Raw genomic sequence first — 60263 nt, 5'->3', positions numbered from 1 at the left:
TTGAGACTTGCCTACTCTGTGGTTTAGAATGACTGTATGTGTTGGTAGATATGTCTCACAAGACAGTAAATACCGTGCTGGAGTCCCTGTTGCTGTATCAGAAGTAGCAGATCTCAGTGATGCAAAGCACTAGACCTGTACAAACTGATCCTGGTGGTTCAGAAAATGAAATATGAGGAGAAAACTTAAATCCCAATGAATTTTTTTGCAGGTTTTGATACTTTAAACTTAGATTGCATTCTGAATAGACTCTCAACTGCTCACTCACAGCCGTTTTATATTTCCTCTTTTCTTTCTTTGTTCTGCCCATAGCAAAAAAATATGTTCCTACATGTCACCACCCTTCTTAAATGTACTTTCACTTGGTAGCTCTGGATTTGAATTTTTTTTCTGCCTCAGCTGTCGGTATGAGAACTTTGTGTTAGATCTGCTCTTGCACTGGACCTTTACTTACTCAGTATTCACTTTGGGAACTCACATCTTACCTACTCTGAGTGATAGTGATTGAATTCAGATCTCCGTCCTGATATTAAAATTCTGAGGAAGCGAGTCAGACATTTTGGGGATTTAAAAACCTGAACGGTATCAGGTACCAATTTTATACAGCAAGTTGCAGCATTTGTACAGCCTCAGATTTAGCTGCTCTCTGTATGACTCAGACTAAGCCTTTTTCCTCCAGGACTGGAAACAAGGAGAATTCAAACTGTTTCCTCAGCTGTGGTAGGTTTATGAAGAGGGACTGTATTTAGTTCCCTAAACACCGGCCTGCTTTTGGGATCACGAAATGGGGGGGATCCAGGCTGGTCCTTCCTACAGAGTAGGAACAAGGCAAGTTCCGGAAGGACCCAGTGTTCCTACAACTGATTTGGCAATTGATTTGTTTGATCCCTAGAGCAGCATCTCTTTCATGGATTTCAGTCTCCAGAGCCTTGCTTATCCCTGCTGTAACTACTGGCTTCACAGGAGTGATGTTGGGGTGGACTGATCACATATCATACTTTTTGTTTTGGTTTTAGTAGATACTTCAGTCAGTGACCCTGTTTCTTTCTTCCAGTCTCACTGCCAAGAAAGAAAGCGTTCATTGTGGTCTCCAGCATTTGCTGTTCCTCTGGTTTTGACTGACTGTGGTCAGAAGGAAAATATGGCGCTTGGCAACGATACTGTTGGTACTTACGGGCAACCAGCAGCTTACAGGGTCCAAAGAGAAATGCAGACTGAGGAGCACTTCCAGGCGTACTTTGAAAGAAAACTGTCCTCCACCTTGGGTGGAGCACTACAAATCCATCGAGAGAACAGACGGCTACAGTGCAGGTGAGTTCTAAGCCAGGAATTGATCAGGTGTAAAGAAACTAAGGAGACCTTTCAAGCCCAAGTGTAAAAAAGGTGCTAACTTTTCCACAGCTGGTAATTAAAGTGCTGAACTGCACTGATTGATAACCAAAGCAGAACACCCAGTTACAGCAACTCGCACCTGAAGCATGCAAGATCAATTTAGCACTGCACTACCAAAGTTGCTATTTGCAATCTACGGAAGTGTCTGTTCGCTTCAGGACTATGATAGTGTGAGGGATATACGCACTGTAAAGAGAAACTGCCAACAGCTGTAGTTCCCTCCAGTGCTTCCCTCAGCCCAGCTGTCAGACACAGACTTTCATTTGCTCTTTTCTGATTTGTGCCTTTTGATACTTCTATTTCTTAAATTTCAGGAGCCTTTTTCTGTTCCCTCTTAGCTGAGGACATGGAAAGTTGCATAACGGTATGACTGAGATTGACTGAACTGCTTTGGCATTATTTTGGAGCTATGCTCCTGTGTTCTTTGAGGAGAACGGGTGAGGCTAGGGGACTGATAAAGCATTAATGCTTCCACAGCCTCATTTTCCCATCTGCCAAAATTCTCTTTTGGGCATTATACTGGGAGTAGAAGCATCTCTTCTGCCAGAGGAGCCCTGCAGGCTCACCAGAAGGCAGCCTTTGTTGGCAGCACAGGAGAATTCCTGATGTTCTTCCAGCAAGACAAATATAATGAAAAATAGGAAGCCCGTTCATCAGCTTCCCTTTTAGTTTTGTTTGACTATGAATATCTCAGTTTTCTTTCTGAATCTCTTTTTGGGTCCAGAGTGGACTGTCAATGGTTAGGGCTGTGTCTACTCTACAAAGTCCTCCTAAGAAAGTAAATACAAAATCTCTGATTCATCGTTTATCTGGGCTTTGTTTCAGCATGTATACTGAACGTATACTGAAACTTAAACTGTTGTTTTGAGACCATGGCAGGACTTGAGACTCAAGTCTAGCTATGGGTGAGGTTCCACAAGGTGTGGTGAGCTAATCTAAGAGCTTGCTGCTGCCAGAAGGGACAGAAGCACACAGAGAAAGGAAAGCAGGGGAGCCAGACCTCTCTCTCTCTGTATAACTAGCTCTTACATCAGCTTAGCTATGTGTGGGACTGCAGCCTAAAGCTATGGGTCATGTCTAACTTACGCTGCTGTAAAGTAATTTCCTGGTGATAAGTGAAGGCAAATGGAGCCATAGTTCGAGTTGCTATTGTATTTTCTAGTTTTCATTCACCATGAAGACTTGTCATCAAGATTAATTTCTGTAATAGTGAGATTCTTTAGATTGTGCAATAGCCTTCTGTTCCAGTGCTGTCTTTTTATATATTTAAAAAAAAAAAAAAAGTAAGAAGGCGATTGGATGAAGTTCTGGAGTCAGAGAAACAAAATTACATGATGGAAAGGGTTGAATTGTGTATAATTATGACATGTGATCTAGAGTTAACAGTCTGTCTACCCAAAACACCTGGTGCAATAAAATAAGTCTTGCCCAGAGATCAAAGGGAAAATTTTGCTCTAAAGTCATAGCTAATATTATTGGAAACTTTATCATTGCACTTGATGCTTAATAAGAAAATCTCTTTATTCCCTCCCCCAACTTGTCGTTTAAGAACTGTGTCTGCCTTGCTTCCTCATACTCTTTTCCCTGTTGCTTTTCCACTTCTCTATCTCATGTGTTTTCTGTGTTCTCCATTTTATATCCACTTGTCAGCCCAGTGTGTAGTCACCTTGGACAATAAAATGATGGAAAGGGACTCAGCTCTATAATGTTAACTGGGGTCAGTCCCCACAGCCACTGCCCAAGGCTGCCAGAAGCCTTGGGCAGACACTACATCACTTGTATTTGGTTTGCAAGTAGAAAATCACCAACATTGCCAGGAGATTAAAAAGGGGAAGAAGGAGCACAGGGCCGTGGGGTTAGTCAGAGTTTACCTACTGCAAATTCTGATTCAAAAACATATACACAAAATAAATCACGTAGGTCAAGTCCTGCTTACATCCCCTTGTTAAATAATGTAATACAGGAAACATTTGACTGTTTTCTGGGAGGTGGGATAGGCTTGTATATTTTTGCCCCCCAGATGTAGTGTTTGTATGTTTTTCTTCTAGATCAGAATAGGAGGAATCAAAATACCATCTCCTATTTTTCTGTTAATGAGGTCAAGTAATTGACGCATTCAGCGCTCTGGGCTCCGGCGCCGACAGGCTCTCATATGAATGGCACACAGAGTATTTGCGATCCATCTGAATGGAATGCAAAGGCATGGGGGTGCCTATGTAGGATTCATGTTATGTGCCAGCTGGATCTGCAGAAGGCTAACGCCTGTGCGGGTTCACAGTACATGGTGCCTGCAGAGAGCTAACCGTAGCAGTGTGGCTTCTGCGCCTGCAGAGCATGAGGCCATGCAAAAGCGTTGCAGAGATGGAGACTGTAAAAGCCATCGCGTATAGCTTAGCTTATCTGATTCTTTTCAGCTTCTCCTGGGGAAGGTTCAGAAAGATCATACTCAAGATGTTCCCTGTCCTGAACTGGCTGTTTTCATACCGGTTCGGAGAATGGATCTTGAGGGATCTACATGCAGGCCTAAGTGTTGGGATGTTTCAGATTCCTCAAGGTAGGCAGAGAGAAAAAACCACTCTAGCTTCCTTTTGTATATGATGCTTTTCATAAGCTATCTCCTGTGTGTGTTTCTGTTCTTTCTAATGTCATCAGGTTATGTGGGAACTTTAACCTTGGAAGTTCCTTAAATCATTAACCTATTTATTTGCATATTTGTAGGAGAACTTCTTTTCTATAATCAGATGTTACATGGTGTAATTTCAAGGACTTTTTTCACACTACTTTTTTCATAAAGTTTCCCTCAAACTAACTCACAATATAGACTAATAGCAGCATTTTCCTTTATTGCAAAGAAAATAACATAGTCTTTAAAATCCACCTTGCAAAATCAGGTCTGTTAGATACCCACATGCATAGCCACCCCATTAGTAGGTGGCCTAAACGAAGCGTTGTTCTGGTTCTTTGTCTAATTTCTAGTTAGCAAGGGCCCATGTTGTAAAACAACATTGGCTTCTGTCACTAACTGGCCTGGCTTTATCAGATCCTGAATTCCCTAAAAAACAGACTGTGGGAGTTGAATGGCTGTCTTGCTCGCTGATTTGGCATGTTTAGACCCAAACTGGAAAGTGGCAGGTAGCGTAAGCAAGATCAGCGCTTGTGCTACCTATGTGTGGTGATTCTGTGAATATACATAATGGGATTTTCATAAGGGTTGGCAGGTTTTTATCAGCAAAATTTTACTTAAAAGTAGTAACCAAAGATAGAGAGCCTTCCCAATTTGCTTAACTTCAGAAACACATTTTTGCTTTCCAGGACTTTTAGGAGTTTGGCTGACCAGGTTACCTCTGCCAAATATCAATGGCTTCCTTTCTGCGTTCTGCTGCTCGCTGACATATGTTATATTTGGGACTTCGCATCATATCTCAATTGGTGAGGTTTATTTTGTACTGTGAAATGTTTCTACAGGACTTAGAGATTATGTTCAATGCTGCTTCAAAAAACTGGCGAGATGTCCTAATCTATTTCATCTAATATGCAGATGTTATTTAGGTGAGAATCCAGACCTGCTGATTCTCAGTTCATTGTTGTTCCACTTCTGCAGCTGATCTGTGGTGAGAATTTCACCAAGTCAGTCAAGTTTCAGCTGCGGGGTCCTTTCTACCCCCGAGGACGTGAGCTATCACAGACACCAGTGCAAAGGAGACGGCTGGAGTGTCATGGAGGCGTCTCCTACATAAAGTAAAGGACCGGTGCAAGCTGCTTCACATTTACCCCCAGGATGTTACTGTGAATCATGGTTTGGCTCCTGGTCTTCTCCATGGTCTTCTACATGCAGTTTCTTGCCATGACTGAACTGTTGATGGGTTTAGATTCTTAATTTGTTTAGAAGCTAGATTATTAAAATGCTGTTCACATGTGAGAAGGCCCTTCGCATTATCATAATGAGTGGGTATGTGGAGCTCTGGCCTCTTAGGTAAATCGGCAGTTCTTTCCCTGACTGACTATTTTTTTCAGCCTTTCTGGCAGCTCATTGTAATGTATCCATTTTTTGTGCTTTACATTAAAATCTTTTTGTTGTGCATCTGACCAGCTGAAGACTTCACTCGTAAAACGGTAGGAATCTGAAATTTTCAGACAGGACTTTGGAAACTTTAGGTACTTACTCAGAAACAGTAAAAATGTATTATATATGTGGATTATATATATGAATGAAAATAGACTGTCTCATACTGCACAGACTGATGGTGGAGGGAAGAGATGGATGTGTGGTTTTAAGATAAGTCTTTGTTGCAACATCTCATGCAGTTCCATTTTCTGTTCTCTGTTCTGTTGGTTGCAGGCTCATTCAGCATCCTAAATGTGGTGGTGACAGACGTTCTGAAGACTCTTAATTTCAACCAAACATTGTCCTCTAATGGTTCACTGGACAACTTCTCAGACCCTACATTTATGAAAGATTACATGGAGGCCTTGACACTTACCGCATCAATAACATTTTTGACTGGCATCATTCAGGTAGAAGATGAATCTATTTTATATCCTTAATGATGTATCCTTACGTGCATTCTTCATACAAATGTAAGAATTGGTACTGCTTGCATATTCTTACCACAAATACTAAGCTCAGCACATTTGAATACATATGTTGTGCAAAGTGGGACATGAAGGTCTGTCTCTTCCTCTCAGGCTGTCTGAAAAAGATATGATAGGTTAAGATTCATTTGTCCATGATTAATATGTGTGAAGTAAATTATTATCTTTTTTGTTGACCAGTTCTGCAGTATGTTGACCCTTAGGTAGTCCTGCACAACTGCATACACTTGATGTACAGTGCTCCTGTTTTGGTTTGGCAGTGTCTTACTTAATTGTGCATAATGAAAATAGCGTGTTCAAATAACTATCCATCATGTATGGCAGTGAAGAGTCATGCTCTTAAAATATGGAAACCAGAAGGGTGGGGTTAGACATTGATAATTATATCACGTCTCACTTCTCGTTTGTTCCATACAGTTGCTGCTAGGTTGCTTTTGCCTGGGGTTTGTAACAACATACGTGCCGAAGACGCTCATTGATGCTTACCTCACTGCAGCAGCCTTGCATGTCATTGTATCACAGTTTACCTTTATCTTTGACGTCATGCTTGACTTCCATAAGGGCCCCCTGGGCATTTTCTATGTGAGTAAATTCATTATTAGTCAAAGAAATCCATGCTTCTTGGAGGGGAAAGAAAAGAACAGGTTCAGAAATTGAAGGCAATTTCAGCCTAAGCCAGTTGCTAGGGGATATTTGTGCAAGTCTCAGCTGTGGTTTACTTTGCCTTCCTGTTGTCTTGAACAGTGTATGGCGCTTATTGTGTGACATGCAAGAAGAAAAGTCTGTGTGCATATTTTTAATTACTTCTGTAGCGCTATAAATAGACATTTTCAGCATGTCTGTAATTGTAGTAGAGCAAAGATTAGAGGAAAAGGTACTTTTTTCCTCAGTAGATCATCATGGGCAAGCTAGTGGGCACACAGTATCTTTATCATATCTGACAAAGAAGCAGCAGACTCCAAGCTACAGACAAGTTAAAGCTAATTCATCCTAATTTACTTTAGTAATGTCAATCAGACAACTTGAGAAAAAGGTAGTGTAGAAGAGAGAAGAATGACGGTACTAGATCTGAGCTATTTGTGGCAGTGTATCTGCAGTATTGGTATCTGCAGATACCAATAGACAAGATAGATTGCTAAATACTGCTTTTCTCTTAGCATCTCTCTTCTTCTAACTGAAGATACCACCGTAGCAGAAAGGATGAGTTCAAGCGTCAGGGCAACCTATGTCAATCTCCTGGAATACCGAAACAGTTGTGGTATCTGCCTCTGATCCTCTTTATGATGATTCTTTTTCAGAATCTATTTCATTTCTTCCTGGCTCTCCCAAAGGCTAATGCCACCAGCATATTGCTATTTTTGCTTAGCATGGCCACACTACGAGTCAATACATCTATCATGATAACTTATAAACATAGTCCTGTTGCATTTCCTATGGAGCTTCTCTTGGTAAGTGATCTCCAAAATGCCATTGTGATAACTGAACTAACACAGAGTATAATATACTTTATTTCAAAAAACATTTCAAGTATTACTTCAGGATGCTGTTATATTTACACACTGAATCTGTCCTTAAGTCCTTTAAATACTCCTACAAGATTACCTGTCTTTAGATGTATTGTGTACAGTTTCAGGAGCAAATGCTGTATAATTTCTGGTATTGCTTCTTGTTTTCTTTCCCAGATTATCACAGTCACCATTATTTCTAATCGCATTCATCTTCACGCTGAATCTAGTAGTGCCGTGGTCAGTATGATTCCTCAGAGGTTAGTAATCTGTGCTGTTTATGAGGTTGTACTTTTGAGATACGAAAGAGATGTTTCAGTCTGTTCTTGAAATCTGACATGGGCTGACTTTTACTGGGAAGTACAGCTAGAGGAATAACTCTTCAAGAATTTTAATTGCATCATCATTTCTGAGCATATGCAGAATTCAAACTACAGTTTTCTGTATTAGATTCAGGTTTTATTAGCACACAGAGGAAGGAATTTGCATTTTTTGTGAGGTGGAAGTCTTACAGATTGAGAGCATCACCTGTGGGGTGCTGGATGCTTCTGATGATGATCCTGGGTTTTGAGTTACTGTGGACATAGCTCAGAACAGGTCTAAACTTATCTGTTCTCTGATCCTGTAGGTTTCTGCCTCCTACACCGCCAGATCTATCAAACCTGAGCAAGATCATACTGCATGCCTTCTCCCCTGCTATTGTAAGCTATTTCCTTCTTGTTTTTGTTGGCGAGAGGTATGCTTCACTTCACAACTACAATATTGCCAGCAATCAGGTGAGAACAAAACTACACATACTTCCTAGGCCAAGAAGCAAGCTGAACTTGACTTGCAAAGCCACTAACTACCTGACAGGGGTAGAAATGCAAAGACAGAGTGAATATGCCAGATGATGGTTTTGTAGCAACTTGTTACGCTTCCCCGTGGAAAGTGGATGTTATACGCCAATAATGTGAAGGCCAAAACATGGCCTTCTTTGATCAAGAGGCCTTTGTGTATTCCCAGTGATTGGGATGAACCTCACACACACACAGTGCTGCAACTGATTGCTGAGGACCATTGCTGTCATGAATCCAGACTATAAAAGCATGATAAATTAATAGCTGAAATTGTAAATGGCCAGAGCAGCTGTGGCTCTTCTCTATATGTGGCTACTATCCCAGTGTATGGATTCTCTGCCCAGAGTGATTGCTCTGAGAGGCTTTTAAGCTAAAACTGTGTTAGTTTCCAGCGTGCTAGAGTTAGTAAGCATTAGGTGTTTTGCGCTACTCCATGTTTAGCTGCTTGTGATGGCTTTGGATCTTTACTAGAATGGAACTAAGCCAGTAAGGAAGCTGCCCTGACTTCTCGAAGCCTCTGGGGATAAATATAAAGGGAATGTCTTTTCCACGCAGCTTTTGTCCAGGTGTACTATGCTGCGTACTGAGATTTGCCACATGTTAGCTTGAAAGTCAGTGCTTCATAGCTTTGGGGTTCTAAGTGGATTTCTTTGAAAGAAGGAACTGAATTTTTGGGTCCATGAGATCCTCAGCCGTGAAAACGGTATGCCTTTTAAGAGAGCTCATTTATCCACAGGAGACCTTGCTTTCCAGAAGGTTTCCTGAGCTTAGCGACACAGAGGAGCAACCAGCAAGTGTGAGCAAAAGGAAAGGAATTCCTGATAAGCTACTTCTGCGAAGGTAAGTCATTCATTTGGGGTTTTCTCTGCTTCCTTCTGTTTCTGTTTTACAGGAGCTAATAGCTGTGGGGCTATGCAATATTTGCAGCTCACTTTTCAAAAGCTTTGTTGTCAGCTGTGCTATTTCTGGAACTGTCGTTCAAGAGAAGACAGGTGGAAGAACACAGGTGAGCTGGGCTGGATTTTTAAGCTTCCAGACTCTTATCTAAAATCACTGTATATTGAGTATAGGCTGACATTTAATCTAAACAATTTGTGAGATAGTGTTACACACCCATGCAACATGAATTCAGATACCCTCTCTGTGTATGTTATATTATGTAGTATACTTACATGATATTTACAGCACATGATGTGCCATGAAGGAAGCCAGGATCCTGTGGGGAGAATAGGATATGTTCATACAGTTTAAAACTATATTTTAGTGAATATACCCAAAAAGCCAAATGGAAAATTGTTCATGCACCCTTAATTCTGCCACTTCTTCCTAACTCTTGAGTACTTGACTTCGTGATCTTTTTTTTTCAGGGGGGAAAGAGGGTGTAATATGTAATAATAATATGTAATAATGTTTTTATCATACCTCTTAACTGAATGTCTGTACACGCTTCACTGCAGCATAGAAATAATTTTGTTTAATAAAGAGCTTATTCCAAAGTCTGACTTGCAAAAGAAGTATATTATTACTCAGGTGAAATTATCAAACCAAAAATCCTTTGTTGCATTGTTCTGTTCTGTTGTGCCTAAGAATAGTCCATTTAGGCCAAATTTATATCTACAGAAAACTCTTTCAGCTTGAGTAGTCTAGAATTTGTGCCATGCATTGCAGCATACCTGTGGCCTTTGTTAATTGTCCCCTGGTTATTCTTCCCAGTCGGTGGTGTTACATGGGCCATGCCTACTTGTTTAGAGAGGACAAGTAAGTAAATTGTTCTGTCAGGCCTCTCTAATAAAGTATTTCTGTTCAGTTAGCAGCAGCGATTGGAGCATCTATGATGCTGGTGATTGCGCTGAAACTAGGAGACTTTTTCCAGATGATGCCTAATGTAAGTGAACCTGAAATAGTTATGGCAGCAGCCTACTTACTTCCTAAGCATAATACGAAGATTTTTCTGAGCATAATATGAAGATTTTTCTGGGACAGTTAGGGATTATATCGTGCTGTAGAGTTAATTGTTTTCAGGGATGGACCAAACCAAAACAATGACTTTAAACTCTCCTAAATTTCAGCAGGCTAACGTATTAGGTAATAAATATTGCATCTCTCTCCCATCTCTCACTGTACATCAGTAGAAGCTAAAATTCATTGGCTAAAACTGGATTGAAATTTCACTGCCAGCCTCTATAACTTAAACATTGTATTTCACTTTTGGTTTCACATCTTCCAGGCTTTTGCACACCTGTATAACAAATTCATGAGTTTCTCTCTTGCATCAGTATAAGTAGTTCCAAGATGGGTGCTTCAAAATCTTTAGTGTAAAGAGGTAAATAAAATCTTCCAAATGGGAATTTGGGTTTAGTGTCTCTGATTCTAGCTTGGTCTTTGAGGTATATTGTAAAACCATATGGACTCCTAAACTGCCTTCTGTGGATTTTGCATTGCCAGTGCAATAAATATAAACATTTTGTTATTGTAGTTATTCAGAGTACTCAGTTTTCCACTTTTCCCTTAAATTTTTATCTAGACTTCTTTTTTTTTTTTTCTGTAAGCTTTCTTAGGGAACCACTGACAGAGCATTACTTCCTGATTTTTTTCCTGGCCTCTTTGTAAGATGGGAGAATTAATCCCTTTCCCAAAACGAGCTGACAAAACAGAATTTAACCACCTACTTCCCTTCAGTCTCCTTTTCTTTGCTAGGACGCTGTTTCAACAAATGGTGTCAAACAACTTCCTAAATCTGGCAATGAACTACCCATGCTAATTGAAACCATTCTTTGAAACAGCAACTCTTAATTCTGTAGATAGTGTTGGCCTTTCTCCTAGTGCTGCAGGAGACGTAGGGATTCACTGAAGAACACTGTAATGGAAACTCCACATAGCATTTCAAGAGGAAGTCCAGTTGTATTGGCAGAAGTGACGGTGAAATCAAACAAGAAGTTAGATGCTAGTTTCATGTTGGTTGGCAGATCAGAGGAGAACTGTTATATGTATCTATAAAAATTATGGAAATAAAGCTATTATAAGATTTTAATTTCAAGCAGTTCGTCTGTCATGGATATCTGTTCCTTAGCATGTTTGTGGTTGCAAACAAAAAATAACAAAATAATAGATGCTATTTTTCTGATTTGCACAGGGTATACTGGCTGCTATTGTGGTATTTAACATGCTCCCTTTTCTTGAAAAATTTCTGGACGTCCCCATCCTGTGGAGACGGGATAAGTATCATTTCGTAAGTGACAAAAAAAGCCACTTAGGATTTGGAATGTGTCTTAAAGGGAGAAACGGATATTTTGGGAGGGCAAGGCAAAGCAGCAGCCATTCCCTTAGAAAAGGGATCCTTTGAAATATGCGCTGAAACAAGTGTATTGAAATCTCTTCAAATCAATTTGCAATTAATCCTATACAGGGAAAACTGATTATTGTTGTTGCTTCCCAGATCCCCTAAGAAGGAAATTGTCTAGCTGCCAGCTGGGACCACATTCTCATGTCAACTCTTGTGCAGGGTTTCTCATAAAGAGAAAGACGCCCAATACAATGTGGTTTTTCCTAATAATTGAAGCCCTGTTAAAAAGTCTGGAGATTTGAACTGTGATTTGTGATCCTTGTTTGCGACTGCTTCCAGGACCGGGTTGGTCCAGACGTGCCAACAAAGCTTTTCACGTATTATTGTTTCTAGCCTTTTATATTGTCTGCAATTTGCAAATGATGGAGCTGAGTTGGAGGTCATTTTGCATCTTTTTACTGCTCATGTTCTCTCTGTCTCTTGTTCAAAGGTTATTTGGCTTGTAACTTTTGCTGCAGTGCTTTGTTTTGGTCTTGATGTTGGTTTAGCGATCGCCATGGGATTTACGTTCCTCATAATCACCATTAGGTCACACAGGTACTTGTAACTTTTAAAACAAAATACTATTTTTTCTTGAAGTTGATGTTTTAGAGATAGTTATACATGTGACAACGAAAAAGCTGTTCCATGTTTGTAAACACTTCAGTCAGGTCATTCTGGAGTCTCTCTAAGGCTATCCCAAACCAGTAATCTCTTTAAGTTTATGGGCTCTGGATTGGTCCCTTCTGCAGGTGTACCATGCTATTGAAGACTGTGTATTGTGGTGTAGGCATCAGCCAGGAGAGGTGATCTGTATACACACTTCTATAGGGATAAAATGAGATGTTGTGCCTTTATTTCAAATACATTCCTCAGTCTTCACTGCCATTTACCAAGTTGCTTTATCTTCTCCGTAAACTCAGTTCATGATAGCGGAGGGAGGTTATGTCACACATACATTACTCATTTTATTAGCTGCTAATCCAAACAGGAAAATCATTCATAAATCCAAGCCACACCTCATGAGATTTACCACGATAGGGAGGTGCTTGTCTGAGTAGACTGAAGCCTCTAGAATAACATGGAAAGAGGTAGGAAATAATTCAGTTGGTGCAAATATCGAACTGCTTGTGATCTGATCCAGAGTGGCTCTGAAAGAAACCTCATGAATGGAGTGTCTTGACAACAATTTTCCATACATCAGGGCCCACTGCCTTCCAGTTCTCCAGCAACCAGCCAGCCACGTTTATTCCACCCATGCCCTGAACTGACCAGAACCTGCCCCAAAAGCATGCAGCACCATTAGCAAAGCACAGTACCCAAACCAGGGTATTCTCCTTCAAGGCAAAACCCGGCATTAATGCTGCTACACAACCTCTGGATCAGACCTAGCCTATGCGCAGCCAGCTCTAAGCACAAGTTATAGCTGCCTCCACCTCTCTGTGTAGATGTATCTTGGAGGAGGGCTGTGGGGAGACAGAGAGGGAACATGCTTTCTAGCGTAGTAACGATAGTCCAAGTGTTCCAGAGCTAGAAATGGGACATTATACATTCTTGAGGACACCAGTGTAGCTGCAGACTGTTCTTGTGTACTGCTCCCCTACTCAAAGAACCCTAATTATGAGTGAATAACTTTTTGTACTCACACCCTAGAAGTTACAGTTGGTGTCTCCAGTGAAGAGGAGAGAAATGGAGATCAAGCTTTTGGGAACAGATGGTTTTTCTCTGCTCTCTGTGAAAACCTAATAAACATCTTGTTTCAGAATGAAGATGGTGGTGCTGGGACAGATTCCAAACATGAATATTTATAGAAGTTTATCCGTCTACAGAGCCGTAAGAGGAAACAAAAACCAAATGTTCCATCTCTCTCTGTAATCCAGCTTCTTCCCTTAAATGCCTGGGGGTGACCATTCAGACTCAGATCATTTGATTCAAAACTTTGAAAACTGAAGAATGCTTAAGTATCTGTGGTGTGAAGTGATTCAGGTACCTGGCTCAGGCTGCTTGGGCCTGTGGAGCTCCTGGTGTCCATCTGTGCCGTCTCCATGGTGGAAGCTGCACTGCTGTCATTTCCAGAGCTGTTTCGCATGTTTTGCTGACCTGCTTTTATCAGTCTGGTTTTGTCCGCTCTACATATGTTTTCACAATAACAACTGTGCATGTGCTAGACTGACTCACAGGTTCTCCCGGTGATGGGAAAATAGGTAGGGCGCAGGCCTTTTTAACACGTTATTTTCAAGCCCTGCACCATACAGAGTTAGGCAATAGAGTAGTAGAGAGCTTTGCCTTTGCCGCACAGGTACATTCCCAATGCTATGCTGATGGATTTGCAAAAAAATGGAATAATATAAGGACACGGTTAGTAAGACAAGGGTATAGTGTATGTTTTCTGTAATGAGCATTAAAAATAATTTGGCTTATTTTATATTAGAGCAGCCAGCTGTCATCTGTGATGGATGTGTTGGAGGTATGTTTTTAATTGCAAGAGGAGCAGATTAGTTTATGGTAATTAGGTCCATGCTGCCAGTGCCACTACCAGTATGCAGTGTAGTCAACAATGTGACCAGACAAACTCTGTCCTTGGGGTAGGACCTTGCAGACTACAACACAGACAGTCAAGAGGGGAAAAATAGCTCCTGCTAGGTACAGCCCTCACAGGTACAACTTTTGTTTTACAGGCAAGGGAGATTGAAGGTATCAAAATCTTCCAGTGCTGTTCTTCCATCTCTTTCGCAAACATGAATCACTTCAAAACCTATTTGTTACGCAAGGTAAATGCCACTTTTTCAGTCAGCGGAAGTTTCTAAGAGCCTGCATTAGGGAGATAAAAACCGTAATAAAACTGCCTTTCTTTTTCAGATGGACATGAAAGCAGTGCCTCTAGATGAAAGTGAAATGAGGGCTTTAATTTCACTTAGTCTGTCTGACACTGCAGTGGAAAGGAAAGACCTTAAATGCTCTTGTGTCTGTGATCCGCCTCTACCACCACCTAGGGTCAGCTTTAAAAGTATATTTATCTAGTCTGTTTGTTTGAGGTGCCTGGTTTTATGTTACTGAGGACAATGTTCTTAACTTGCCAGAACTGAAAAGGCTGTAAATGTTTATATAAAGCATATATATATTTGCTGTTTGAAAATAAGCAAGCATTACCACTGTATTTCTTTACACATACTTCACATGACAGAGCAATAGCAGCTCAGCTTACTGGGTGAATTAACTAGCAATTGAAGTATTCAACATATCTTCTCCTCAGCTGAAAGAATTAATTTTGTCAGGTGCTTCAGTAGGGATTTTCTTCTTTTTACCCCTAGAAATGAGAGAATTCCCTTGCTTAGGAGGAATTTGTTCCACTGCCAATACTGCCAAGTGCAAGTAGCAAATACCTCAAAGGCAGCTACGATTATGATTAGAGCTTTTCTCATCTTTACTATAATTGGCTGCTGTGCATCTTCTAGAGTCACTCATATCCCTCTTTATCTGAATTTTCTGAATTGTCTTAGACAATGAAAGGAACTTCAGGGGATGGACTGTCTTCAGAAGATATTTTTCAAGCAGTTATATGTGATTTGTAAAAGTGATTGTACGAGAAATGGGTTGAAAGACAGTGTTTTGAAAACATCTGTGGTACCAAGGTGCTTAGGAAGTGGAAGTGATAGATAATTTAACATCATCTTCTGAAGTACAAAAATGCAGAGAGTGACTTTTCCTTTCTTGCGTTATAAAAATTAAAAAACACATTTGGAACTATTAAGAAAGAAAAAATTATTAAATCAGTCCATTCTGTGACCAGCTGCCATACAAGAAAGTAGATGAATCAAAGGTCTGCGGAACTCAGCCAGTAAGGGTCAGCTTACTGTTGCTCAGGAAGGCAATGGCCATGGGCAATCTCTTTTTTTCTTCTTTTCTCTTCTGAAAGGTAGAAGTAACAAGTCAGATTCCACTATCACAGGCCATTTCAAGGTGTGGAAGAGTGAGCTACCACCGTACTACTTGGTGGCTGAAGGCGCTCTGCTAACCACATCTGAGGCTTGCCCAAGTCACCTGCTACTTTGCATACTCTTGTGGCTTTGTCCTATATTTAGTGTTATTTCAGATGTGTTTTTTACCACGAGAGAAGAAATAATCATATGATTTACAGTGCTGTCTTGCAGCAAAAAATTTTCCACCTCCTGGGCCCCATTCTTCCAACCACTGGTGTACTCTCCGTTTTCCGTCTTAGATACCATATACAGAGAAACTGGTGAAGCGACGTCACGCAGACAGCGATTCCTCATCATCTTCAGTTAATTTGGTACATTGGTCAAAGTACGGAGACCAACTCAGCTCCAGGACGCTCTTGGTGGGAGCAGCTGATGCGCAGTGTGCATCCCCAGGCTTTAGCACAGGACTTACGACTGAAAAGAACGAGGATGAAGGGAGAAGAGCTTGCCTTTCACCAGGCTCTGCAATAGATAATTCCTCAGTACGGTTAGATCAGGACGAACAGCCAATGCACGTGCCATGTCCAGTTCACACCATTATTTTAGACTTCAGCATGGTGCAATTTGTGGATTTGATAGGTTCAGAGTTACTGCGACAGGTAAGTAACCTAACTGCACATAAATGTGAAATCTGAAGTTTACCCAATGGCTTATGTTTCTTGTTAGCCTAAAGTGCCCTGCTACATAACAATCCGCACATCTTCCAGTTGACCTTTAAGGGTGCAAGATTTAGCTATCGAGTTTCAGAAACTAATAAATTCCCGTAAAAAACACTTTTTTTTAAAAAACAAAAGCCCCACTATCCACACAAAAGACATGCAAAAACCTGTCATCCATTGTCACCAGTTCTAGAATCATGTAAACTAAAACCACATTTATAAAAATGTCTTGATTTGTTTTTTCCATTTTGGCTGTTTATTTTTTCTTCTAGCTGGACACTTTAGAAAAATGCTCTTCTTTAGAAGTGTCAGATATAAAACTATCAGCTGTCTTCTCCTAGAGTGATTTTGTTGTTATTGCTGACTGCCTAATTAGCCTTTTCTTTGAACTTTTAAACCTTCCAGTGGGGATCGTAGCCAATGGAGATATATATTTAGCAAAAATAAATTTCACGTAGCTGTGCTTCTCAGAAAGATACAGTTCCAGATGGATTCTCAGTCAGCTTCCTCAAACTCTGTAGCTCAACTTCAAAAGATTTTGTTTCATAACAGGTTAGACTAACACCTATTGGGAATAATTGTGGACTGAGCTGTTGTCCTTAAAATCCTTGAAGATTTATTTGCCACCCATTGAATGACCCCCCCCCATTGGGAAAGGGGGATAAAGTCAAAGTTTTTCCAGATTCCTTACAGCTCCATATTCTGAAATTCTGTGATTCTCTGAAATAAGGAGTCTCACTGCCTTTTTTTAAAAAGAATTAACTACTTCGAGATCTTTTAATTACAGAGGGTCAGGCACTGAGAAAATGGTGAGAATCTATCCCCTCTAAAATCCGATTCCTTTAACACTAAGTTGATATATCTAAAAATGTTGGACATGAAAATTGAGACAACCAGAATTACAGGTCACACTTGAAAATATGGGTTCCTGTTCTTGTTTACATGTGGGCATGGCATCTGCGTATGGAGAGATGTTTCAAGTTAGTCTGTTCCTGTGAGAACTTTTTGTTTAAGTGAAGAGATAACACTCTGTGCTGCGTAGTGAACTGTAGGAGGGCCAGCACGGGGTCTGGCTGTGACCTGCCCTGGTTCTGGAGTCAGCATTCATTAAGATCTTGGACAGCTTGGCTGTTTAGTGCTGAACTCAAAAACGGGATCCGAGATACTGGAATAAGCGTTTTCTTTAGAGACAAAACACTACAAGGGAGGTTTTATTTCCCTGTTTATGTTTTACCTTCTAGTGCACTTGTATAACGCAGACTTGCTCTAATGCCTGTATGGAATTCTTTCCACAGATCATCCGTATGTTTCACAATATTGGCATTACAGTCCTCATAGCTGGCTGTCACGGTGAGTATAGTATTTGTTTACTAATATTGACTTATCTCCAAGGATAAGTTTTAAACTTAAGTGAAATGTTTTAGCCGTGCTGCTTGGTGTGATTTTGATGCTTTATTTATTTTCCCCCATTTTTTATAGCCTCTGTGATAGCAGACTTTGAGAAGAATGATTTCTTTGACAGCTGTGTCACCAAAGAAAGGTTCTTTCTAACTCTTCATGATGCTGTGCTGGCTGCTTTGGACAAGCATCAAAAGCCAGATGAGCTAGAACCTACTGCGAAAGAGTTTACTGAAGAACCACTAGCTGAACAGCAGAAGGTAGAATTTTTAGCTTAACATTTAAGCCTTCATGTTGTTAAATTATCCTGTCAGTAACTTAAACCTTGTCATGTGTCTGAGGAAATAGGGCAGAGCAGATGATCTTTTGAATTCTCCAGTTTTTCACAGGTACTCGCCTTTTTGCAATGGATTGATAATCCAGTTTGTTTCCTTGAGTCCTGTGTCCCTGTCTGGGGAAAGGCATCTTTGTGTGGAGGCTGGAAAGGCATCCAGCTGAGTTTTGCGGCAGGGAATGACTTTGTTGCATTTTAAATTGTTTCCGTTTCTCCGACAGAGCAAGGACCCTGCCAGGGCAGAGCAAAAGCTCCAAGTTTTTTATTTCCAGAGGTTACTGCACCAGCTCCCTTGGGGCTGATGGGGGAAGTGAAGGACAGTGCTAGCTTGATTTCCTGAAGAACTGAAGTTTATGCACATGCTCTTTCTGTCAGTACTCTGCAATAATTTTTAAGCTCACTGGCTGTCTCAGCCAAGTTTGAATAGGGCAGACGGTTGCAAGTTCCAGGAAAAGCCCTTGTTCTGAGTAGCAGATTCCAGTAATTGCCCCACCTAGGGAAAGAACCCAGCCTTGGCTAATCATCCTACGCATACTGCCAGGCTGGGGTCCTATAGCTGAAGGAGGCGAGAAGGAAGGCAAAAACCTATTCAAATCTGCAGGAAGACAGGGTTCTTGAGTCCTGCTGCTCATGGAACAACTTTTTTAACTCTCTTATCTTGGCATTGTACAGAATAGTCTAATGCAAGGATATTGACCTTCCGGACTCTTTCCCCACAGAAAAAACTTCCGAGAATGAAGGTGACGGTATACATTCACCGATCTCCCTTTAACGGACGTGGCGGGGAGGGTTGGGAGCAGCTACCAGGCAGGAGGTGACAATGGTTCCCCAGGAGCCTGCTTTGAGATGAGGCTGGGCTGGGTGTGCAGATGGGACCCACGGCAGCTCGGTGATGTCAGCTTCGGCAGTCCCTGCTAGCTCATTTCCGCGGCAGCTGGGGATTTGGACTCCCCTGTGCTCCCACGCCAGCATGGCCCTCTCGCTGCTCACATGATGTTGCCTTGGCATGGGAACTGCGCTTGACCGGCTCGACAGATTGGCCACTCTTGGCTTACAGTAATGTTTGTGTACGTTTCAGGAAAGAAGTTTGCTCTTGAAGAACAACAAAGATTTTTTCCCTGCAAAGAACTCTGACAACAAACTTCTGCATGAAGAGCCAATATCAGATATCTCATGCTCAGCCCAGAATAAAGCAGAGCCAAGCTCGCTCCGGCAGTATGATACTCCACCCCTTCAATCGGATTTCCAGGACCCAGGCTGGGGGAAGAGATGGAAGTATACCAGCAGTCCCTGAATTACAAGTGTTGGGGAATTGGGATTTCAGGAGAGAGGAGAAAGGTACAGTTAAGCAACAGCCTTCGATCTTCTTTTTATTTTTTCTGTTCCAGAGTTCTTAAAATAGACAGCCTGCCTAGTGCCTCCAGTAATTCTGCTGTTCTAAACAAAAAGCAACATTTATGTTATTGCTTTCAAGCATTTTCAAATAGATACGCTACCCAGCAATGCCGAAAGCAGAGAAATTTCAATGTATAAGATAATTCCTAGTTTTGTCGCTAATTCTAGCAAATTATTTGCGGTTGTCTTCTGAAATTCTGTAGAGGTTTAAATGTCCTAACTTAGCACTTCTTATATATTTATTGCATGCTAGTAAGTAAAATTAATCTGCCATATTTCAACAGATTACATGCAGGCAGTTTCGTTATTTTCAGATGTGTTTAGAATGATGTGAAGCTTCAAAGAAAACATTTTGTTATTACTCTTCAACACTATGCTGAAGTTGATATCGTCTGCACTAACAACATGGTGTCCGTCCATTATTTCTTCCTCAGTCCCTTTCTAATCCACCAGAACTAAATCCCAGTAAACAATATAATATTTTTTTCATGGTTTTGTAGTCCTTTACTGAAATAGTGAAGAATGGAGAATGTATTCACTTTGTTCTGAAGAGCCAGGAAAATTGTAGACTTACAGTTAGCACTTGAGAAAAAAATGAACTTAGTTATATTTTCTGTAGATCAGCCGTAGAGTTTGATGCAGTAATATCAGTACATAGGTGTGAGCTGGGATTCCACTGAAAGCTTTTAACTGTACCAGCAACACACAACACAAGGCTTCACCGTGCCTGCGTCTGGAGGATTATCCCATGGCACAAATTGCCTAGTGTGAAGAGCTGCAGGTGAATTAATTTTAGATGGGTGGCCAGCACTGTGTATATACACCATTCCGACCCCATTTTAGGGCAAAGCTTGGATTTAAATGATGGATCCTTTGTGTACAGAGCCTGTGCTCTGGGCTAAATTCGTTAACATGTGAACAGCTCTAACTTTTGCTGCTGGGCATTGTGTGGTTTCTGGATGTGCAGTAACAGCAAGGTGGCTCTTCTGAATTCTGCTGCTCCTGGCTGCTTAGCAATGATACGATGGCTAATAGGAATATTAATATTAAACTATCTGTAATGTATTCCAATGAGTTCTAATCTTTTTTTTTTTTCATTTTTTCCATTTAAATTCTTATTGTTTCCAAGCAGTTTCTAGCGGGAAGCCACAGTACTGCATGTGTAAACTGCAATGGTAAAGGACTTCAGCGAACATTACTGTGTAGAGTTGCTTACTGTAGAGGAAACTGAGTCCTGGAACCCTCATACCTTTTGGATTGAAAGACAGGAAAAACTGAAAGCTCAAATGGTATTGAGTAATTCTCAAACCGCATATGCTTCCCTACATTGTTTTGGACAGTGGCTTCACGCCAAGCTCCTCTCAGCTCTGTTCAAAACAGAGTAATACAAAACCCATGAAAAGCATAGCCCTAATTTCCAGATTCTGTTGGCTCTCCTACGGCAGCCTTGATTTAAGATGAAATGGCATTCCTAGCTGTTGGCACCATCGAAAGTCTCCATTACAAACTTAAGAGTGGTTTTTTTTTTTTTTTTGGCTTGTTCAGCAAAGTTCCGAATCTTTCCTTCCTACCCCCATGACTCTGCAGAGTTGAGCACCAGGGGACAACTCAGACGTCAGCATGTTAGCGTTCAAATTATGGGTATTCATGTTGCAAAACAAATATCTTGCAGAGAGGAAGTCCAGACAATCCTGATCTTTTTCCCTTACAGCTGTGCGGTGCCATAACTCTGCTCCCGCGTACGTACACAAGGCTTCTGTGTTTAGCCAAGCACAAATCCCTGGACATGGGCTGTGAAGTGACAAAGCACGTACTTTATGGCCAAGGACTCCACCTATACCTCTAAAAAGCCACAGAAGTCAGAGTTCAAAGGCCTGTCTGTAATCATGTGTTTGTAGGCAGCTTGACGTTCTCACCTGACCTAGTTGCAACAACTACCCTTGGTTTGTGCACACAGCAACTTTTTTATGTCCTTCCCAGCTAGTGTGATGCCGTGATGTTTTCCTAGCAGGGCATGCGGCAGAAACCCAGGCAGCTCTCCCGCTGCATTGAATTAGAGGATACAGATCCCCAAACACGCACATTATCATGGCAGATGGTGCAAAGTGTACATAACCACCCCCGACCCTGTTGTCGTTTTATTAACGTATTACTCTGGTGCATAAATGGCTGTAGAAGACATCAAGCAGCTGACGAACCTCGGGAGTCACGCAGAGCGTGGCAGAAGCAGTTCTTGGGGCAGTGCACTGCGGTGTGTCAGGCTGCGCAAGAAGCTATGAGGAAGGACCAGATAAACCAGTTACGTATGGGCATAGTTCGGGGGCATTTATTCTGCTTTAAAAAATTAGTGCCAGGCTGGTTGTATAAAGATGAGTGTATCTTGGCTTAGGCCTGGCTCAGCAACCCTTTTTGAGGGTGCTACCCCAGACTGCGTTTTTCTGTTCCAAATTAGAAGAGTCATGGAAGAAACTTGGCAAGAGTGAAGACGCTCAGTAGTATTTTGCTTCTGTAGGAGACCTCTGCGTGAGGCTCCTCGTGCAGACTGTGGTGGCCGCTACTGTTCGAGGGAATACGATACCCGTCTGCACGCTTGCTTCGCTGTGTAGCTTTCCAAATCTGGCCACGTGCCATCTTTGATGTCCTCACGTGAAGAAACCCGGCCTAGGCCAGTGGAAGTATGAAACAGAGCGGTAGTCACAGCAGGTGTGAGCACGCACCTTGCTAGAGCCAACTGCACGAGTCATTTATTACAAATATGGGATGACAGATAGGCTACCTATAAATTGAGATTATAATAGCTTCTGTGGTCTGTTTGTATTGTGACTCCTTTGAGGTAGGAAGTTGCTGTGCGGTGCTAGCAGGGGGGACTCCATCGTGCTTGAGGTCTTCCAGCTCAACCTGGAATGCAGCAGTTGTGCAAAGGCTGAAATTTGCCCCTCTCTGTTGCATTATCATCACAAAATCTTGTGCCAGTTTCTCCCTCAGAACGCTTTGCAGGAGAACAGACAGATGTACTAAACGTCTCATGCTTGTAGTGAGTAATAGAGCAACAGCTACAAATTATGAAAGGGATTTTTCTGTCTTCCAAAATTGCACACACGCATACCTGCCTTTCCATGAAAATATTTATAATCTGATGCCAAAGGGCCCTGCTCTCGGGCACCCTTTAAAAGGCCGTGTCCTAGAAATCAAAAGCAGAGCAGACACGGCTCGTGCTCCGGTCGCAGCTGATGGCCGTGACTCCCTCTGCCGGCTTCCCGGCAGGAACGGGGGTGACAATCCCTGACAGAATATATAACGTCCTTGTAACAAAGCTGTGAGAAGTTTTTAGGAGTAAAATAGCATCAAGCAAAACTGCAGATAGGAACAGAACTGGCAAAGGTTCTAAGGTGAATATATAACCACCTTAAAACACAGGTATTTGTTCGGTGCTTACAGCAAAATGCCTGAATGGCCCAGCAGCTAAGTTTCATTTTTTTTCTTGGTAATTATTAAATAAATAATTTAAGAGTCTCCAGTTCTAATGTGCATTTCACTCCGCTACAGGCACCCGATTTACAATCTTTTCAATGCAAAGCTTTACAGATTGAGGAGAAGCGGCTGAGGTGTGTTCCGGCCTGCAGGCACCCCGAGGCGCACCCCGAGGCGCACCCCTCTGCCCCAGCTGCCCCTCACGGTGGGCGACCGGCAGCTCTTCGGGCCACCGCGCTCGTAGCGTGAAATCCCCCGGGAGCGTCTGTCCTGATGTCACGGCGTGTGACTGCGGCTTGGGCTCACCGCTGTTAATTCTCCCTGGCAGGGCTGAGGAACAGCCAGGGCAGATTCCCGAACGGCCGTCACACGCGCGGCGCTGACGTCGCAGCCGTGGCAGCTTTCGTCACACGCGCGGCTCACGCCGGCCGCCCCGCGCCTGCGCACCGTCCGTCATGTCGCTGCCGGAGGCGGTGCCGGCGCCCGGGGAGCACCGCCCCGCGGAGGGCAGGCGGGGGCGTAGCCGAGAGCGGAGAGGCGTGGCTTCCCGCTACCGCTCGAGCTCGAGCGGCACCCCCAGCCACGGCGACACCAAGGCCGCGGGGTGGCGCGCGAAGGTGTCCAAGCTGCGCAGGCGCGGCCCGGCGCGGCCCGGCGTGGTGCAGGGGGAGGGCGCAACGCGCAGGCGCGCGGGGCACCGGGGGCTACCGGCTCTGGCGGCCATGGAGCGGAAAGGTGAGCGCCGCGCGGCCCCCCCCCCCGGGGCGGTGCCGTGCCCCCCCCCCCCCCCCCCCCCCCCCCCCCCCCCCCCCCGCCGGGCCCGCCGCCCCTCACGCCTCTCTCCCTTTCTCTCCCTCAGTGCTGGCGCTGCAGGCCCGAAAGAAGCGGACTAAAGCCAAGAAGGACAAGGCCCAGAGGAAGTAAGTGCGGCCCCCGGCTCCCCTCAGGCGGCAGCTCCCGCCGCCGGCGCCCCGGCGCTGCCTCCCGCCGCCACCGTCGCCTCTTTGTTACCCCCGGCCCTCCCCGTGGGGAAGGGGCTGCCGAGCTCTGCGGCGCCCCGAGCCCCGGCGGGAACCGGGCGCTCCCGGGGCGGAGGAACGTGCAAACCCCTCGGGCTAGACGGGTTTTTAACGCGAGTTTAATTAAAGGCACGTTTCGCGGCACAGGCAGGCAGGCAGCCGGCGCGGCTGGTGGCCCGGGGCGGCGGGTTTTGTCGCCCTGCTCTCCGCCGGGGCTGGTTTTCCTCACGGTTCATCGCCGTCCCCCGTCGTGGTTCCTTTGGCGGGCTGCGGACGGGGGAGCGGAGCTGCCGTGGTGTGTAGGGAGGCTTCTCCGTTCCCTGCCTCTGCCCCGAAACTGGATGGTGGAGCTGCACTCGTGCTTACCTGCTTCGCGTCGTGCTCGGTCTTTGCAGGCTCCTTCCCTCGGCCTCAGGCTGTACCCGGTGGGGGATGCTAGCGTCCCCTCTCCTCTCTGGAGCCTCCAGAGCTGGCTTTAGGAACTAGCTTCTCTTGACTCTCTTCCCCCTCCCGCTTTTTTTTTTTTTATCTTGCCATAACAATGCTGCGATGTGTTGTTTACTTCTTTCTCTTAACTTTGATGCTCTCGTGTGGCTTCTCTCCTACCACAGGAATTTCACAAGTCTTTATATGTGGTGAACTTTTGGATGCAGATATAAAAATTAAAAAGATCTCGAGTAAATACTAAACAATGGCTCCCACCGGACTGCATTAAGTGCTGCATTCAGTGCTGCTCAGGGATTCCTTTCTAGTGAAAGGTGATGTAAATCCTAGAGCTGGTTCTGTGTGCTCAGTAAAATGTTGCTTATTTGTGTAAAATCTCTGGTACCTCAGGAGGCTTTATACTCGCTGGTGCCTAGGAACCAAAGGTATTTAGTAAGTAAGGCTTTGGGGGTGGGAGTTGGAGGGTTTTTTCTTTAGGCCTAAAATAACGGTTTCTTAGTCACTTCCTCAGACAAATCACAGGGATTTTAAAAAATTTTCTGGTTGTCTCCAGCAAAGATTCAGTTGTTTTGAGATGGGGCTTCTGAGGGGTGAAGAGCATTAACTAACTCTTTGGGAGATGTGCATTATGTTTCCGCACTATTTTGTACATGTTCTTGGTATTTCTTGAAGATAGCATTAGGACAATTATTGAAGAGCCTCTCCTCTTTCTATAGTATTATCTGCATCCTAATTTCTGCATGAATAATCCATTGTTTAATTCTATACCTGTTACTTTCTTTTTTTCTGGTTCGCCTGCAGACAAACAATACTGACTCTGCCAACAGAGTGCACAGTTGCAGTTGGAAGGTGATTTCTGTGTAAATTCTGAGGTTGCTGAATGGTAACTTTCAGTGCTGGCATGTTTTTTTTAAAAAATCCATTGTAACCACATAGCCAGAACAGGTTAACTGCACTGCTGGTTAGCTGTTGATTTTGCCACTAACCTTGATTTGAGCAGAGAACCATACTATTTGTAAAATGCTGTGTTTATCATCTTAAGCTACACACTGCAACTCTGTTTTCTGGTACCATAGGTTTACTAGATCCTGCCTCAGAAATTAAAGAAATTTGCATGTACTTTATGCTTTACATTGTACAACAAAAAGAACCCAGTGTCAGCCTCTAACTTTAGGTGCAGTTCCACGACATTTATGCTATTTAAATACAAAGCCGCTCTAGTTAAATCTTCTAAAATAAGCTTAACTGGGTTGTTCCAAGACATTTCCCATAAAATCTAAACTTGAAACCACATGGAATGTCCTTTTAACATCTAGTGTTCCATGGTAGTTGGTCGTTAGATCACACACGTGTAATTTTTTCTATATGAAGGGCAGTAAAAAGCATGAAACAACTGATTTTAAAAGGTTAAGATTGGCAAGTATTAGGAATTATCTTATTATGGGTAAGTATAAAAATGCAGAGAATGTTCTGAAGGGATTTAAAACAAGTCAAAATATCTTTCACTTTAGAAATGAGCTACACCTGCTTTAAGTTTCCCTATCAACCCAATCCGGTTAAAAACAGGAAAAAACCCCCCACACTTGGAAAGGTTCAAATAATCAAAATGGACTGTGTATAGTGCAAAACTGGAAAGTTACCACTGTGTTTCATCATTCAGCAGTTAAAATTGCTGCTATTTAGGTTCAGACAAGACCAGCCTAAACTGGTTATTTACAGAAAACCCTTGTAAGTACTAATTACGGTTCTGTGTATAAGGTTATCTTTTTTTTTTATGGGAAAGTCAACCAAGTTCTTCATTTTCTGCAAATCCAGGGTGTTCCTATTTCTTCCCATCCTTCCCGTCTTAAAAGTTTTGTTTGATATCAATGAAGGAGTGAGTGTATTTATCCTAATGTACTCTGCTGCAGAAAGAGAGCAGGCAAAGTTCCTTGGTAATACGAAGGTGAGGTACCTGTGTCTTCCCACTCCAGTAAAACTACCCCGAATCTTTTGGTAATCTGGAAGAATCATTAAACCAGCTGTCTCAAATCTTTGCTTAGGAAGCTTCTACTTGCCCAGCCTGCTCGTTGGTCCCATGTTTGCCATTGTGGAGTTGGAAGAATATCGTGGCTGTGTACGTTTGCCCAGCTCCCATTTCCGTGAGAATTGAGGAGGAGGAAGGATAGGGAGAGTGACAGCTGAATGCCTTGGAGGGACAAAAAGCAAGCCTAGAAACAGGGAGATCCTGAGTTCTAGTGTTGACTATCACTGGGTTGCTTTGTGGCCTTGAGCAAAACATTGATTTCAGTTTCTTCTTATCTCAGTCTTTTCCATCAAAAAGGCAAGGAATTAGAATTAGAATTGCTTTAATCTAAATTATTTTTAGAAAATGAGAGGCAAGCTTCTACTTGGCCTTTTCCTTAATATTAAGAATATGTCAGGAAATACGCATATCAAAGTGTTAGTTGCTAATAAAACATAGGGGGTTTGGTACGTAGGCTACGGCAATGTGTGTTGCTGCCAAGAGATAGCTTTGCTGAAAGCTATCTGGGAAGTATGTGATGTATTAATTCTATCATTTCATGAGGTGTGAACATCTCAGGCACTAACAGTCAGTTGATTCCCAAAGGCACTCGAAAAAGCCTGTCTTTAAAAAAGGAGCTTGTAGGCTTACAAGCTTTTTTTCTTACTAAAACTTTAATAATTTAGTAAACTCTTCAGACAGCTGTATCTGGTGAGGTGCATTCAGGTAGTTCTTTTTGCCCAATTGGCAAAAATGCAGAAGATTTTTGCAGTTCTTTGTTTGAAGCAGTTACTAATATCTTTGGAGTTCAGGATGGGTAGACAAATTTGTTAGGCGTAATATTTGCATTGGTCCTTAGGAAGGTGGGGGAGCTGCACAGTGCTTTCCTGGGAACAGTTCTTGTGCTAGTTTTCCTCGTATGACTTCTAGGGAACTGAAAACAGAATTCCTGTGTTCTGGTGTTTCATGAGCTGTGTTGGGGGGACATCATGGGGATGTCCCTGAAGGCAGCAGGAGGAAGGAGCGATGGGTGTCCCAACAGTTCAGCCTTTCATCGGCCACGAGGTGGCTGCTTCTTGCTTTGCAGGTCCCGTAGCACAGACCAGGCCACGTGTGTACTTGTAATGCCTTGGTGCAGTAAGGTCGTGTCTGTTTAGGAAGCAGCACAGGCTAACAGGAGATTACAAGCTTGATTTTTGAAGGCTCCACGTGCTGTTTGGAGGGAATGTTGCTTTGAGTTAGCTCTAGTGTGGACAGAACGTCCATTCCTGGCTGAAGTGATGCTGAAGCATGCCATTTGCGTGCTTTCATTTGAAAGAGATTAATTTCCTGTGCTGTAAGACTGTTGTGCTATGTGAATGAAAGCCTGATATGTGAGGAAGATCTGTTATTTACTTCAAAACTATGCTTCTATTTGAACTAAAATACAAATATGGATGTACTTTACCAGTGGCTCTGGTAATTTGTAATGGAATCGGGCACTTGTGACTTAGACCATAACTGCCAGTAAAATATTGTGGCTTTTTTCTGTCCACGTTGTATGTTGCAAACCCTTAGAAGCTCAAAATGTTCTCTTTGTCGTAGGAAAAAATGACTCTTTAGGTTACTACTGAGATTAAGACCCAGAGTTTAAAAACTAGGCAAAAAAACCCCCATCCAGATTCAAAGCAGTTAGAGAAATAGACAAGAAACTGAACAAGTAGTTCTGTATTATAGCTTATTTTCTCTGAAATGAAGAAAATAAGCTATTACTAGAACTGGGCTACAGGTCTGTATGATGTGTAGATGATGGGTATTTTATTGGCAGGCCCAGATGGTAATACTGTTTCATCAAGTCCGGTGTCTTGCTTCAGCAGTGTCTTTTATGTTTCAGGAGAAGTTGGCCTACTCATGCACAAAACAAGCAGTTCTGTGTAAGGGGTGTTGAACCGATTGTGCCTCAAAGCAGAACATTTTATTACTGTAAGCATGAATAACTACAAAGGTGGTGGCAGCCATACAGTTACAGTAGGTGGCTTGTTCTGAAAAATGTACGTGATCTGAAGTACTTTCTTCTAATTCTGCATGCACTGGTGAATTTATTTAATCCTTTCTTACAGGCTTTACTGAGTGGGAGATGTTTTTTCACAGGACTTTAAATAGTTCCTCCAGCTCCCTCTACTCCTGGAGGGAGGGCAGTGGCAGAGCTGAGTTGGTACGGTATTGCTGTCTTGCTTCCTCTCCCTCTTCCGAAATGCATGCAATAGTCAGTATTTTCAAGAAGCTGGTTTACAGTTACTGTAATTTTCTGGCCAGACTCTTGACATGCAGTGAAGCCTTACTTCTTTCTTCCTCCTCAATAGAATTGCTATGAAGAGAGACGAGGAAGCTGGTAATTTTTCTATCTGTGCAGTCTGGGGAGCAGAGAATTCCTAGCAGAGTCTGATACTTTCCAGTTTGTTATTGTATGTCTTGCTTGTATCGCTTTCCTGCTGTATTTGAGGAACTCTGGAGTTCTGACAGCACTCTCAGGTTCTTCCTCAACTTCCTTATTCAAAACTTTGTCTGGGATCAGGACCTTGGATTATGTTTTCCTCACTTGTCTTTCATAATTAATACCAGGGCTACATTTCGTAAGTATTTTGAACATAAGTTTAAGGTAGAGTCAGAATGCATCGCCCACAGGATTTTTTCATTCAAGTACAGAAGTGATTATCAGACTATGAGAGGACACAACTGAAGATCTGCTGGTTTCCATGGAAGTCCCTTGGTTTGTAATAGCTGGAATAGCAGACGGTTCCACAAACAGCTTGTTAAGTGCTTGTGTGGGGGAGTGGGTATGGGGAGCAAGAAACTTGATTGCCTCTGTTATTTGTGCATTAGTACCATTCTCATGTGAAATTCATTACTACTTATCTTCAAACTGAACTCCCACAGATCCACTAAACAAAAGTATGTCTTGGTGCCTCTGAGTGCCGTTCTCTCAAAACTAAATGTTAGACCATCTGCAGTCCTCTTAAGTTCTCGACAACAGTGTTCCTGTAGCTCTGGGATGGCTGCACTACAGCAGGAACTATTGTGGATCTGCCCTACTGGCAGAAAACACCAGTTCTTTATTCAGAAAAATAGGGATGTAAGAGTGAATGAATTGCAATAACCACAAAATAATGTGGATTATAGACTCGTAAGTCCCCCACAATCTATGATTTATAATTCCCCCAGATCCCCTCAAATACTTAATTTCTTGAGTAGAAAGGTAAAGTGCATACAAGCAAAAAAAATTACTTTTATCATTTCAGACCTGAATTCGTACTGAAAGTTTGAGTCTAAACAGTTACAATATTTATCGAACACTAGGTTTGCCAGCAGATCTGCATGCAAGCGTGTTGGAGGCTGGCACCAGAAGCAGTCATTCTGACTAGATGTGCCTTAACATGATCTTGAAATTACAGGCACACTAAGGAATAGTAATGAGATGCAGTCTGGCAAGCATACTTCCCTTAAAGAGACATTGTCTTGATGCACGGATGTGAAAATGGGGGAGAGATTTTAAATCCTGGCTTTTCACCATGCCATATGGAGCTTTTTTTTCCTCTTCCTCAAATGAAAACAAGGAATCCTTAACAGCACTGGAAGCGAGATCTTGCTGCAGTGGGTGTACCGCCCTGGAAGTCATTGCCTGGATGGTTAAGGTGGAAAGCAACGCTTCCTTCGGCAAGAGTGCCAGGGTGTGTTATAGTACTCTTATCTGCGTCTCCTACAGTATGAGCTGGATTCGTCATTAGTCTTACATTCACTGAATTGAATTCTGTTTGGGGATGTTTCATGTGTGTAATTTGAGCTCAGGAGTAAGGAATGACAGTGTTTATAAAGATTGTGCTGCAGGCGGCTTAAAAATCATTTAGGAAAGCAATTGTCTTCAGTTTCGTACAGACAGGCGTCATCTCTGCGAATACCAAGGGAATGGCAAACTGAGGTGAAGAGGAGTAAGGAGAGTATCTTTTTTGTTAGCACATATATAAGAATGATAGGTGTCACAAAAGTGATTTGGATTAAATGTATGCTGCCTTCCTTGCTTAAAGGTGGAAGGGGTCTGCTTTTGTCTCTGTTCAAAGCAGGTAGATAGGTAGCATGGACAGTATTTCTGCTGTTTTGGGGACAATGAAAAATACTTATTTCCTGTACAAAATAGAGTTTTGAGGAATTTGCTCTTAATGCTCTTAAATAGGAGAACCAAACACCTCTCCTAGTGTTTTGTTACGTAAGTTATCAGGGTGGAGAAAACAAGTTCTTAGTTTTGACCGTGAAGTTGCATGTGGAGACTTGGCTGTTGTGATGGCTTGACTAGTAATTTGCAGAGAACAGCGCAGGAGCCCGTGCTGGTGCCACTTCATGGCACGAAGAACACTGCTTTTTCATTGCTGTCTGTACTAACGGGCATGACTGTGGTCTCCCGTCTTCTCGTCCTCCTGATGCTGTTGGATCTACCTGAGTGCAAATCTGTGAGAAGACACATTGTGCGACTGAGGCTTCTTAATCGTTTTTTACCTTGTTTTTAGTGTGTGGGCCAGATAAGTGATTCTATGGGACACTGGCAAGAGAATACAAAAGTGTTTTTTCCGAACTCTTTGAACACCTTTTGTAAGGAACAAGTGAGTGACTGAAATCTTAGTTCCTGCAAATAACTGTTACTGTCCCTGCTATGCATTGCAGAGGTGAGCAGAGTTGTCAGGTGATACATGCAATAAGCATGGAGCAAAATCGTGTCTACAGTGGAAAATTTTCTGTGTTGTTAGCCCATCTTCTAATATGAAGAGGTTTGGCAACGCTAAACTTTTAAAAGGATGTTCAAACTTCGGTGAGCTTTTAAGGTGAAAATATTTTAGTTATACAATCAGATGAATCCAATCCTTCTTTAAACCTCTTGGTTGAAAACTGCAGAGCCAGCTTCAGAGTGTCTTTCACTAATGAACAGTCCTCCGTAGCAGAGAAAAATCTCTAAATTATTACTTGCCATGTCACGTTGTTGCTGACTTGTTTCCCCTGTCACTTACATAAACCAGCAGGATAAACAGGCACAGGAAATGGCTGGCAATTCTTCTACCTCGTCAGAGGACGATGTTAAGTGCCTGCTGCTGTGAAAAATACTCAGTTCACCTTTTTAAAGAAGATTTTAGTCCTTCTCCTCCTTTTTTTTCTTACTTTTAAGCATAAAGGATAAGTTTTTCTTGTAACTCTGGATGGGGAGGTTTGGAATTACTTCAGAAAATTCATTTTTACTTTGAACGCCCTTTCTCTCCTGTGTGATTGTGCCGGCATTTCTGTATCAAAAGGGTTGGACTGTCGGGAATTACCATGATCCTTGTCTTCATCCGAGCTTTGAATCCCGTGGACCATTGAATAGGCAAATAAAACCGGCTTGTTCAGGAAGATGAAACAGAGTATCTGACTGAATTTCTAATTTCACTAGAGGGAAGATTGAGACAGGTAAACATCAAGAGAAGGAGATGACTCTATTTATGCTCAACCCCTAACATGACTGAATTTGCAGGAAGATCAGCTGAGAGCAACCCCCAGCCTTGCTGCAAGGCCCTTTACCTGCAATGCAGTGCTGTGCATCTGCAGCTAGGTGGTGGAGGCAAATCCCTCTTCTCCCTCACTCTTGCACAAAGCTTTGCTGCGTTCGAGAAGAACCAGCCCCTCCGCCTGCCGTTGATGTCCCCCCGCTTCCTGAACAGTGTGGCATCTGATTTTTAATGGCTCTTTCGAAAACTATTGGGCTGTCTTCGGGAATATCTTTATCAATGGGAGGCCGTGCTTCATGCAGGTAGGTTACCCTCTGGGGTTTTTTTTGTCTCATGAATTTGCAGTTCTTCAGGCATTCCTGAGGGAGTAAGGACTTTTGGGGAGGGTCTCTAGATATGGATTCACACCAGTTCCATCAAAGATCTAGCATTTTGCCTTAGGATTGCTGTTCCACATTGTTTTCCTTAAGTAAAATATTGCTATATAGTTGTAGAGAGACCCTGCAAATCCAGTTAACTGATTAATTAGCACATTGAGAGAGCAAAGTAAAAGGTGATCAAGGTGTTCTTAAGTAGAACAGAGGCGGCTACAAAAAAGTACCCTAGAACACTTGATTTTTAATGTGTAAACCATTAACCATTTTTAATAGGATCTTTATGTATTTTATTTGGATTTTGCAATATTGCTGACAGCTGTTTCAGCTGTCATCTTTAAATATCGAGTATGGATTTTTCTGCTGTCTTTAGCAGCCTTTTGTGCCTTTTACAGTACTGGCTGTGTGAGCGAAGCAGGCAGATGAGGGTTGTGGGTTTGTGTATCAGTTTTTCTTTGGTATTAATACATATTCTGCACTGATTAAGTCCCTCTTAATCCGTATCTGCAGTTGACATGGTCACTTTGGGGGAAGAAGGTGCTGGGATATAATAACATCTCATGAATTTTCGCAGGAAGGCGAAGGAATGAGATGTGTTTTGGAGGTGATTTCATAAAGGAAATAGCACTGTAGGAATGTCTGTGACCTGAATACGGCTCACTATCGCATTAGTTGGTATAATAGATTGTAATATAGAAGTTAAATGCTTTTGGATCCCCAGGACAGACTCAGATGCAGACTACAGGGTGTGTCATGTACGAGGCTGTCAGCAGCATGATTTGTCAGCCCCTTTTTAGGAGGGGTGCAGAAAGCTTCCAAGAGAATGGGGTTTAGTGCTTCCAGTAACTTCTTCCTTGATGCATGAAATTACTGTTGTTGAAAAGCTCTGGGACTGCAGAATGGCATGATGTTTCTGTCTGCATCAGTGGTTCTTAAGATGAATTTCCTTTTGAATCCGTTCTAATCCCCTACATCTTGCACAGTTGCAAAAGTGAAAATCTTAAAACAGCATTGGGGAGAGTTACTCTTTACTACTTACGCTATGGGTGTGGCTACTGGGCTTAAATTCTCCTTTCTATCCAATTCTGCCTTCTGGTTCTCTTTACCCTGTCTATAGGATTTGTTATATATGAGTGTCCAGTCTCCCCTTCAACCATTCTGTCCATGGCCCTTTCTTGCCTTTGCTACCTGCTCTTAATTTGGGGATAGTCTATGACTTTATGCGTAGCTCAGTTGTCCCCAAAGGAATGCAGCAGTTTTAAAGCAGCTCTTTGACCTCCAAGACTACTTTTTTTCCCCCCGGGTTTCCTTCTTCCTGCCCCTGACTTGTAATTCTGTGGCTCACAGAGGAAAAAGTCTAAATACTAAATATCTTGGGGCTGGATCAAGCTACAGGGTTGTTAATAAATGTCTCATTAGCCCGGCAGCAGTGGAATGGCCTGTCTGGCAGTCTTGTTTTATAGTTTGGGACCATTAATCTGTGTTGCTTATCTGTTCGTGAATTAAAAAATCAGCAGGACTTACTAGCTCTGACAACTGACTGAAATAATGTGGTGAAATGTGAAAAAATGTGGTTTGGTTGTGCCCGGGATGACCTTTGTGGCTCCTCTTTGCTTTAATGAACTTCAGTTCCAGATTGTAAATGGCTACAAGTTTAGTCATGATCAGATTGGAACATGCAATTTCTTCCTTTTTATGCGCTATAGATACTTAAGATGGCTGTAGTTTTAATGTGTAGTAATGTATTTAATGTATGAAGTCTCAGCAGAGTGCATGTGTAGTAGATAAATGCTGAGCATTCATTCTGCTGTATAACTACTCAAAATTGAAATATTAAATTTGTCCCATGGATTAAGATTAGTTAGTACGGCCACAGGACTCCAGCTCAGTTATAAGCTATAAAAACTGCATCGAAAGCCCACATGCGTTAGCATACCCACTGGCATAACCAGTGCCTGTCTCAGCAGTTACTCCTTCTTTGAGCAAAACTAGTTGAATTTGAAATAGGGTGGCGGAAGGCATCAGTTCTATCTGCTGCTTCACTGGAACAATAGTTTCAATACAAGAAACTTCCGCTAATTGACGCTGACAGGGAAGCTCATTGTAAAGAACGTTATCTAGTGCTTGTACGTCATTGCTGTAAAGAAATTTGTTGCCCACCTCTTTGGACAACTCCGGCTTTTTTAATAATCTCATACTTCTAAGAAAAGAAAGCTTAATGTCAGTATCCTGCAGTACTTTGCCATTAAATCTTGCCAGTGCAAATGGGCGATAGGCACTGTTTTCATCATAAATGCTTGCTTTGTACAAAAGGATATTGAAGATTAAACTTTGTAGACAATTAACCATTCCCTGTAATGCCTTGTAAATAACTTACCTGTTTTAGTATTGTCGTTTCATGAGCTGTTTGGCTGTAAGCAGTGTGCTGCCATGAAGGAGGAGTTGGGGCACAGGGGAGATAGCAATATGTTTTGGCTCGAGGAACCTGAACACAGCCTAAACGCCTGAGAGCAATGAGGTGGCCTTTGCCAACATGATCTTCACAAGCCGGAACTTAGAGTAGCACATTTGGTGGAAAATTAAACACACAAAATCAATGTTTTTATTTATGAATGTGGGAGTGAAAAAAAAATACCACCCTGGTGCCTGATTTGAATCCCTCTGCAATCACAAGCTCTCAGAAGGGTTTACAGAACATCTGCTCTGTGTACTCCCACTCTGCATAGTTCAGACAACTGTAACAAACTTTAGACCTTCAGTGAAGAGATGAACTAGAAATGCAGCCTACCACATGAGAACAGGAGAAATCAAGGGCAATATTAGGGATTTTAGAATTCTAAAGTGTTAGAAGCAGAAGGGTTGTTAAATGTTCATTTGATCTCGAAGGTGAAAGGGACAAAGAGCACAAGTTCTAAAACACTGGTTTAATTTTTTTCTAAAGGAGTAAGAATTAATTGATGTTAGTCTTCAACATTCATCAACATTTAAATCTTCAGGTTTTATATGAGATAACATCTTAAAATATAAATTTGCTTCAGAAAAGTCCTCACTGAATGAAAGGCTGAGAAGGGGTTCAAAGAGACTAATGTTTTGGTGGGATCACTGAGCTTTTAACTCGCTCTCTTGTCTGGTCTTTTCTTTGTTCCACTATAAAAGTGAATCTAGGGCATTAAGTTGTATTTCTCACTAGTATATGAAAAATTGTTCCTATCTGCTTTTATACTAGCTTAGGAGTAAAAGCATTTAAATATGGAAATAGTTTTTCTGAAGGCTGAATATTGCATCTCCTCCATTATCAGCAATCCTTCATGTGAAATGAAAGCTACTGAAGAGTAACGTGTGTGAGACATGCAGTGTGTTCTCTTTCAGACCCGACACTCAGCATCGGGGCCCTGCTGCTCATTCAGAGAATGATCTTCCAGAGCAAGAGGAAGAAATCCTGGGATCAGATGACGATGAACAAGAGGATCCAAATGATTACTGTAAAGGTGAGAACTTGCCTGTTTAAGGTGCAGGATTTTCAATGTAATCAAGAAATTCTCTTGATTTCCCCATCTACTATGGAGAATGAAAATAGACTCCCTCTTACTTTAAGTGTTTTTTGAAACTGCATGACGATAATAACATTTTTCAAGCTAACCTGAAGTGGAGAAACTATTCTCCAAGGTTCCCTCTGTTATCAGTCAAGATTTGAGTTGGAGAGCTGTTTTTAATGCCTATGTTTAAGGCTGTTAGCTTTTCCTCTGAAAGCCAGAGGGCTTTCAAAATTGGTAAAAGCAATCTTCATCAGAAAAAGGACACTTTCAGATCCTTTAAATCAGTTTCAAATTCTTCACTGTTTTCTTTTGAAGAACATCATCTTAGTATCCATTCTTCAGATAACTTTGTGTCTGCAAATATAACCTTCCACTGTTTCTCTGAGTAGAAACTAAATACAGAGCAAATGGAAATACCACAGTACATAATTCAATATCAAAAGGGTCAGGCTGTTTTTTTAACATAGCAAATACTTTAAAAAAGACAGAACGCTGATCATACAAATTCAACTGGTCAATTAGTTGAAGCGTGAATGTGTGCCCCCACCTCCAAGCGCTTTGTAAGACTACTTCTGTGATACTATTTGTTGGATATATTGAATAAGACAGAGGGAGAATCATGTAACAAATGCCATATATGTGTATTAAAAATATGCAAAGTAGAAATAGCACAGGGAACTTGAATTGCAATGTTTCTTACACTTCAGTGCTTTACGTCAAAGCATTTACATTACTTTTAGCATGCTACCCAAGTATTTGTGGGATTTTGTTTGTTGTAAAGCAAGTGGGAAGAAGAAAGCCATTGTGTGAATTAGCAATCGGTGCAGCTGTCACTTGTAACTGAAATCTTTAAGTGAAGAAAAGGGACTTCTGTTGCTTGAACTAATGAAGTAATGGATAGCAATTCTATGTCTTGATTGACTGGTTCACAAACAAGAGAGATGAATCTTCCTGGCAAAGCATGCATTTCATGGGTGGTATTTGCTGACCACAACTGAATAGCAAGTGCCTGGAGTCTAGGGTGTAATTCCAGGTTCTGGCAAAAACTTATGCCTTGACAGTCACAGATTCTTCTCTTCGTTCTGTTTTCTGCCAGTTCCCTGGTGTCTTTGTCTGGCTTTTCATGTCTTTGCTTCCATCGTGGAATCCTCCTGCTTAGTCAGCAGCTTGAGAGATACTAGGGGTACAGGGAGGAGACTTTCCTATTTTCAGTGGTGATGTTAAATGGCAAAGTGCCTTTCAGTCAAGAAAGCAGTTGCAAGGGAAACTCCGTTGGGATCTTGGGTGCAGTACTCTTTCATGTTATGGGGACAGAGCATGGAAAAGCAATGCTGATATTTAGCTATAAGATTCTGTTAATGAACATCATGAGCTGTGTTTTCCAAAGGTGGTCAGCCTAGCAGAGTTCAGATGCTTTCACTGAGGAAATACTCTTTTGTGATGCTGCAGTGATGACCTACGCTGAAAAGGAGGAAAACTCAGTCATTCTAGTTCAATTATATTGAAACTTTTCAATCAACTGGAGGGCTGTTCACAGCTCTTCCTCTAACATACTGTATATTTGTTCTAGCAAGATCCAATTAGAGAAACGTTTGCATTTGTTTATATGATTAAAAATTTAAACACATCAAATAAGTCTGCCTCAAGTTGTGATGCTTGTTCCGCATACCTGTTCTTCAGCACTTGCGTGACCTCTTGATATATAAACTTCCCACTGTGTTTCTAGGCGGCTATCACCTTGTGAAAATAGGAGATCTCTTTAATGGACGATACCATGTGATTCGGAAGCTTGGATGGGGCCACTTCTCCACTGTGTGGCTAGCTTGGGACATCCAGTAAGTCTTTCTGTTCTAGCTAGTGTTTCTGGCGGGAATGCACAACGTTCCACAAACATGATCAGAAAGCATCTTTTTACTTTTAGATAAAAACACAAAATGTAGCTGTCCACATCCTAACACAGAAGTTTCTTTTGATATTGTGCATGCAAGTGTGTGGGAGGGAGTTACCAGGACAAACCGTATATGTGGAAAGAGTGCTCTTGTGTTCAGCAGTCTCTGACCTATCATTTCATTTTATGAGAAATTACATGGATGTTTTTATAAAAGAGACCCAAAGACAATCTTCATGAGCTCTTAAACCTTATTTTTCCATGATGCCTTAAATAAGTAGCTCTCTTACATGCAAAAGAATTAGGATAATCCTGGAGAATAAGTTCTTTGTATGAGCGTTAACAGTCTCCAATTTACTTACCATCTGTGCTAGAGGGAGGAGATTTGTGGCAATGAAGGTGGTGAAGAGTGCAGAGCACTACACAGAAACAGCACTGGATGAAATCAAATTGCTAAAATCGGTGAGTACCTGAGAGTGGGGTTCAATTTTTGGTTTTCATTTTTTTTAAATTCATTTTGGGGAGTTCACATTAGTCACGTGCTTGATATTTCTGGATCATCTAGCTGCAAAGAATTTGGATAGGAACCTAACAGTAGTGCAGTAGATCTGACTTCAGAATATATTCTTGCCTGGTAATTACCTCAAGGAACATAAAATTAATCCTCTTTTTCTCTGCAGGTCCGCAACAGTGATCCAAATGATCCAAGTAAAGAGAGAGTTGTTCAGTTATTAGATGACTTCAAGATTTCAGGAGTTAATGGTTCTCGTATCCTTTTGTGGAATAAAGGCAAAGAATTGCATGAAGATGGGAGTTTGCTGGGTAGCTGTCATGTCAGGGCTGGTTAGCAATGCCCAGGCATCCCTTTCACTGCACAGGGAAACCTGCTGTAGAATCATCTGCCTCAAAACTGCCTGCTAAGCTCGGATCCAGAATGATCGTTCAGCCTGACGTAATATGTGTAAGTTGTGGAGACGGCACTGCTTAGTCATGCTTTTAACATGAGAGATGGGGTGGCTGCATCTGATCTGTGAATCAGGACTGAAGGGGTTAGTGTCCCAGGTACCTTTGTGGTAAGAGAGCCCATCTGTCTCAACCCCTCAATTTTGCAAGCAGCCTGGTAGTAAGCCCTTATTGAAGTAAAGCAGTACAAAATGTTAAGATCAGTAATTAAAAATAGCAAACACATGCAGTCTATAACTTGATAATAAGGGTGTTTTCTAGTTAGGGAAGCATCTTACCTTGGACTGTATCAACCTTGTTAGGATGTTTAAAGTGTATTGTTTTGAAAATCCCCTGTAGTTCTGAGAACAGCCTTCTAATAGGCAGTGATTTGTGGCAAGTCCTAATAATGCACCCTTAAAATTTGAAAGTTGGACTTTTGTGTATGTTTCTGTGTTGCGGTACCTTGAATTTTATTTCAGTGAGAATTACTAGGCTGCTTGAGAGAATCCAGCTGTAGGTTATAAATGTTCTAACACTTGTAGAAAACAGTAGCCCCATAATGTATTCCCTCTATTAACTTTTTTCTGGTACCTAGCACCGAGTAAATGTTGACTTGATCTTGTATTTCTTTCACTCTTGTGAAATACATGCATGCTTTCTGCCAGTGTAGAAGAAAAGCAGCCTAATAAACTCCTAGAGTTTTGGCTTCTAAAGCAAGGGCACAATACTGGATATGTCACTAGAGTGACTGTAGCTGTTGAGATCTTATTTGCATTATCTGCTTTTTGTCTATATTGTTGAAGTCCAGGCTTGTCAAAAGTTTGTTTTGCTGGTAAAGAGGCAAGGGAGGGCAGAGAAAGTAACTTAATTGTTCTGAAGGTGACTTATGAAATGGAAATTTTATTATCTTTTCAGGTAATGCTTGTACAGAGAGATCTGGCATCGTGTTTTGCCTGGGGCAAGAGCCTAGGCCGTTCCAAAACATACATTGTTGGCTTGAAGCTGTCTCAATACTAGCAGGAAATACTAACGCACACTTGCTTGTGTAACTGGCTTCCACTCAAAGCAGGAGATTGCTGCTGCATTAGGACCATTTTCCTAGCCAACTCCATCCCTCTGTATTTTAGGTTTTAGATAACAACACTGATGTGTAGGATAGAATGGTGCTGTTAAGGAAGGCAGCTTCTCTAAGCTGTGTCAGAAGGATGAGGCTTCTTTAATATTAAACGCTTAGCTGGTATGGATTTCTTTTGATCCTCAGTCCTGGGAATTCAGGGCTACTTGGGTCAGGATGTCCATCTTTTTCCTTGACTGAGTTCCAGATATCTGTATGGTGTTTGAAGTTCTAGGGCATCATCTCCTGAAGTGGATCATCAAGTCAAATTATCAGGGGCTTCCACTCCCTTGTGTCAAAAAGATCATCAAACAGGTAAGTTCCAGTTCTGACTGCACTGTTCCCCTTGACCCAGTGAGAACTCTTTCACTAATCTTTCTCAGATCCAAGAAGACAAAAGTTGAAAATCAGTGGTGTATCTCTCATGCAACAAAATAATTCTTGGGTTAATATTTCCTTTCTCTACTGCAAAAACCTTCCACTACAAATATTTATTTTCTGACACTTAAACCATGATGGGAGGCCGGCTTTGCTTTTAACCTCTTCTTACCCTGGTTATTCCTCATAAGTGCAAGTATTTTTTTAAAACTCTGTCACAGTAAGTACAGTGTTTAATGATGGGAAGAGCAAGAGAAACCTGTTCTTCCTACTGGATGGTTGCCTTGGAAGAAACATCTTTCTACATGTGAGCTGGAGGGGAGGAGGAAGGCATGATTTTGTTGTAGGGTATTAAGATTAGATTTTCAACTGTGGTAAGTTAAGTTATGAGGGTAAAGAGACAGTATTTTAAATTCATAGCTAAAATCTGTATACAAATCTATATTTTCTGGAACTGAGTAGTTAACCACTGATCACATTAGCTCTAATCTGGAGTATTCTCAAACACAGAAGTCCTTGAGGTTCATTGGTCATCCTAGGCAATGTTGCATTTTCACTTCACACTCAATTTGCTCATTCTTTGCTTTTTCTAAGGACCGATTTCCTTCTCTCCTGTCTGCAGGTTCTTCAGGGTCTGGATTACTTGCACACAAAATGTCGAATCATTCACACAGATATTAAACCTGAGAACATTCTTCTGTGCGTTAATGATCAGTATATCCGCAGGCTGGCTGCAGAAGCAACAGAGTGGCAGAGATCTGGGGCTCCCCCACCATCTGGCTCTGCAGGTGCTTTTTTCCTGAAAATTGGTGCTATTTTCCCACACACACCCCCAAATCATCACTAATCTCACTGGGGAAAACTGCCTAACTGAGTACAGTGGAACAATAATGCAAGTAACCTGAGAAGCCAACTGTAAATTGTGAAGCTAGGCATACATTGTTACTCAAAGATGATCAGGAAGGCAGTTGTTTGTATAAGAAAAATGGAGGGAAGATACATGCATGCTGGCACCTGCTTTTAACACAGCTAATCTGGCACTGATAAAGTGATAGGGCAGCCAGTCTTGTATAGCACACACTGCATAAATGCTAGTGCACTCAATATAGTGCTGGAGTGCAAATGTGGTGAGGTGCTTCTCACAGTTTCTTCAAAGTTTATTTCCTTTCATTGCGTGATGCTGGAAATGCATTTCATGAAGGTCTCAACAAGATGATTTACCTGTTGTCAGTTTGCAGAAGTCTGAAAAACTTGTAACAGAAACAGCTTCCTTGACATCCCTAAAGATCGGAGAGCAGATTTTCTCTTGTTCCTTGTGTTCCTCCTCAGAATATCCATCTGTGTACCAGTGTGTAGTTTTCCAGAACTCCTGCAGTGTGAATTGGAAGGCTCTGTCAGTCATAATCTTACAACACTCAACATTTAGCTGAGCCCATCATAGCACAGCTTAGGGAAGCTTCCTTAACTTTGGTATTTTAATGCTTTGGTTTGCATTTTCTTTTCAGTGAGATGCATAATACATGCAGTAAATGAAGCTGCATGACAGGAAGTTTAAGTCTTTGATATCAGTCAAGCAAGTCTACTATCTGGAATTTTAATTATGCATTTACTCAATGTTTTTCTCATTTTTTTTATTCTTGCTGTACTTTTGTAGAGAAATGAGCTTTCAAAATAACATTTGCTGATATCTTTAAAGTGTCGTTACCAAACCACATAGGAAAAAGCTTACCTTAAGATAAGAATGCAGTTGCGGGTTTTGAATATAAACATACTAACTTACTGATCTTCCTTTCCCTTTCAGTGAGCACTGCACCACAGCCAAAACCAGTAAGTGTAATAGCTTTCATGCATAAGTATCCATCTACTTATAGTATCTACTGCATTGTTTCATAATGCAGTCAGCATTAAGGGAAAGCAACCTTATATCAGAAGGAAAAGTGTGATTTGTGTTTGTCATAGACATAGGCATCGGGTTCAGTGCTGTCTTGTAAGTAGTATTAGCTCATATCACCAGAACGAGTAGTCTTTTTGGTGGTCTCAAGGTCTGTTGTGAAGGTGACTGTTGTCTGTGGAGTCTGAGATCCCTCATTTGGAGAATACTGTAGGTTTCTCAGGTCAGGACAGAAATGCACTGATAAGAGCCATAGACAACTGTTCCAAAAACCTTAATATTTGCTTTATTATCTGGGAGAAGAGCTGTCTCCAGAGTTTTCATCCCAGACTGCTTCCTCAGCTCTAAAATACATTAAAACTTGGCACATTTTAGATTTATTGAAATACGAAATTCTAAGTCCAATTTCTCTGCTTGCTTCTGTGTAGGCTGACAAAATGTCAAAGAATAAGAAAAAGAAGTTGAAAAAGAAGCAGAAACGGCAGGCCGAGTTGTTAGAGAAGCGAATGCAAGAGATAGAGGAAATGGAGAAGGAAGCAAGCCCTGGGCAGACACAGCCTGAAGAGGAGGAAGAAGCTCAGAGCCCTCTGGAAATGCTCATAAAAGTTAGTCCACCAGAGGAAAATGTCGGCAAAAAGACAGGTATGGACCTAAAGTATTGCTAAAGTAGCACAGTGTTGTCCTTTCACTCATGCTGGCAGGAGTAGAGTGAGTGCCTTTAGTAGAGGTGGCCATTGTCACTTAACCTGTTTGCATTGCGTTCTACTCATCTAAAGAGGCTAGGAAATTTCCTGTTACAAACTGAATGAATGATTGTGAGTTACATTTTGAGAAGTACCTGCTTCTGAGGGCTCCCTTGAACAGCTTCAGCTATTACTTTGTTTAGACATATTCTGCTATCTTCTCCTTTTCCACTCTTCCAGCTGAAGTTGTTGTACAAGAGCAATCTATTCTAATGGAAAGCAGCGTGGAAAAATGCGTAACAGAAATAAACTGCAACGGAGTGATACAAATGACGGACTTCCCAGACTCCGGCAATCAAGGGTCTGTGCGACTTGAGGATGACCTTCATAATGCCAATGACTGTGGCGATCACCCTCATACACAGAAGAAGGAGAACTTCCATAGTTGTAACTACAGTCAGCGTAATGGTGACTCAAAGAACAGGCCTCAAGAAGCAATGTCGGACTCGTTTGCGCCCTTAGTTTCAGAAGATTCCATGGTGTGTCAGCCCACGTCCAACGAAGAGCGATCATTCAGTGAGCAGGAGATTAACCATTTGCAAGAAAGCATCCGGACAGAGATACCTTCAGAGGATGAGAATGAGAATAATAGCCCGTCAGACAACAAAGGTATTAGAGGATCCCTGTGAGAAAGGGCTCCTTTCTCCTTGATGTGGGAGAGTTCTGTTACGACATTTCATCAGAGTATTAATGGAAACCTCTGTTTTGTAGGCTGAGGTGATCAGAACCACTTGTTTGAGACTTTTCCTGCCAGGAGTAATTAACCTGACAGTCCTACTCTGAGACATGTGCTGTTTGTAGCTTCCAATTGTAGTTGTACCTTAGTTTTGACTTTTGAATACATAAGTATTCCAACTTTTAAAAAGTCCCTGTACATTTCTTTTTCAATGGGAACATTTCCTCCTTTGTATCAGGTGTTGCTTATGTGATTTTCATTAATAGTTAGAAATGTAAGTCTACAAATTGTCACTGGCTGTTAAATTATGGGATAAGTACTGTTCAGTGTGTTCTGATAGTTCTGTTCTTAACATGGAGCACAAGTAACTCCTCTCAGTTACTTGAGATGGGTAAATGTTTTCCCAGAACTGGAAACGCAGCCTGACTGAAACAAAGCTTATACAGCGTAGGAAAAAAAACCTCTTTAATGCTTTTGTTTAAATATGATTTGTTTCAGAGGGAAAAAAACTGTAAGTCTTGTAGGTTTAGGAGAATGTAAAGCACACAATAGTGTAAGCAGTTCAAACACATTCCAGGTGTGTGTGTGTGAAAAACTTGAATCAATTGATAGAACTGTCCTCTTTTGCAACTTTGAGTCAAGGTCAGGCGAAGTATATCTGCTTGGAGGAGGAGGGAGAAACTAACATTTGTACTTTTTAAAAAAAAATTTGGTAGCATTTTCTTGGCAGACTGCTGCTGGGGAGTTATGTGGATGAAAAGTAGCAAGTGAAATTTAAAGATTTTGAAACTTGAACTGCATTTCGTTGGATGCCCCTGCTAGATCACTAGATGTATTTTGCTTCTCGCAGTTCTCTCCCAAATTGCTTTAGAGCTGCAGCTGGATGTAATTTAGTGACTTAATATTTTTGCTCTCCACTGAGTCATTGAGGTTTTCCCAATATATACTTTAACTCTTGCAACTGTCTGTGTTGCAGCAGTGAGTGATGGGTACGTCAAAAAGATGCTGTAATATGTGGACTCTCCTTCTTCAAAGATTTAGGAAGACTTAAGGGTTGAGAGGCTTGTTATGTTTCTGGCAATGCCCTTATTTAAAAAGCCTGTCTAGATATAGACAGACTTTTTAAGGCTGTGCACAGAGTGCTGGGAAACAGTCACTCTTGCATATGCTTACTTGTCCTTCTGCTTTGTAACACCGGTCGGGTCTTAATGGTGGTAGCTCTGTTGTTCATAGTGCAGACTGATGCTGATTTTTTTTTTTTTTATACCCAGGCTTCAGGGAGGGAAAAGTTCTGATCCCTAAGCAAAACCCTTCCTGAGTAGAGAGAGGGCGATAGGATTTGGATGACAGATGGTGACGCTGTTCATGTAGCTTTAATCAGCTGTTGTACATGTTGCCTCTAGGAAAATCAACTGCTGGGAATTTCCTTCTTAATCCTCTTGAGCCCAAGAATGCAGATAAGCTCAAAGTGAAGATAGCTGACCTAGGAAATGCCTGCTGGGTGGTAAGTTTACAATCTTTTCACATTGACTGTTTAAACCTGCTAATTCATTCACAGTATGCCAAGATGGAAAAGAATCTGTAAAATAGATTCCATCTTAGACCTGCTGTGAAAGTAGTGACAGTTTGAAACTATGTTGGGGGAAAAAAGGCAGGGGAGCAGGGACACAAAGAAAGAAACGGTCCTCTAACGTAGGATTTCAGCCTGTGTTCTGGGTGCCTCACTGGTCATTAGATTACTTCTAGTAGGCCTGTGAACAGTGTCACGTGTAATGTGTAGAAATCTGCATATGTGAATCTTCTGAAGGAGTCCGTAGCTCTCCTGGAGAATGAGAAAGTTGCAAACAATTGCTCTGGTGTGCTAGTTCTGTAGCTTATTAGCTTGTCAAACCATTTCAGTGGATTCATGAGCACATGAAAGAGACTCATAGTTTTATTCTTTGATTGTGTTGTGCTGCTTTTAAATGTTTGACATTTCAAACAGAAGAAATGTCTATTTTACTTGGCTTCTTAAATGGCAAAGTACTTCAGCTCTTACGGGAGAGATGAGTCTCAAACTCAGAATTGCACATCAGGCTTGCAGTGTCTGGCACGGTGGTCTCTTACATTGGTGTTGCTTATCTGCTTGAAGGTAGCTGAATCATGGCCTGTCTGTCATGATCGGATAGGAGAGGGTGCAGCTTCTGAAAGTCTTCCCTTATTCTATTTTTGTGGCTTGCTTTCCTCTAAATTGCTGGACTGTTTTACTTAAGGAGGAGTGTCTCATGTAGAGCATTTAAACAGTACTGGTAGGAATATAAGGAAATATTTAATGAGGATGTAAAATTCAGATTAAATGTAATGGGAATAGCTTTGATCTGCTCTGGCCTTCCAGGTTGTTGATTCTCCTCTTTTAAACAGTCTCTAACGGTTAGTAAAACATTTCTTCTGTTTAGCACAAGCACTTCACTGAAGACATCCAGACAAGACAGTACAGATCCTTGGAGGTGTTGATAGGATCGGGGTATAACACCCCTGCTGACATCTGGAGCACGGCGTGTATGGTGAGTAGTGTCATCCGGGGGGAATTTTAAACCGCTTCTGCGGGGCGTTCTGGGAAACTCATGTGTGCTGTGCACTCTGGACTGCCAAGTCACTAGCCAAGCTTGGCAAAAAACCCTCACAGGTGTTCAGCCAACTTCCAGACTTGCTGAATACCATGTTTCCATACCAAAGTTGTTTTGGTTTTTTGTTTGGGGTTTCTTTTTTTTTGGTTTTTTTTTTTTTGCCACGTGTGGCTTTCCTTTTGAAAGTTAGTTTTGTTGCGCAGCCCTGGCAGATTTCAAATATCACTGTACTTTGACATCATGCTTTGTGGAAAAACAAGACAATATGCAATTGTGAAGACAAAATCTTTTTCTATAAAGAGCCTTCCCGCTGCATACAGCGCTGTTTCACAGATGTCTTCAGTATAAATTCATATTTTAATCATATGCATCCTCTGCATGTTTGGAATCATTTTATAATCTGAGTAATGCTGAGATGAGGCTGAAGCTGTCCTGTAATAGCTGGCAAATATAGAATATGGTGATTAAAAAAAAAAAAATCAATCTAGTCAGTTACTGCATGTGCCTCTCCATTCTGTGTTTTCTACAAATCAAAGCTTGGGGTTTATTTTTTAAGCTTGGAAAACAGTGAGTGAAGTCATTTTCGCTGTCTTGGAAAACAAGCTGTGATTTTTGATGAATGTGGTAAAACAGAATGCGGTAGGGTCATGTCTCTGCAGAATGTGTGGCCAAAATTATGCAGTGGTTGCTCTGAGTGCCTAATTCAATAGTTAGACTACAGCAGTCCGGAAAGAAAACTAAGAATACAGAAGGTCAGAGGTACTATTTTGAGTAAAAGTGAATATGTAAAGGGTAAATGTGTCATGGAATTTAGGAGTGGTGAGTTGAAATGAATGCAAATGTTTTTCTCATTTAAAACATGTTTTCGTATCTACAGACAAATGTTCAGAGATTAACTGTTTGAAAAATGTCTCTAATATCTGAAATTTGGAGGGAGGGGAGAATCTTTGTAAAAAAAATCTAGAGTTTGGACATGACATTTTGCAAAATGCTGTTGAGGCAGAAGAGAGGCTAAGCGTGTGAAATGCCTTAATTTTGTACAATTTCACACAAGCGTACTGTGTTATGCTGTGATCCAGAATTCATCATAGATATGCCCATGATGTTTTTTAATGCAGTCTTCAAAATGTTGCAAAGTAATTGCACATTGTAAGATTGTAATGGTGTACTAGAGTTCTACAGGTTATTCTTCCCACCGCTTTGCTTCTGGCCCGCAGAGATATGCAGAATCAACCTGCAGTACATCTAACAATGTGTGAAGTGCATTAAAGTGATTTAACGTGCTCATTTCTGTTTGTTTAGGCCTTTGAGTTAGCAACAGGAGACTATCTGTTCGAGCCTCATTCTGGGGAAGATTACTCACGGGATGAAGGTGTGTTTGTCTAAGTCTTTCCTTCTTAAAATAGGATGTGAAATACAATGGATTCTTCTTCAGAATGAGCCTTCTCTTACGAGTTAGCAATGCAAAGGCTCCTTGCAAAAAGGTTGTTTACCCAAATCAGTGGTGTTAGGGGACAACTGTGCTCAAGCCTCTGCAGTAAACCACCATGCAGTAAAGTCCATGTCCTTGTTCTGGTGTTTTCCATTCCTCTTACCACTGGATTCTCTATCTTGCTGCTTAAACTATTCATGCCTCAAGCGGCCCTTACCTTTTTTCCCCCTTGCCCCTTGACTTTGTCCTTGCTTAGTGTAATCTCATTTCAGGTGGATCTCAAAGTAATTTTTAAGGACGATAATGTCTTTGTCCTTATATCCCAGAGAAGGAAACTGGGGCATGGAGATGTCTTGTGTGGATGTGTCTCATTGTCTTTTCTTTTGAAAAAATGCAGATCACATTGCATTGATCATAGAACTTCTGGGGAAAATACCTCGCAAGCTCATTTTGGCAGGAAAATATTCCAAGGAGTTTTTCACCAAAAAAGGTAAAAGGAAGCAAAGCAAATGTCACTTATCCCCTCATCCCCTACTCCAAATGCACAAGAGTGCCTTGCTGGAAATGCCAGTTAACAAGAGATGCCAGCAAAGATGCCTCTTTAAGTCTTTCCTTTGTTTTAGGAAAGGTTTTCTCAGTAAAACTGCAGCTAAATATAAGGCATTCTTGTCTAACTGCTAAAAGTATCCTACATCCTAGTACTTGACATCTCTGTGTAGATCAAATGCAGCAGGTAGAAAAACAGTACTGTAGATAGTTCTTCAGACTTGATTAGACTTTATTTAGCTGATCTTTGTCGAGCAGAGGTGTTGACTCACCTTTGAAGTCTTCTCTAGACAGCTTTGTTCCATTTCTAGCGTGCCAGTCACCTAAATAGTGCCTTGCATCCTGAGCCATGTTGCTCAGGATACATTCTACCTTGTTGCTAATTCTCAAGCCCTTGGTACCTCAGAAATTCATTGAGTCTCAGGGAGAAGTTTTTGACCTAGTTTAATACTTTTTTTTTATAAAACAAACCCTTTCTTGTTAGTACTGTATTGCTTCCTCAAACAGCGCTGCACATATTGCATGTATTCCAAAGTCAACGGCACAGTGTTTATCTGTCGTGGTGACTGGTATAATTGGTGATTTAATGAAGGTAAACAATATTTGCTGATATTGGATCAGAAATAGCAAGAGGGAAAAAAGAAGTCTTCAGGGAAGTACACTTCTAGAACAGTCTTCAAAAGCAGATAGAAAAGGGGTTTTAGTAAAACTTATTTCTTCCATCAGCATGCCCTACCATTTTATGCTCCCTATGCCCAACTATTCAGAACAGTTTCTGAATTCGGTCTCTCTAGTTTAGCTGTCCAGCCTATTGTATTGAGCTGCTCTGCTCCCACGTCTTGCACTTAACCTGTCTGTCTTGGTTTTCAGGTGATCTGAAGCACATCACCAAACTGAAGCCCTGGGGCCTTTTTGAAGTCTTGGTGGAAAAATACGAGTGGTCCCAAGATGAGGCAGCTGCATTCACAGACTTCTTATTACCTATGTTGGAGCTGATCCCGGAGAAACGAGCTACAGCAGCAGAGTGTCTCAGGCACCCTTGGCTCAACTCATAGAGGCTTCAACCCAATGCCACAGCACTACACTCTGGTTTACAGCATAGCGTACACGCGCCCAGCTGCCCCTTCCCAGATCCATTTTTTTTCCTTGTTCATTTTCAGTGTGAAGTTCTTCCTTCAAGGCTTCCGAGATTTTAGATAAATCTAACCTGTTCTGCTGAGTTTGCTTGTGTGACTCAATGGGGACTCTCCTCAGCCAGTGGGCATCGTCTGTGTTTTGCCTTGATTGGGCTTCGCCAAAGACTAATTGACTAGAATATGAAGTTTTTCCTGAGTCTCCTCTCTGTTATGCACTGTGTGTTAGAGATGTGAGCTCACCTGTGCTCAGATATGCTCCCGTAGCTAAATTTCAACTCTCCTTTCTTCATGAGGGGGATGTGAAGATCCGAACGCCTCCTTATCTCACTGACTCAGGAGTCAATTTCCCGCTGTTCATCCAGTAGCTAGCAATGGGGTGAGAAGCAACAGACGGCACCAAGGTGGTGTTAGTTCCTTGTAGAGCAAAGACCTCCAAATCCTCCATCATTTTCTAGGTGTCTACTGTATTCTTTGCTTTCCAGTCACATAACTTTTCTTTAGTTCTAGCTGCTTAAATCTTTTGAAAAGAGCTATTTAAACCTAGGTTTTAGTATCCTTTATTTCTTCCTCCAAAGCGCCCTGCCCTTTTACTTTTTCCTTCCCTGTGCCCAGATAGTCAGAATAGTTTCTGAACTCGGTGACATTTTCTACTTTAATGCCTGTGCCTGTGACTAAAAGGTGACAAGAAAAATAAGCAAAAGCTGGAACTGACTCAACGCACAATCTTCAGCATACAGATGGGTGCACCCTTTGGCTGCAGAGAGGTAGCCTTGTTGCGGGCAACTCTTCTGACATTTTAGTGAGCTGTAAGTTCTTTGGTTTTTATCCCTTACTGGCACTTTTTTTTGCCTTGCTTGAGGCGGTGGCTGTATCCGTGAGAGACTGGCTTTCACTGATGCAGTCTACTCTGGCTCTTAATTTTTGACCATTGACTTTTTCCCAAGAAAAGGGTGGCAGCATCTGTATCACAGCCACACTATAGCCCTTGACTTTCAAAATCAACACTTGAAGGCCCAGTGTAAAGACTTCTTTTCCTTTAACTTGCTTCAGGTGCTGGCCTTCAGAAATAACTTCCCAGGATGGGACTGCCTTTTCTTTTCTGGGCCATTAGCACAAGGAGAGCTAGCAGAAGTGGAAGAGAACTGACTTTTCCACGTAGATACTGGATTAGAAGCTGCTTCTAGAGTTACCCTGAGTAAAAATGTTCTGTGGGGTTTCTATATAAACTTCTCGGAGGGGGTTGGATATAATGAGTAAATGGGGTAATTTTAATTAAAAGTTAAATCACTGTGGCATTTGATAGTTTTATGGTGGCTTCTTCTAGACTTGCCCATCCTATTACAAATTCAGTACGTCCTGCTCTACTCTAAAGCAAGATTTGGCAGCGTTGAGACTTCAGAGGCACTTCCTTACCCTGGACCAAACAGGCCTTTGGATTCCTGGTGGCTCTCGGAGGACAGAAGTTGCTGCAGGAGCGTGCTGGAGGCCACGCAGATGCTGTCCGAGACTATTATGTTGCCAAAGCTGCCCCGACCACTGTTACGTGTCACTTCTGTATGTGTGTTTGGAAATCCTGGTTTGTAAGGATCGTTCATTCATAAACCTTGGTGTCATTTAATCCACTTGAAAAGAGTTTCTCCAGTCCCTGATTGGGCTTATTAATGCAAATCATGCTGCATGTTCTAGGGGTAGATCAGGTTTTCTATGCATATAATCTAAAATTAAAGGAAGGTAACATACCAAATGAGTTTTAAACTGCTGATTTGACTTTTTTTTTCCCTTTCATCTGGAGTTTTCCAGTTGCCTGTCACTTCCATATCTGTTACAGAAGGACTGCAGGCAGGACCGGGTTCCAAAAGACCTACTGTCTACGTACTGTGAAGATACATTGCCAGGGCAAACAATTTCTGTTGTCTTGAAAGCTCACCCGGTCCTGTGTACTTGAGACTGGCTGATTAAAGAACTTTTCCTAGACGGGGTCTGCACGCTTCGACTCCGAGAGCTCCTTCCCGTCCTTCCCTTCCCTCTGCCACCCCGGACTGGAGGAGGACCTTTTTTTTTTTACCGTGATAGCCAAGGCTAGAGCCAGCTTGTGAGTTGAAGACCCGCGGAAGCAGCTGTCAGGATTCAGTCTTGTACCGTGTGCTCGTTCACTTGGGGTTTGTTAAATTTCCAAATTGCCGTAAAGTGCTCGCACTAAAGGATTTGTACTTGCTGTGTCAGTCTAAAACCTGAAGGAAAATACATTTTTATTCTTTCTACTTGGGTGCTTTGTCTTTTTTTTTCCTTGTGAAAACCGTACAATAAACAGATTATTTAATAACTGAGCCCTATTCCTCATATGTTCCCTCTGTAAGTCGGTTCTTTCTGAGCTAGTGGCCCATCGATTGAATTTCCTTTGCTAGTGAGCACTTAGGTTTTCATTTCCAGAATGAGACGCAGGGAGGATGGTGTAGGTGAAGATTTTTTTGCTGGTATTGTGATGTGTTTTAAAAGGGGGAGAAGAATAGTCAATAGCAGGACAACTCTGCTGGCATTTTTCCATTCTAAAATACGTTTTTCTCCAAGTCTGTCATGTCTCTGCTGTCCTCCCTAGCAAAGAATCTTAACAAAACCCTCCCAAACACTTTTTTAGAGGGAAGCGTAAAACTGGAAGGTGTTTGTTGGAACTGAATTGAATTGACTGCCGCAGGAACCAACAAATTACAGCAAGTGTTAATGAAAATCATAACACATTTGAGGTTTCTGACCAGGTAAGAGCTGGAGGAGGGCATGGTGTGCTGCTTTGTCTTCTGCAGGAACGGACTATGCGGAAGGCTGCCGCAGGTGGGTGTTGGATGTGATGAGAAATGATGGCTAAATCGGATTAATCGGGTGGTGCAGGGAGTTGATGCTGACTGGCACCATCTGCTGCAGTTTGTGGGTACTGGTGCAGGCCTGCTGCAGCTCAGCAGATTTTTGTATTTTTTTTTTTTAAACCCAGAACAGTGCTCTTCTTAAAAGGTGGTGTTTGGTTATTGTTGCCCAGAGTGGGGAGCTGGTTCATGCCTTTGCTAGGAATTGGCTGTGTCAGGGTATTTTTCAAGTACCAGGGCAACCTGGGACGTGGCAGAGGATTTCCCCTGCCCCAAGGAGACGAGCACAAAATCCAAAACGCTAACGGTTTTTTATTCAGAAGTCATTTCCTTGAAAGAAGGTGTACAAACCCCAAGAAGAAGCAAATTGCTGTCCCTCTCCTTTTCCCCAGGTTTGCTGATGGACTCAAAAAAACAAAACCAAAAAAAAAAAAACCAACCCCTGTGTCCAGTTTGGGCTCTTCCCATCAAATAAACTCCACGAGAGCTGGGAGCCGACAGCGGCCCCATAGGTGAAAACAGTTGTAAAAAATCCACGGAAGTTGGTAAGTTTAAAGCTCCTGGAAAAGTCACTTGAAAGACAAGGGCTGATGGAAGAGCTCGAGGTGTCCCTGGGGAGAGAAAGAATAGGTCAGCTCTTGCTAAATGGAGCGTGACTTCCAATTTTAAGGTTGGGTGGGGGTTTTTTTGTCACTTGGCAAGGATTTATGTTTTCCTGGTTTCCCCTTTAACCACAAATAAAACTAATGTGACTACAGCACCAAAACCTATACAGTTGTCAATCCTTTAGTAATCAAAATACAACAGCAACATTACGTGTGCTGGGAAGGAACGTTAAAAGTCACTGCGGGCATCACTTACGTGGTGATCAGCTCTGTCAGTCATTGCCCTCTTCTGTAAAACAAAAAGATAATTACAGTGTTAATGGGGGATGGTATAAAATGGAAGGTGCAGGTGTGTTTTCCAGGTTTGTTTTCAAAAAGGGGTAAAAAATTTTAATGATGGAATGGGGAGAAAGCCCCAGGCGTGTGAAATGTAGCCTGCCTCAATTCGGGCTCCTGCCTTGAGCTCCATCAATTTGCTGCCTGCTGCTGGCTCCCTCTACGTCCCTATGGAGCAGCGTGGTGACCCCGACAGCTCTCCTCCTCCTGCCACTGGAGGAAGCCACCATCCTCCCAAATAACAGCAATCGGCTGCGGGGTGACAATGCTCTGCAGCAGGACGGGACCTGGGAGCTCAGGACGGGAGCTGGGAGCTCAGCCCGAGCTGCCTTTACCTTTATTTTCCACTTTAAAATCGGACGGGAGGAGGTTGTCCTGCCGGTTCCCCAACACAAAGGCCAGGAAGGAGAGTATGAGGGCGTCGAGGATGCCGATGATGCAGAGGATGTACGCCCAGCGCACGGTGCAGGCGCCCAGCGTGTACTTGTCCGTCTTGTCCCCGCACATCCGCTTCACCTCGCTCGAGTCCCAGCCGTCGGGGTAGATCAGGCAGCCGATCATCAGCCCGGTAGCTGCGGGGAGAGGGAGACGTTACAGCGGCCACGAGCTACCTCCTGAACTGATACTGCGTGTGGAGAGGGTGGGTGGAGGAGCACGGCCACAAACACAACGCTACAAACAGATAAAATACTACGGACCGGCTAACGAGGCTTAAAGGTGCCCTGTGGTTGCGCATCACGCATGGGCTCTGCTTCGTTCATGCTGCTGCAGCCGGGGAGGAGCAGGATACGGCACGCTGCCTTCCCACGAGCTCGGCACGCTGCTCCCCATCAAGGACACGCTGCAGCAGCATCTTCCATCACTGCGTTGCCCGGGCAACATCTCTCCTCTCCTGCCTCCGCACGCATCCCTGGCCATGTCGCTCCAAAGAAATATTTTCTCCAAACAAAACCGGGATGGATTTAGTCTGTACAAGGTGGAAAACCTTGTTATTGCCTCGTGCGTAGCTGGATTTCAGCTTACGTTTTGCGAAGGTGAAGCTGCCGTCAGCAGCAGCTTTGCAGACAGATTAATTCTGCTTGTTCAGCTGCGGTGGTTCCAGCCCAGCCGTGAGCCACCGGCTCCTCCTGCGGCCGCTCTCATCGCCCGACCCTGGCACGCACACAACCTCCACGGCCCATCCAGCCCAGCCTCAGGGCCCTCGGCACATCGGCTTTGCCATGGGAGTTGCAACAAACCCAGCGGGAGCTGCCGAAGGGCCGTCTTCTGCCAAGCGGCTCATGTCCCAAAATCTCAGAAGTGCTTTTTTTTTTTTTCCCCACAAACTCAGAGAAATTGTTGTATTTGCTGGACAAGAAGAGTGACCGGGCTCGGGAGAGAGAATAGAGCCGAGCTCATCTGCAAGGCTTTGGAACGTGATTAATGGAGGCTCTTCGCATCCTCCACTGTTATCTTGGTGCAAAGCATGGAAGTAACCGGTCTTTTAGGTGTTTTCGTGCAGGTGCGAGGCCCTCCTGGGCTCCTCTCACACCAGGAACCACCCCATGGTGGGAGCTCTGGATGAGCGGCCGTTTCTCCCTGCCATTCTTTGGATATCCGCAGCCTCCTGCAGCAGCGAGATGCTCCCTGCCCCGTACCGGTGCCTCTTCTCTGTCACTGGGTGCTCGGTAAATCAGAAAAGACTTTTGGGGTGGTTGCCTTACCCTTTGCCAATGTTGTTTTCCCTTGGCTTGGGGACAGGAGAGCGGCAAGGCCAGCGGGCAGCTTCCTAGGTCTGCAGAGAGCATTTCTCTTCATTAAGAAGCAGCTGGTTTCTCCTCTATTTAATTATTCTTCCCTGTAGCTAACAGAGAGGAGGGGCACAGAGAAATGGGGGAAGCTGGAAAGAAATGACTTCTGTGAAAATGCACCCTAGGCGCGGAGCAAAGGCCAGAAAATGGATCCGCTCGTCGCCTGCCCCCTTTTTAAAATAACTCCCAGAAATGCAGCAGGACCTGCATTGCCCAGTGGCAGCTTGAAAGCTCCTGAGAGCCTGTCTGAGGCAGAGAAACTGGGCTGTCAGGGATGATTCGGGCTTGTCCATATGGCCGGAGCTGCCTGCACCGGCTTTCTCTCCCCCATCCAGCACAAAAACGTACGTAAAAGCCCCAAATACAACAGCAAAGCCTTTCCCTGCTCTGGCTCCCTCAGAGGCTGAGCTGTCCCAAGCCTCTTATCTAAATCTTTGCTTGAGCTTGCTGCTTTAGCCGGGAACTGGAGCAACCCCGATGCCGCGGCCGTCCTCCCGTGGGGTGTCAGCTGGGGTGTCCGGGGATGGCGGGGGCTGCGGCCGGTCCCAGCATGAATGATTCAGGAGTGGCAAAGGCCTGGGTTGGGTTTCAGCTGGGGCTGCGAAGGCAGGAGCTGGGTTACCGGGTGTCTCGGGTGTCTCACTGCGTTGGGGGAGGGATGGGGAAGGCTGGAGATCCACAGGGATGAGCAGAGGGATGTGGGGATGAGCAGAAAAGTAGGAAAACGTGGGAGATGGTACTAAGTCCTACAGTCAGTCCCCTCCTCCTGTTCCACCTCCCCAGTACATCGTCCCCTGAGCTCAGAGAGTTACCAAAATAACCCAGCAAATGTTATCACCGTCTCCCTGCTTAATTCCTGCAGGATCCCTAGCACAGCAGGGAGCCCCGTGCCCCGGCCCTGCGGCGCTTGGTGCTCTCGGACTGACGCTCTGAAGCCACGACCCTGCTGCACCGTGGGGCAGAGCAGGAGCGATGGCGTTGGGCGATGGCTGGAGGAAAGCCCCCCCAGGTAAGCGGGGACAGGCTGCGGCTGGGCCGCTGGTGCCGCGTGGTTTTGCAGCAGCAGCAGCAGCAGCACATGGGGGGGAGCATCGCCCACATGCAGCGAGTGTGCTGGGTCTCAGCTGCTCTGACAGACGTTACTTACTGCAAATTCCCCACTGGTAACCAGTAAGGGGGAGCAAATGGGGCACGGAGGTTATGCTGGTGTCCCTTTTGTGGCCAGCCCCCCCCACGGCAGAGTTGAGGTGGGAGCAGAGAGGGAAAAGCAGCTCTGGCCGGGCCATGAGCAGCCCCCGGCCCCCCGTGCATCACCCCCAGCCCCGCTCACCTGCCGCCAGCTGCATCCAGGCACAGACTTTATAGACGGTGGCTGCATTGCAGAAGAAGAAGAGGCTGAAGCAGAGGATGGAGCCGATGATGAGGAAGGTGGAGATGCCGACGAAGAACATAGCGGTTTTGAAGGCGCTGGAGGGGATGGTGCCGAAGTCGAGGGGGCTACCCTTGCAGATGAGCTCGCCGGTGAGCGCGTTGCCGATGCAGTAGGAGAAGAGGCCGAAGTAGCCGGCCTGCGGCGTGTCGATGCTGTCGCCGATCCAGTACGGCTGGATGAAGGTCACCACCATCAGGATGGAGAAGCAGAGGGTGAAGAGGGCCCAGAGCACCCCCATGGCCCGCGCGTTCCTCACGTAGTTGGTGTGGTAGATCCGGGCCGCCTCCTGCGCCGGCAGCAGCTTGGGCATGGTGGGGGCACCGGCACCGGCACCGCTCCCCGGGGCGCCCGGCGCTGCCCCGCCCCGGCAGAGAGCGGCGGCGGCGGCGGCGGCGGGAGGCTCCGGCGGCGGCGGGCGCTGCGGCTGCACCGCCCCGGGGGGCGGTGGCGCGACCCCCCGTCCCCCCCCCCCGTCCCGTCCTGTCCCCCCCCCCCCTTCCAACGAGCCGGGGAGGACCCGGGAGGAGCCGGCGCGACCCCCCGCCCCGAGCCGAGGTGGGCTCGGGATGCGCCCCGTGCCCCCGGGATGTGCCTCTGGGATGGGTCCTGTGTCCCCGGGATGCGCCCCTAGGGTGTGCCCTGTGTCCCCGGGATATGCTCCTGGGATGAGCCCTGTACCCCCGGGATGCACCCCGTGCCCCCGGGATGTGCCTCTGGGATGGGTCCTGTCTCCCCGGGATGTGCCCTGCACCCCCGGGATGCGCCCCTAGGGTGTGCCCTGTGTCCCCGGGATATGCTCCTGGGATGAGCCCCGTACCCCCGGGATGCAGCCTGTGCCCCCGGGATGTGCCCCGAGGGTGTGCCCCGTATCCTTGGGATGCTCCGTCGGGATGCGCCCTGTCCCTCCACCATGTGCCCCAGGATGCACCCTGGGATGTGGCCAGTGCCTGTGGGATGAGCCCTATGTCCCCAACCCACACCCCAGGATCTGCCCTGGGATGCACCCTGCGCCCTGCTGTGCACTCTGGGGTGCACTCTGTGCATCACTGGGCCCCCATAACGTGCTTTGTGCCCACGCTGTGTGCCCCAGGGTGTGCCTGGGCTGCACTGTGCACCCCTGGATGTGTCCCAGGATGTGCCGCATGCCCCAGGATGCATGTTGGGATGCTCCCCAGGACGTGTCTTGCCCCCCGGTGTGTGCCCCAGGATGTGCCAGGGGCTGTGCCGTGACCCCCAGGATCCACCCGGGCTGCGCTGTGTGCCCTGAGATGTGTCCCAAATGCTGTGTCCCCTTGGCTGCTCCCCTCTGCCCTCCCAGCTGGTGTCACTGGGTCTTCTCCCACTGGACAGGGGTGCATGGGGTGCTGCATCATTGGGGTGGGGGGCTGCGGGCCCCTGAACCCCCTCTGTCAGCTCCAGGGCTGGCTGGGGCTGCAGGCAGGGAGGGGACAGTCCCCACAGCCCCGCTGCAGAAAGGGAAATGGCTCATCCTGCTGCCAGGACACCCCGGGGTGTCAGCCAGCACCTGGGGCAGGGCCAGGGCTCTGCCCGGCCCCCCACGTCCTGCTGCCGGAGGAGCGTGGGCAGCCCCAGAGCCTGCCCTGACGGGCTGCGGGCACTTGCGGCCACCTTGGGACCCTTCTCCAGGAGTCCCATCAGCCCCACATCCCGAGGGACCGCAGAGGCTCAGCTCCCGCCGCGGTGCCCGGATGCCACGTGCCAGCGTGACGGTCACCCCAGGGCCGGCACCAGCTTTAACGTCACCCCTGCGGCTGCCGAAGGCCAGGGCTGCCCCGGTGTTAATCATTGCCGAGAGCAGCCGGGCCACCGCGGGCGCGAAAAGCTGTGCCGTTCCCAGGGCTGTTTTCCTTTCATCAGCCGCATCCCCCAAGCACTGAAACACTGAGAGCAAATATCGGGCAGGGCAGGATGAGGTGGTGGCCCACGGGCTGGGGACCTCGGTGGGCTCTGGAGCACCAAGCGAGGCCAGTGGGATGCTAGCAGGGGGGCGGGCTAACTCCTGCCACACTTTGGGCTATCTTGAGTGGGTTTCTTGGCATCTGTGATCAAAACATTCGAGCGATGGAGGACCTGGGGGTGGGCGCTTTCCCACAGAGTGAAGCTCCTGCCATGGTGCCAGCTTTCGCTTTGCCCATGAACCCATCAGCAGCGCTCAGCAAGGAGGGCGTCTCGGAGAACCCCAGCTCCACGGCTCCCTGCAGCCAGGGTGAAGGAGAGGAGGGAGGACTGGAAATCCCTCTGGGGGAAGCGCAGGAGTGCCGTTACTTCGCATTCGCTTTTGGCCAAAGGAGCTGCCAAAGGGCAGGTTGGCATCGCCGGTGCGGGACGGTCACGTGGCGACAAGGCGAGACGTCCCCATCGTGGCACCGCCTGGCAGCACAGGCATCGCTGTTTTCCTGCCCCGGCCAGGGCATCACGACGCTGCCCCAATGCCACGAGTTGGGGTGTGATAGGAGCAGCCACATCAGCTGATGGAGACGCCAGCTATAAAGCGCCCGCCGGCCCCGTGGTGGAGGCACAAGCAAGCCCAGCATGGCCAAGGCGCTGCCCCTCCGCCTGCTCCTCGCCCTGCTGCTCCTGGCCCCGGCCCTGCCCGCGCCGCACAAGCGAGGGCTCATCTTCAACTTGGTAAGAGGGACGTTAGCCCCGTCCTTGCCACAGCCGGGGGACGCCTCAAGTGCTGCACTGGGGGGGGGGGTTGGAGGGGTCTGTGCTGCACTGGGGGGGGGTTGGAGGGGTCTGTGGTGCTTTGGTCTCTGGCAGCAGCTCCGTGGGGGAGCCCCGGGGTGACGGCTGCAGCCACCGAGAGCAAAACTTATTGCAGCTGGGGAAACTGAGGCAGGTGGGAATGGCGTGCCGGGTTTTCCAGGGCTGTGAAGGATCTTGGAGCCTGGGAAAGCAGCTGTGTAAAGGGACAGAGAAGCCTGAAAGCGGATGGGATCGAAGCTCTCAGCTGCCTGCGCCAGGCAGGACCCCCTCCCTGTGGGGCTCGCGGGGAATGGGGAGGGGGGGACGCTTTCCCTGCAGTGTCTCAGCCTTGTTCCCGTGAGCCCAGCAGAAAACAGCACTGCAGCGGGTGGTATTTTTGGCCAGACCGAGGAAATCCTGCAGGGCGGGAGGCTCAGGCGTGCTGGCAGCGGTGCTGAGCCCCAGCCAAAAGGCAGAGCTGGTGTCCAACACCCACCCAAACCCCCGGGCCCATGGCTGAGGGGAATTAAGGGGGAACAGAGAGGGACCTGGTGCTCACGCCCTGCCTCGCGGTGCAGGACACCGGGGAGCTGTGCATGCAGAGCAGCCAGTGCAAGAGCGGCTGCTGCCACCGGGGCAGCGGCCTGAGCCTGGCCCGATGTGCACCAAAAGCGGCTGAGTTCCAGGAGTGCTCCCCGAAGGTATGTGCTCCCCTGCTCCCAGGGGCGGCCGGGGACAGGGGCACGTCCCCCGTGCTGCCCCGTGCCTTGGTTCCCTGCAGAGCCCCTATGGGGTCTACTACAAGTGTCCCTGCGAGAGCGGCTTGACCTGCGACGCTGATAAGACCATCGTAGGCTCCATCACCAACAGCGACTTCGGCATCTGCAAGGACCGCCAGAGCTTCAAGGGGTTGTGGTGAAGGAAAAGACCCCCCGGTGCCCCCCCATCCTGCCCCTGCCACCCTGCTTTTCCCCCTCCCCAGGGATGCCCGGACCTGCCCGTGCTGCCCCGGCTGCAGGGGGGGTTGAGTAAAGAGCATCTTTTGCCGAGCTGCAAGCCAGAGTTTTCACTCGATGCGTCCCTCCGGCCTCGGACAGGGGCAGCAGGGCCAGAAGGTCCCGGAAAAAGCCGCAGGGACATGATGGCTTTACATATACGTGCGTGCACATCGTATGTAATTGTATAATAACCTGGGCTGGGCCAGCAGCGAGCCATGGGGTCAGCTCTGCTCGGGGGGAGCATTAGCAAAGGGGGCGCAGGGGAGGGGAAGATGGAGCAGCCCCAGGATCTGAGGGAGCTGCTCGGGTTGTGCCGGACTCGGGTTATTTGCCGCTGCGGCTGCTTTGGTTGGAAACGTCCCCTAGAAAAGGTTTATCGGCGAAGAAGAAAGACCTGAAGGCGGTGTCGAAGC

At 44.5% G+C, this 60263-nt stretch overlaps 4 protein-coding genes across 4 annotated transcripts; 3 read left to right on the top strand and 1 right to left on the bottom strand.

Moving 5' to 3' along the window:
* Positions 1–784: 784 nt before the first annotated feature.
* Positions 785–20463, top strand: SLC26A8 (solute carrier family 26 member 8). Its single transcript, XM_050911178.1, has 20 exons — positions 785–828; positions 1136–1311; positions 4705–4821; positions 5732–5907; positions 6403–6567; positions 7284–7433; positions 7668–7750; positions 8119–8266; positions 9066–9125; positions 9222–9335; positions 10137–10214; positions 11463–11558; positions 12103–12209; positions 13415–13484; positions 14330–14422; positions 14511–14645; positions 15871–16230; positions 17586–17640; positions 17770–17948; positions 19101–20463. Exons 1-20 carry the CDS (start codon positions 785–787, stop codon positions 19314–19316), a joined length of 2622 nt encoding a protein of 873 aa, XP_050767135.1. The 3' UTR covers positions 19317–20463.
* An 11641-nt stretch (positions 20464–32104) lies between these two features.
* Positions 32105–51386, top strand: SRPK1 (SRSF protein kinase 1). The gene is made up of 15 exons (XM_050911247.1): positions 32105–32162; positions 35604–35722; positions 37497–37605; positions 38033–38120; positions 38339–38426; positions 39926–40032; positions 40718–40883; positions 41897–41922; positions 42415–42628; positions 42910–43338; positions 44809–44909; positions 45841–45948; positions 47314–47383; positions 47841–47933; positions 48860–51386. The coding sequence occupies exons 1-15, from the start codon at positions 32140–32142 to the stop codon at positions 49042–49044; spliced, it is 1926 nt and encodes a 641-aa protein (XP_050767204.1). The 5' UTR covers positions 32105–32139; the 3' UTR covers positions 49045–51386.
* Positions 51387–52360: 974 nt separating this feature from the next.
* LHFPL5 (LHFPL tetraspan subfamily member 5) lies at positions 52361–56453 on the bottom strand. The gene is made up of 4 exons (XM_050911248.1): positions 56042–56453; positions 53257–53493; positions 52842–52874; positions 52361–52591 (listed from the first exon to the last, which is right to left on the bottom strand). Exons 1-3 carry the CDS (start codon positions 56451–56453, stop codon positions 52858–52860), a joined length of 666 nt encoding a protein of 221 aa, XP_050767205.1. The 3' UTR covers positions 52361–52591; positions 52842–52857.
* Positions 56454–58696: 2243 nt separating this feature from the next.
* CLPS (colipase) lies at positions 58697–59771 on the top strand. The gene is made up of 3 exons (XM_050911177.1): positions 58697–58792; positions 59431–59553; positions 59634–59771. Exons 1-3 carry the CDS (start codon positions 58697–58699, stop codon positions 59769–59771), a joined length of 357 nt encoding a protein of 118 aa, XP_050767134.1.
* The last annotated feature ends 492 nt before the right edge of the window (positions 59772–60263 follow it).

Source organism: Gymnogyps californianus, chromosome 27, assembly GCF_018139145.2.
Source record: "Gymnogyps californianus isolate 813 chromosome 27, ASM1813914v2, whole genome shotgun sequence".
In the NCBI taxonomy this organism is placed as follows: Eukaryota; Metazoa; Chordata; class Aves; order Accipitriformes; family Cathartidae; genus Gymnogyps; species Gymnogyps californianus.
This window is presented reverse-complemented; position numbering and strand designations above follow the sequence as displayed.

What these genes read in the sequence shown, in the direction of transcription:
- SLC26A8 (XM_050911178.1), top strand. Translation starts at nt 785, where the DNA reads ATGGGGGGGATCCAGGCTGGTCCTTCCTACAGAGTAGGAACAAG. An exon ending in TTCCTATGGAGCTTCTCTTG is followed by an intron (nt 7,434 to 7,667) that starts GTAAGTGATCTC and finishes TTTCTTTCCCAG; the next exon opens with ATTATCACAGTCACCATTAT. An exon ending in TTTTCCAGATGATGCCTAAT is followed by an intron (nt 10,215 to 11,462) that starts GTAAGTGAACCT and finishes TGATTTGCACAG; the next exon opens with GGTATACTGGCTGCTATTGT.
- SRPK1 (XM_050911247.1), top strand. Translation starts at nt 32,140, where the DNA reads ATGGGAGGCCGTGCTTCATGCAG. An exon ending in AAATCAAATTGCTAAAATCG is followed by an intron (nt 38,121 to 38,338) that starts GTGAGTACCTGA and finishes TTTTCTCTGCAG; the next exon opens with GTCCGCAACAGTGATCCAAA. An exon ending in TCTGGAGCACGGCGTGTATG is followed by an intron (nt 45,949 to 47,313) that starts GTGAGTAGTGTC and finishes CTGTTTGTTTAG; the next exon opens with GCCTTTGAGTTAGCAACAGG.
- LHFPL5 (XM_050911248.1), bottom strand. Translation starts at nt 56,453, where the DNA reads ATGCCCAAGCTGCTGCCGGCGCAGGAGGCGGCCCGGATCTACCACACC. An exon ending in CTGGATGCAGCTGGCGGCAG is followed by an intron (nt 53,494 to 56,041) that starts GTGAGCGGGGCT and finishes CTCTCCCCGCAG; the next exon opens with CTACCGGGCTGATGATCGGC.
- CLPS (XM_050911177.1), top strand. Translation starts at nt 58,697, where the DNA reads ATGGCCAAGGCGCTGCCCCTCCGCCTGCTCCTCGCCCTGCTGCTCCTG. An exon ending in GAGGGCTCATCTTCAACTTG is followed by an intron (nt 58,793 to 59,430) that starts GTAAGAGGGACG and finishes CTCGCGGTGCAG; the next exon opens with GACACCGGGGAGCTGTGCAT. An exon ending in TCCAGGAGTGCTCCCCGAAG is followed by an intron (nt 59,554 to 59,633) that starts GTATGTGCTCCC and finishes GGTTCCCTGCAG; the next exon opens with AGCCCCTATGGGGTCTACTA.